Raw genomic sequence first — 72,089 nt, 5'->3', positions numbered from 1 at the left:
GCGGCAAGATCTTTTTGAAGCTGCCGGCAGCATTGCCGGCGGCGATCGAGGTGAAAACACTAGCACCCATCGCGGGTGTTACCGGTAAGCATTTGCTGCAATATGCAGCAAAGACTTACCGGCTATGGAGAGGGCTTGGCGCACCGGGACCCGGCGCGCGCCCTGCTAGTACTGCACGCATCGGGAAGGGGTTAAAAATGCTCTAAAAAGTGATTTAAAAAATGTTACACGCTCCAAAATAAGAACACAAAAAATAACAATGCTTCTCGCAAAAAATAAGCCCTTAACCGGATTTGTCAACCGAAAAATAAAAAATGTTATGCATTTGAAAAGACAGTGATGCTAACATTAACATTTTCTCCAAATTACTTTTTATTTGTAAAAAAATGTAAAAGTGAAGTATCTCCATAATCGTGGCGACACAACAAAGAGCTAATAAAATCTTATCAATTAGCTATAGATGCCCTAAAATTATGTACCAGAAAAGTGCATCTCATGTGGCAAAAAAATAAGCCCCCATTTATCCACATAAAAAAATGAAAAAAATTATAGCCTGTACAATTGACAATGCAAATCTTCTCTGGATGGTACTCCTTCCATCCTATGCCCAGCCGTGTGCCCACATAGCAGTTTACCACCACATATGAACTTATCAACATATCAAATTTGAACTTTGAAAATAAAGAATTTTTCAATATTTTCAAGATAATTTGAAGTACAATGGGGCAGATTTACTTACCCGGTCCTGTTGCGATCCTGCAGTGCGTTGTCCGTCGAGGAGTCCAGCGCGATTCACTAAGCTCGTGCGCCCGAGTTCCTGCATCTATCGCTTCTGCCCCGAGGTCCGCCGGAGTTCACCTTCTTCTTCCCGGTGCATTTAAGTGCGTGTCTTGCAACAGAATTTTAAATGTTAAATCCTGCGCGTTGTCTGAATCCGTCAGTTGTCCGATGGCCCGCCTCCCAATTTCTGTCGCGTGCAAGACGGCACCAATGTGCCAAAATCCGATTGCGTGGGACAAAATCCCATGGCAATTCGGCGCTAAACAGAAATCGTCGGGAAACGGCTGACCCTTAGTAAATGAGCCCCAATATGTCACGAGAAAACAAACTCAAAATCTACTGAAAATGTTAAAGCGTTCCAAAGCTATAACCACTTATAGTGACACTGGGCAGGTTTAAAAAATGGGTGCTGCATCCTTGAGGCACAAATAATTCCCCTGTCCTGAAGGGTTTAAACTCTTATATAATGATAATAAACTGAAAAGTCACAAGGCTACCTGTCACCCCACGAAGGGAGAATGTGATGTCACTACCATTACCACCACCAGCAGCACCACCACCATAACCATGTCTGTCCACACCATTCATTTAGCTCTCCATCCCCCCAATAATAGAGAGAAAGTGGGAGTTTGGCCATCACACACACAAACAGCTCTTGTCCTGAAAAGCATGGCTAAACAGCTGGCTTGTAAAATGCTCCCATTGAGGCTGGTTGAGAAAAACAGCTTAAAAGACATGGCAGTGGCTATCCCACAGTATGAAGTTTCCAGAGATTTTAACATTCCGGCATTCCTGGAACTTAAAATGTTTAAATTCTGCATTCCCATAACTTGAGCTGAAAATGTTTATTTTCCATGTTGCTGGAACATTAACTTGAAATTTTTAATTTGTATTACTGGAACTTTGACTTGAAATTTTGACAAGCCAGCGTGGGAGAGCGATGTGTGGGGGCATGCATAATTAGCAGCCCGGTGCATCTTTTCTAGATGATGTCGGCATGTCGAGACTAGCGAAGGACAGCACCTGGTTCAAGATGAAGAGGAGTGAGAATTTCTAGCCTTTATTAGTTTTTTTTAGTTGTTGATTTCCCTTAACATTTAGTGCAACAAACTCACTCCAGATGTTCAGTGAAGATCTCTAAATGATCCAATGTTGTCCTAAAGGAACATGCCAGACAGGTCCGTGTTTGGATACAAAAAGATTTTACAAATATTAAACAAGTGTCAGGCTTTTGGGGTAGTGAACCCACTGGGACCACCACGGACGATGCCACAAGCCGACACCTGGGACCGGAATCTAAGTGGCACCCGGTCTTCACCAGAGCCCGCCACAAAGCAGGTTGGTCTTGCTGCGGCAGGGAACCACTTGGTCATTTCACAGGTGCGACTTGTCTGTGATGGCAGCCAAGGTCAAGGTACAGAAACAGCAGGCAATCTCATAGTCGGGGACAGGCAGATGGTCAAGGCAGGCGCAATGATGCGAGGTAAGGGTCAGAGCAAGAGATCAGGGCTGGCAGCAGAGGTCCGGGGTCACAACAGGAATTGAAAACTCATGCACGAGGCTCAGGAAACTGATTTCTCATCGGTAATAGCACAAAGGGTTACCACCCATGACACCAAGAAGCCGTGTGCAAGCATTCATATTGTAATGGGAGGAGTATCAGACCACTGCTAATCTACCAAGACCCGGCCGTCCCTCTAAACTTTGATCTCAAACAAGAAGACTAATCAGAAATGCAACAAAGATGCCAATGATTCCTCTGGATGAACTGCAGAGATCTACATCTGAGGTGGGAGAGTCTGTCCATAGGACAACAATCAGTCATACAGTGCACAAATCTGCCCTTTATGGAAGAGTGGCAAAAAGAAAGCCAGTTCTTGGAGATATCCATGAAACATCTTGTTTAAAGTTTACCACAAGCAACCTGGGAGACACCAAACATGTGGAGGAAGGTTCTCTGGTCAGATAAAAACCAAAATCCAACTTTTTGGCCAATATGCCAAACAATGGGGCTCATTTACTAACCCGGTCCAGTCGCGATCTCTGACGAGGATTTGGGTTCTGCCAGCATTCTCTATGGTCGTGCGCCCGATGTCTAGTATGTGTCGCTGCTGTGTCTGCCGGAGTTCACATGCTTCTTCCTGGTGCATGTGAGTGCTTGATCTTGCAACACTATTCGTTCGGTCATCACTGCTGAATTACCTGCCTGATATCTTCGGCTCTGTCCAACACATTTCTGCATTGAACCCCTAAAAATAGCACAGTTACTTACAGTATAAGGTCACCTGGATAATGGTGCTTACATACAGGAACCAGTTATTATAATGGTTCCTGTGTGTTTTGAAACCAAGTACAAACACACAAGGTAAAACAAATTACCAGACACATATGTGTAACAAACTTTGGGCTAACCTGCTTATTTCTAGTTTATAGTCAGCTGCAGACATATTTATGCCTCTTGAAATTTTTGTTACAAACCCCACAATGGGCTAGGGAATGCTAGCTTGTCAAAATTTCAAGTCAAAGTTACAGTAATACAAATAAAAAATTTCAAGTTAATGTTCCAGCTATATGGAAAGTAAAAATGCCTGGTCATACATGAGGTGCTCAGATTGTTAAGGCCTCAGGCACAGGGCCGGCAATTTGGCTGGGCAAAGTGCCCCGGGCCCCATCACCAAGAGTCACTGGATTCTCCCCGCAGGAGAAATATGCAGAGAAAAAACTCCGGTGATCAGCAGGTGCCTCTCCCCACCCCCTCTCTTCCCAGGCTCCTCTTGCACAGGAAGTGCAAGAGCGATAGATGGGACAAAGTGAAATGGAGATGTGGAAGGAAATTGTGGCTCTGTACTGTGCCACCTACCACTGCATCAGATTCCCCTTCTATTGCTGCTGAGCTTTATTTAATATAAGTGTGCTTTGGAAATATATAGGGGCAGATTTACTTACCTGGTCCTGTCGCGATCCCCGAGGTGCGTTCTCCGACGAGGATAAAGTCTGGCGTGATTTTTCAAGATCGTGCGTCCATTTTCCTGCATGTGTCGCTTCCCCGCTGAGGTCCGCCGGAATTCACCTTCTTCTTCCCGGTGTATGTGAGTGCATTGTCTTGCGACACAATTTGAATTGTAAATCCCGCGCTTAGTCCGAATCAGTCGGGTTGTCCGTCGACCACGTCCCCCGATTTGTGTCGCATGCAAGTCAGCGCCAAAATCCGATCGTGTGCACCAAAAACCCCATTTAAATGCAGCGCAAATCGGAAATAGTCGGGGAAAATGCGCCGTGCAGGCTTAGTAAATGTGCCCCATAGGGTTTGTGCTTTGCTAATATGTGTTCTATATGTTGACATGTGTTGTAAATGGGTACTATTTAATGCCATGTGTACCGTATGTTAACATTTGTACTTATTGGGGCACATTTACTATCGGTCCCGTTTCTGCACTTTTGTCGGACCATGCACATTATTCATCACTAAAATGGCTTGCATAGGTATTTAATGTCTGCGCTAGGAATGTGTTACACGCGACCCTTTTGTGGCGCAGCTGCGTTGGCTTCCATGCAACATAATATAGAGGGTGTGCCGACTGAATAGGACCGAGCGCCGTATTTAACTTTTAAATTGTATTGCACGCCGTATGTTATAGGTGCACCACTAAAAAGATGGTGAACTCTGTTGGACCAGTGTGGGGAAGCGTCAGATTAATAATTTCTGGTGCACGATCTTAGTGAATCGCCGCACGCAGCATTATATACGGACAATGCACTTTCAGTGACCTTGTAAGTAAATGTGCCCCACTGTGTACTTTATAGTGGCATGTTTACTGTATATATGTACTACCTGTTGACATGGGTACTGAATGTGTACTGTACACTTTACATTTGTACTTTATATGTACTGGATAGTGACACGTGTCCTGTGGAGCCCCACAATGTCTCGCCCTGACACACTAGAGGTTGCAGAGCCAAGATAAGGAGGAGGGACGAGCTCCGCCTGCCTCCTCTCCAAATAAAGTTAAAAAACTTGCCATCATTCCCCCTCTCCCCTAGGCTTCGATGTGCCCAGGAGAAGGGGCGGGGCCACACCTCACCATCTTGGAGCCCCGGGAGATGAGGATGCAGCACTGCAGAGGAACAATTAAAAGGTAAGTAACATTTTTTTTTTATTAACCAGGAGGGGAAGCCGCAATAAGTGAGGATGCAGGGCAGGGGCCACAATATAATGGAGGCTGGAGGGCAGGGGGCCAAAGGAAGAGGACCAGAGAAAGCTGGAGGACAGGAGGCCATGGGAGGAGGCTGGAGGGTAGGAGGTCAATGGAGGTGGCTGGAGGACAGGGAGCCACAATTGGAGGCTGAAAGACAGGAAGTCAAAAGAGGAGGTTGAAGGACAGGAGGTCACAGGAAAAGGCTGGAAGACAGGAAGCCTCTGGAGGTGGCTGGAGGACAGGGGGCCACAGGAGGACTCCATAGGAGGAAGCTGGAGGACAGGAGGCTACAGGAGGAAGCTAGAGGACAGAAGGCTATGGGAGGATGCTGGAGGACAGAAGACCACAGGAGGAGACTGGAGGACAAGAGGCCACAAGAAAGGCAGGTGGACAGGAGGGTACAGGAGGAGGCCACAGGAAGAGACTGGAGGACAGGACGCTACAGGAGGAGGCTGGAGGACCAGAGACTACAGGAAGAGGCAACAGGAGGAGGTTGCAGGACAGAAGGCACCAATAGGAGACTGGACGACAGAAGGCACCAATAGGAGACTGGAGGACAGAGGTCACAAAAGAAGGACAGGAGAAGGTTGGACAACAGGAGGCTACAAGAGGTGGCTGGAGGACAAGAGACTACGGGAGGAGGCTGGAGGAAAAGAGGCCACAGAATGAGGCTAGAGGACAGGTGGCCACTGGAGGAGGCTACAGGAGAAGGCTGGAGGACAGGGGGCCACAGAAGGAGCCTGGAGGACAGGAGGCCATAGGAGGAGGCTGGAGGACAGAATTGCCATAGGAGGAGGCTAGAGGACAAGAGGCCAAAAAAGAAGGCAGGAGGACAGGAGTCTATAGGAGGAGGCCAGAGGAGGAGGCTGGGGGACAGGTGGAGGCAGCATGAGGAAGCTGGAGGACAGGGGACCACAGGATGAGGCTGGAGGGCAGGAGGCACCAGGAGGAGACTGGAGGGCAGAGGTCACAGAAAAATGACAAGAAAAGGTTTGAGAATAGGAGGTGGATGGAGGACAAGAGTCTACAGGAGGAGGCTGGAGGAAAAGAGGTCACAGAAGGAGGCTGGAGGACAGGAGGAGGCTGGAGGACAGGGACTACAGGATCACACTGGAGGACAGGAGGCCACAGGAGAAGGCTGGAGGACACGAGGAGGCAGGAGGACAGGAGGCTACACGAGGAGGCTGGACAACAGGAGGCTACAGGAGGAGGCTGGAGCACAGGGGGCTACAGGAGGAGGCTGGAGGACAGGGGGCCACAATATGAGGGAGGATCGAGGATAGGTCAAAATTATACTATGCTTGTGGGTGGGGTATGGAGCGTGGTTTAGAAAAAGGCGGTGGCTCTTTCGCTCACCTAAAAGTTGGGAGGTATGATGTTGACATCTGTAATGTATATGTGTACTGTATGCTGACACATTTGTATTATGTATATATGCATATTTATGGATTTGTGCATACATGAAATGGGGTCTACAGGGGCATTATGTGACTTTGTGAGGGTCAAAGTAAGGATTATATGTCCATAATAATTATATGCTTTATGATTGTATACATGTGCCCTTTGCCCTATATTTTTGTACTCTGTCTGTTATGAAATACAGAGCTTTTCCCTTACACCAGTTTTAACCAGACATGCAACTGTCTGCGAAACTCAAGTCTTATGATCAAAAAGCAGTTGTTTGTTAAGAATGGCATCAGCATCCAGACTAGCGGTCGATTTACTGTAGACAACGATGATTGGAAATTCCCCTGGCATAGCAACCAAGGCCTAGTTTTGAGGACCAATCAGCAAGGGTCGGAGGCCACACATATATGCTTAGCTATAACCAATTATAATGATTTTAATGTATGTAACCACGCCTCTTTGTATGAATATAAAAAGTTATGTATCAGGAAATAAAGACACAGTTCAGTTCTCTTTTCTGTATGGCAAGTTAAGAGCATGAACTAAGGATACAACAGAATTTCAGTCTTCTGTTCTTTTCCTTACCAAGACCCGTGCATGCATGCTCAAATAATTTGGGGTGTCTGAGAGAAGAGTGTATAGGCGGTCTTGCGCTGCCCCGATAACTGGCGCCCGAACAGGGACCATCCCCGCTGATACCGTACACCCGTGGACCCGAGCCAGAGGACGGAGGACGAACGCTTGTCCACACCAATAGAGGACCGCGGCCTCACGGAGTCACGGTAAGTTAATGCATATTCTATATGTGTTGGACTTCCCTGTGATCATTGGTGTGGAATAAGTTAGTAGCCTCTGATACTCTTCGGGTCTAAGGGCTAATTGTCTGAGTGGTGAGACTCATTTTCTTTACGGTGATCGCTGGGGTGGTTCAGAACTGATGTATTTATAGTGACACTTCCCTACGGTGTGTCACTGGAATTCACCACGCCTCATTCTCTCAGGCACTGAGTCAGACCTCTGGGAGAAAAGTGAAAGTAAAAGGTTTCATTGTGACATATAGCGTCTCTACCCCCCTTCTGTAGAAGCTGGGGAGGAAGTTTGCAGACTAAGAATAGTACAGATTGACATCCTCTGTTCTGGGGACACTGGGTATTAGTTACAAAATACGTGTCCGGGATTGTTTTTATTATTTTATAAGGGGGGGAGGGAAGGGAAGGGAATTAAGGCGGTCTAGGTTAGAGACCGGGAAAATAGCATTGGCTCATTAGGAGACCTGCTGGCTAAGGTACCGAGGGAAGCACGGTTTTTGGGAGAAGTGGCCCTAACGGGTGTGTTGTCAGGGTTCTTTTTAGTGTAGGGATTTTGTTATTTTGCTGAAACACAACGGTGAGCCGGGGCCCCTGCGTCGAGTGAGTAGCTACACCGACGTGTACCTTGTTTGGAACATGATGTTGGGTGTGTTTAAGAAAGCGCACACACTCCCAGAGGGGGCAGAGACTGCAGTCAGGCTTGTTGAAAGACGGGAAGGAAAAAAGTATGTTAATAATTGTGTGAGGTTGTACAAGTATGTTGATATGCCCTCAAAGGGAAGGCTGCAGCCTTCAGTGTGGAAACAAATTCTGACCACAAGTAGAGGTGTGTTAGAAGATAAGGGCATATTGGAAGCCACTCAGGCTCACTACAGAGTGGCCAGAGCATTGCAAGATGAAGGATGGTCAGAAGTGCAGGGAGATGGTGGTCCAACAAAAGCGGAAGTGCTATATGGATATGTGAAGCTTTCTGACAGAGATGTAAAATGCGGAACCAAAATGGCGACAGTGCCATGTGCCCAGCCACAGCCCTATAATGGCGGCCAACCCTGTCCGGAAGGGTGGACCTGTAGAGTGTGTGGTTTACAAAACCCGGAATGGGCGGAGTCATGATAAGAATTAGAAGAATTAGAATTAAAAGAACGTTCTCCTGGAGGGAACCACTAGTGCGCTAGCGATAGTTCAGTGCAGATAAGGGAAAGATGTAAGTAGACAGAAGGTTGTTGAGTTAAGTAGGACTGATGGAAAAGTGCAAGTTGATATAATGGACATAAGGGCTGGTAGCATTGTGCTGAAAAGAAAAGTAATAGAAGGTTTGAAAGTTTTGGGATGTGTTAAAGGATCTGATGAATGTACAAGTGAGAGGAAAAAAAAAAAAGAAAAAAAACTTGATCAGATTTGCAAATAGACACTTAGAGCCTCTGACTTTGACAGACGGACACCAGGACAGAGTGACAGGAATACTTCAGAGTGCCCATTGAGAAAGAGACAGGCGATAAGGGACATTTCAGAGATTTCGATGTGGAGAGAATTTGAGAAAAAGAGATTTTATTCCTTGATGGCTAAATTTCTCCATAGCTGCTTGTAATCTGTGTCTGAGAACTGGCCTTGCTGCGCTTAGGAGAGAACAGACAGTGACTTTGCAAGTGCAAGTTACAAACAGGGGGGGGCGACAGAGGGAACTTGCTGTGACTGAAAGACAGAGGGAAACAGAGACCAGTGTTGGTAGTTTCACAGACCACACCAAAGTATGACTGACAAAAGTTTCGATTCCGGACGAGCCCAGCTCAAGGGGGCGTGCTTCCACTTGCTGGGAGGAGACATTACTGAGGTGACTAAAGTGAGTGGCCATATTCTAATAGGGGGGTGGTAACTAACGAGGACGTCAGCAAGTACATCCCCCCAGACAGCTTCTCTCATTGTCAAACCCTCCCCTGCTAGCCCAGGGATGATTTTTAACCCATTCACAGTCAAGAAAAAGACCCAGAAAGAACAGCTGGATACATGTAGGATGGTCCATGATCTCCAAGCTGCAAGTGACAAATTATTCACTGTTATTGACTTGGCAAATATTTTTCTCTCTGTGCTCCTGCATGAAGATTGCCAGTACCTATTTTCCTTTACCAGTTCAGTATTCCAGTATAACTGATGCAGATTCCCACAAGGGGGGTAAAACTCACCCAGCCAGTACTCCATACCCCACTGCCCTACAGGGAGTAGACTGGCAGACTAGCCCCTTACTGGATGTTCTCCTTTTCAGTATGCGGAGGACCTACTGTTTTTGTTTGCCAGGATGCATTTATTGACCTTATGTGTTTTCTGTTCCAGAAGGGTTGCAAAGTTTCCAGAGACAAACTCCAGTACTGCCAGGAGAAGGTGGTCTTCCTAGGCCACTGCTTCTCAGCCACAGGCAGATACCTGACAGAGGAAAGAAAGCTGGCAGTCCAGAATGTGCCCCTGCCCTGAGGCCCTAAGCCTCTTCACATGTTTCTAGGACTGGCCAGCTCCTGCAGGCCTAAGATAAGGTCTGCTGCCTCCAGCCTGATGTTGCCCCTTGATAAACTGAATTGCCTCTTCCCCATTTGCCCTTAGTCAGGAGGCAATTGATGCATTCCACAGCCTTAAGCTGGCAAATCCTGTCTGTCCCTGCCCTAGGCACACCCCTCTGAACCAAACCTTTTATTTTATTTTTGCACCGAGTATCTAGGCCACAGGTGTCTTAGGTGTGGCCTCTCCAGTGGCCCATTACTAGGCCCGGTTAGATTCAGTCGTGAGGGGAGCCCCTCATGTGTCGGTAGCTGCAGCCAGCAAACTGCCCAGCAAGGCCAGTGAGCTGATCCTAGATCCCAGATCACTCAGTTGTAGTGCAAACCCCACATACCTTGCACAGTGTCCTCACCCAAGTGTCTGAGCAAAGGCCAGATGACTCAGACTCCAGTCACACTGATAAGGTGCACAGCTCTGAATCCTTCGTTCTGTCACCAGTCTTCCAGGATTCAGAGGGGGGGGGGGAGAGAAGGGTGATTAACCCAGATGTTTTTTCTCATAGATGGCTCCAGGTCTGCGGGAGAAGACAGACGGTTCTACACTGGATATACAGTGGTCAGTGACGCACATGAGGTAGTACAAGCAGAACCACTCCCTCCACACAGGTCAGCGCAGGAGGTGAAGCGACGGCACTTAGGGAAGTGCTACAGCTGGTGGAAGGTAAAAGGGCAAACATCTATACTCAAGGTATAGTTCTGGGGTCTAAACACGACTATGAACCCGTATGGAAGGCTAGAGATTTCCTCACCTCTGCAGGGACCCCCTTTAAGCATGGCACACTGGTTAAAGAGCTCATGGATGCTCTCTTACTTCCAAAAGAGGTGGGGATAGTAAAAGTAAAAGCACACACAATTTGGTAACTCCACAAGCCAAGGGCAAGTATGTGGCTGACGGGATGGCGAAGGCAGCTGCACAGATGGAGCCCAGAGACTGTCCTGAAGTCTCAGCGGTGAGTTCTGAGCTAAAAGTTTGATCCACAGGTGCTCCAGTCCCTGGTGGCCCGAGAGTCATCAGAAGTGAAGGAATTGTGGAGGAAAGCTGGAGCCCAGATGCCGATGTGACCTGGATGCTTGGAGAGAGGGTGTGCCTGCCCGGAGCCCTGCACCCGACAGTAAGTCAAGTAGCCCACGGACACACACACATATCCAAAATGGTCATGCTAGTGCTCATAAACCGCAAGTGTTTTGCCCCGGGAATTACTACCCCTGTCACTAGACTAGTGAAAGCCTGTATAGTCTGTGCCCCCCACAGAAGGTGACATCCAAGCTGCTGTATCCCTTCCAAAGACTGCAGTGGTACGTAGGAATACGTGCCTGTGTGCATTGATCTCTTTCCAGGGTGGCCAGAAGCTTCTGCCATGACCAAGGATACTGCCAGAGCTGCAGCCAAGAAGTTGGTGAGTGAGATTTTTCTGCAGGTTTGGACTTCCAGAGACCATAGAGTCCGGTCGCAGAGCCCACTTCACTGGACAGGTAAAGACCTGAAACCTTGTCCCTCCTGGGTGTAGAACAGGCGAGTGCTTTCCTGCTGCCCACCGTTCAGTTAGGACCACCTCCAACAGAAAGATGGGATTGTCCCCCTTTGAAGTACTTTTTGGCTGTGCACCCAGACTAGGCCCCTACTTCCCACAGACCCTATAGCTGATGGCAGGAAACCAGGTGGAATATGCCACACAGTTGAGCCAGGCCTTGGAAAAGGTCCGCAAAAGTGTTTCTGATTCCTTTTTCAGATCCAGACAGAGACCTCAGGATGCATAACCTGAAGCCCGGAGACTACGTGGTGGTAAAGACACACCAGAGAGAGAGTCTGGAGCCTCGCTACGTCGGTCCTTTCCAAGTCCTGCTGACCAGTGCCACGCCTGTGAAGCTAGAGGGAAGTCAGCACGCTTCCACGCTTTCTATTCCATGCTTACTTATTCTTCTTGCTAGCTGGTCTCTTCTGACTGATTGTATGCTCAGGGACACCCCAACCATGGCCATTACTGTATCTATAGGGCTGACCAGGATGCCCCCAGGGTAGGAGACTTTACCTACGGTTGGTGCAACAAGACAATGACCTTCTTTAGCATTTACAGTACAGGTAACCCTGTCTTAGCAGTGTCTGATGTACAGGATTTGTGAGGATAGGAGAGTCAGGTCAGGCCTAGAGTCTGGGAAGGTGAGTGTACGGTGATAACACTTGTGCATTCCTTCCTCGTGATCCCCAGGGATAAGTTTGATCAGACACATAAAGGAAAGGTAGAGAATCCCAAAGGATTCTGAAGGTCTAAGAGTAGCACCTAGATGACAACATTTATATTGATACGGTGGGAGCACCAAGGGGGGGTCCCAGATGAGTACAAGGCCCACAATCAGATATGGGCAGGTCTAGAGTCCATTATTCCCCAGATAGCTATGAGCAAAAATGTTGGTTTGGTTAACTGTTTTTATTGTAATCAACAGAGATTTGTGAATTATATCGGAGATGCTTCCCAGCACCGCATGGCTTTCGACATGACCCTTGCTGAGAAGGGAGGAGTCTGTAAGATGGTGGGAGTGGCTTGTTACATCCCTGATGACATTACCCCCTACGGATCCATTACCCATGCTCGTGAAAAGATTTAAGGACTGTCCAGGGAACCAAAGAGAAACTCTGGGGTGGACACTTTGTCATTCACTTTGTGGTTGGGGGATTGGAAGGGTTTCCTTTAAGTGGGGGTGATATTGGGGATTGTGATTTTGCTCTCATCACTTATTGCGTGTTGTATGGTCCCCCTCATCAAATCCGCCATGTCCCAGATGTCCATCCAGGCGCTAAGAACCATGGCAGGAGAAGTGCCCGGAGTGGAGGATGATGCTGCCTGTTGGAGAACCAGCCTGTTTACAAACCTATGAACTAGGGGAACTCAGTGATGTGATTTGAGTGTGCAGACCTGTAACCCCTGAGTGACTGGCCTCTGGGGGATCTGGTGAAGAGTTAACAAGTCCAGCAGGTAAGGGCTTAGCCTACCTGTGGGTACCTGGAGCTTGAGGAGGTCACACAGGATGGAATTACAGGCCAGCAAAGCTCAAAAGGGGGAATTGTTGGTGATATATTCCTCTACGGCGGCCATCTTGCGCAAGAGAACTAAAACGCCATTATAGCTCCGTCCTGGGGTGTGTGTGTGTGGGGGGGGGGGGTGTATGTTGCCCACTCAGCAGCTATAGAGTTAAATGTTTTAATTCAGCTATTTTTCTTATTTAAACTGTTGTTTGCCTTTTACATTATCAATTTCTTTGTATACTTTACACAGCTTAGTATCATCTGCAAATATTGAAACTTGACTGGCCCTAATACTGAGCCCTGTGGCACTCCACTGGTAACGTCAACCCAATCTAAGAATGTGCCATTAATGACCACCCTCTGTTTCCTATCACTAAGCCAATTACTTACACAGATTTTCTCCTATTCCCAGCAGTCTCATTTTATATACCAACCCTTTATGCGGCACGGTGTTAAATGCCTTAGAAAAGTCCAGATATACAACATCCACAGCGTCCCCCAGATCCAGTCTTGAACTTACCTCCTCGTAGAAACCAATCAGATTAGTCTGACAGGACCGATCTCTCCTAAACCCATGCTGACGCTGGGTTATAAGGTTGTGCACAGTGAGATACTCCAGGATAGCATCTCTAACAAACCCCTCAAATATTTTCCCCACCACAGCAGTTAGACTCACGGGTCTGTAGTTTCCAGGATCGCTTTTTGATTAGGTTAGTTAGGTTAGTGCTGGGAAATTAACCTGAGTGCCGCAAGGGCCTGTTGGGTTGACGACTCAGTGAAGCAATCCACTCCCCTCTCCTATCACATGGACAGCCTACAGGAAAAATAAATCGCAGCGAAGTGTAGGGAAAAGCTCAGTATTTAGGGGGGAATTGTGAGGGTCAAAGTAATGATTATATGTCCATAATAATTATATGCTTTATGATTGTATACATGTGCCCTTTGCCCTATATTTTTGTACTCTGTCTGTAATGAAATACAGAGCTTTTCCCTTACACCAGTTTTAACCAGACATGCAACTGTCAGCGAAACTCAAGTCTTATGATCAAAAAGCAGATGTTTGTTAAGTATAGCATCAGCATCCAGACTAGCGGTCGATTTACTGTAGACAACGATGATTGGAAATTCCCCTGGCATAGCAACCAAGGCCTAGTTTTGAGGACCAATCAGCAAGGGTCGGAGGCTTAGCTATAACCAATTATAATGATTTTAATGTATGTAACCACGCCTCTTTGTATGAATATAAAAAGTTATGTATCAGGAAATAAAGACACAGTTCAGTTCTCTTTTCTGTATGGCAAGTTAAGAGCATGAACTAAGGATACAACAGAATTTCAGTCTTCTGTTCTTTTCCTTACCAAGACCCGTGCACGCATGCTCAAATAATTTGGAGTGTCTGAGAGAAGAGTGTATAGGCGGTCTTGCGCTGCCCCGATAACTTCTTCTCCCGTGGATCATGTAATTCCCCTGTAATTGCGGCGCATCCTTCAGTTGAGCACAGGCTGAATTTTGCAGGAGATGACATCACTGAGCCTACGCTGGACTTAACACTGTGCCACTGCTAATAGCATCCAAGCACACAGCCCCGGGCAGATTGGAGGAGCACTCACCCCTTCCCTCTCTATAGAGAAGCAAGTGGCCGGCGCTGCAAGACCGGAAAATATAGGACTACATTTTTAAGTGCTCAGTCACAGTGTGGTGAGACAGCATGTGCTTACCGCACCGTCACCAGGTACCATAGGCATCAATATCTGGCTGCAAATTGTGCGGCTGAATACAAAAGTGGCTGCAGAAAAATCGGTGACAATATGCATAGATTTTTGGGTTAAAGTTGTAACAGATTTCCCTGTGTGTGATGAACCCTATAAACACCTCTGAAAGTGCTAGATATTATTACTGCACTTCCTGGTTCACCCCCTTCTAAAAGGATTCCATGTCCACCAATAATTTTGCCTAGGACCCTTCTTATCCTAAAACCAGCCCTGGCTGCTACTTTGTACTGAGAACTTTGATTAAATAACTTCATTATGGGGCAGATTTACTTACCCGGTCCATTCACGATCCAGCGGCGCGTTCTGGATTCGGGTCTTACGCCGAATCACTAAGGTAGTTCCTCCGACGTCCACCTGGTGTCGCTGCTGCGCTGAAGTTCCTCGGAATGCACTGAACTTCACCAAGCCGGGCCGAGTGCAGGTAAGCGCCTGTCCAGTGACACTTTTTTTTTTTTTTTAAATGCGACGGTTTTTCCAAATCCGTTGGCTTTTCGTACGGCCACACCCCCCCATTTCCGTCGCGTGCATGCCGGCGCCGGTGCGCCACAATCCGATCGCATGCGCCAAAATCCCGAGGCAATACAGGGAAAATCGACGCAAAAACGAAAAAAATTTCCAGATGGAAAAACGCGATTCAGGCCCTTAGTAAATGACCCCCTATGTGTTTCGTACAATATAGGAGCTGGATTTGCTCAGCTCAGAATCATCTATGTATATCATTAGAAATATTATTTTGTCTGATCCAACCTAAAGCACAGTTATCTTCTCTCACATAGACCCCTCTCAGACTTCTAGAACTTTTAGCAATAAGTTAGAATGAACTACTCTTCATTCACCAAGAGGGAGCACAACATTAACCTGAAACACATATACATATCATATCCATTCAGTATGGCCCCTTCTACACTAGCGAGTGTGATGCGATGAACTCGCATCACACTCGCAACGCAAGCTGCCGGGAACGCACGGCCCGAACCCTGCACCGCGGGAGTGAACTGACATGCTGAGTTCACTCCCGCGGTGCAGCGTTCGGGCCGTGCGTTCCCGGCAGCTTGCGTTGCGAGTGTGATGCGAGTTCATCGCATCACACTCGCTAGTGTAGAAGGGGCCTATTAGTGAGGTCACTGCTGCTAACATGTCTGTAGTTTCATGTAACTATCATCAAAGGGCTGGATAACAATGAAAGGTAAAGGCTTATGTGGACTGTGTCATAGGAATAGGTCAGAGAGTGTCCTCTGTTATTACTTTAAGAAATACAGATTTATACATTTATCAATGCTTCACACATTTTTATATTCAGCAGGACATTTATGACTTTAAATACATGTTATAGTGTAACAAAGGTACTAGGTTTAGGGTAGACAAACCAGACAGTGAGCCCTGAATTTCACCCCCATAAAAGGCCCTACCTACTTGCCTCAAGTATTTGTAACAGTACAGGACAACTAGAAAGTAGAAAGTTGACCAAAGTGCAAAAAACGTATACTCCAAGATGTAATCAGTTGACAAATAAGCTTTAAAAAGGCTCTTACTGTTAAGTTGGATTGAAAAAATTAATCAGAAAAGTTCCCATAGACAACTCATAAAAAAACTACACAAACAAGAGAAAAATAGTCAACAAGCTGGGTCACAACTGAGAAATAACAGAAATAGCTGCAAACTGAAGCTCTTAGTACAGAGGAGCTCAAGATAAACTAACAGGCAGTGACTATTCATAGGAAAGCAGAGCCTCTGCTCCAGGAAAAATTTAATTATGACTCTGGTTGCTGGACAAGAGCTGGACAAAAGCAAACTGCAAGAGGAGAAAGGTGTGGAGCAATCAACTCAGTAAGATAAACCCATGTTCACACAAACTATGTACAATGCAGAGAAGTCAGCGTCTCCCTAGGATGATGCTGACACAGATCTAACATGTATGTAGAGTAATGCTAGAGCTCAGGGATTGGATACATATTATTGCCAAAATTCTCAGTTTTCAAATGAAACTAAGCTCAATACTCTACATGGAATATTTGGGAACCAGCATTTATTTCAAATCTGGGTGCAACATAATTTTTTTTTACTGTTTTTATAGTGGAGTTGGCAGAGTTTTGTGCCTGGAACATGTTGATCAGAGCTCACTTTAGGATCCATTATGCCATCCAAGGTAACCCGACAAATCCTGATGAAAGGGGCAAAACCTGTTTCTGATTCTGACCACAGCTGAAGGCTTTGTGCTCCTCCATGTTTGCTTATTCAGTTCGAGGCCAAAACATAATGTCCTTCATGAGGGAGAAAACATAAAGTATAAAGAACCCACTTACCAGTTCGGGTATGAAAAAAATGAGTGTGTAAATTTATACTCCAAGAGGCAGACAGATGACAAATAGGCTTTAAAAAGGCTCTTACTGTTCACTGGCATAGGGAAAAATGAATTAGAAACGTTCTTGGAGACAAATCATAATTTTTTTAAAAAAAGGTAATAGAAGTAGTTTTAAAGTTTTGAAATAAAGTCATCTTTACCCTCAATTTCAGACAACATCACACTGTACGAGACCACATGTGGCCCTGCTAACATGTGACTATAAGCCCCAGAAGTCTTCTTCTATCTAGAAGCTAACGTTACATTCAGTCAGATTTATAAGTAAATATCTGCTATTCATCCACCATCCAGCAACTAAATATTACTACTGGCGAGAGGACTACACCATTTGGAATGATAAAAATAATGAAGTTCTGACGCCACCTAGTGGTTTTCCTAAAGCGTTTCCACATGCACAACAGTGACACATTGGAACATGATGGATAAGGAAGTAATGTGGAAAAGTTTACAAAACTTGGTCCGTTGTTTACTGCCCATCTGTTAGTTAGTTTGTACCCCACTGTATGGAAATCAGAAGACTCTACAGTCTGCCAAGTGCTTGGCTGTCTCTTTTATCTTACTTCGCAGACTGTACTTGACTTCCTGGGTTAAATACTTTGTTTACGATGGTCTTTTTTAAGTAGGCAAGCAGCAGTAGCAGCGCAATACTCATTCCATCTGCAGCACAAGGGAAAACATAGAAGAGCTAAGTGTAACTGCAGCCCTCCAAGAGGAAGCCCCAGAGGATACTGAACTCTGAGGATAAGCTCACCCAACGTGACCCCGTCATATTCTACTACTGAGAGATCCTTGTGCAGAGACAGTGGGGCTTATTTACTAAGGGTCCACAGATCGCATTTCCGTCCGACTATCCATCGTATTCGGGATTTGCACCGCTTTGACAGGTATATAGAAGGGGATTGTGTCACACGCAATCGGATTTTGGCGCAGAGGCGTCGGCTTTCATGCGTCAGAAATCGTGATTCGGGCTAAGCACGGAATTTAAGATTAAAATTGTGTCAGAACCAATGCACTTACATGCACCAGGAAGAAGAAGGTGAACTCTGTCAGACCTGAGTGGGGAAGCGACACATGCAGGATATCGGGCGCACGATCTTAGTGAATCACAGCACAGTGCATTGTACGACGAGTTTTGGGAACTCCTCCGGACGGAGCACCAGTATGTAATGTGTCCGCACAGGGTGTCATTTTACTAGAGAAAGCTGAAGAACTTCATCTGCTACTACTGCACCTGAAAAAACATTTTAAAAAAAGCAGAGCAGAAATTTTAATACATGTATAGAAGTGCTGAGGGAGCACAGCACAGAGACTCTTGGTAACACCCCAGGAGCCCTGCGAGCTCATTAGCACAATTGTAACAGTTGGTTTTAGAAGGAAGGCGGTCATGGATAACATATGTAAGAAGATTACCACAGTCACAGTGCCTGGATCTATGAGTAAATGTCCCCTTTTTTTTAACGCACGTTGAAATCTCGGCATGCTCTACTTTTGCAAGTCACGGGCGTGAAAAACGCACCATACAAGTCTATGGAGATGCATCAAAAACGCATTGCACTCTGAGACACACGCAAGTGCAATGCGTTTTTCACGCATCAATTGCCATAGAAAAGATAGAGCTCAGCCAAGAGTCCTTTTCATGTGCATTATCTGCACCTGAAACGCATTGAAAATGCATGTGAAAAACTGAGACACTGAACAAACTCTGACTGAAAACTGATTGAAAACCTGAAGAAAATTGTTAGTTTTTCACCGACCAAACCCTGATCGCACCCTGATCAGACTCTGACGTGATCTGCAACACAAGTGTGGAAGGGGCCTCAGCGTGCAATGCCTTATTGATGCATCTCCATAGACTTGTATGGTGGGTAACTTGCAAAAGTAGAGGATGCTGAGATTTAAACATGCGTAAAAAAACGCGCGTGTGTGCGTGTAATAAAAATGCAAGTCTGAAAAAGCCTGTTGATTACAATGGGTCAGAGTGCAATGCAAGGTCTGTGCATCAAAAGCACGCACAGTAGAGATGAGCGAACATACTCGTCCGAGCTTGATGCTCGATCGAGCATTAGCGTACTCGTAACTGCTCGTTGCTCGGACGAGTATTTCGCCCGCTCGAGAAAATGGCAGCTCCCGCCGTTTTGCTTTTTGGCGGCCAGAAACAGAGCCAATCAAAAGCCAGGAGACTCTGCACTCCACCCAGCATGACGTGGTACCCTTACACGTAGATAGCAGTGGTTGGCTGGCCAGATCAGGTGACCCTGGGATAGACTAGCCGCTGCCCGCGCTGCTCGGATCATTCTCTGTCTGGATGCCGCTAGGGAGAGAGCTGCTGCTGCTCAGGGAAAGCGTTAGGGTGTTCTATTAGCTTACTGTTAGGCAGGAGTGATTCTTAAAGAACCCAACAGCCCTTCTTAGGGCTACAATAACGTTATACTTTTTTTTTTTTTTATTTGCAGCTAGTACCATATTGTGAGGAATTAGCAGGGGGACTTGCTACCGTTGTGTTTAGCTCTTAGTGACACACATATCCACCTCAAACACCAAAGTGGGAAAATTTATTAGGGGTTTGAGTAGAATTAGGCAGAGTCTGCCAGTTTCTTTTAATTTTACGTTTATTTTTTTCATAACTCAGCGTCATCTCATCTGGCATAGTAGTGTGCTGTAATACTTGGCTAGAAAATAGCCATAGGAGAATACAAACGTCTTAATTACGCCTACAGTAGCGTTAGATATATTTGATTTCTGGTTGATCTGCTGGTGGCTGTACTTGCTGCAGTGCATCTACTATCAAATTGGGAGCAATTTGGAGTCAGACTTGCGACCACTGTGTTTTAGTGACGCACATATCCATCGCAAAGACCGAAGTGGGAAAATTTATTAGGGCCCGGGGTTGTATTTCAACTAGGCACAGTCTGCCATTTCCTTTTTTATTTTACGTTTATTTTTTTCATAACTCAGCGTCATCTCATCTGGCATAGTAGTGTGCTGTAATACTTGGCTAGAAAATAGCCATAGGAGAATACAAACGTCTTAATTACGCCTACAGTAGCGTTAGATATATTTGATTTCTGGTTGATCTGCTGGTGGCTGTACTTGCTGCAGTGCATCTACTATCAAATTGGGAGCAATTTGGAGTCAGACTTGCGACCACTGTGTTTTAGTGACGCACATATCCATCGCAAAGACCGAAGTGGGAAAATTTATTAGGGCCCGGGGTTGTATTTCAATTAGGCACAGTCTGCCATTTCCTTTTTTATTTTACGTTTATTTTTTTCATAACTCAGCGTCATCTCATCTGGCATAGTAGTGTGCTGTAATACTTGGCTAGAAAATAGCCATAGCAATAGGATAGCATCGTTTGGTTTTAAAAACTAAAAAACACAAAAAAAAACAAAAAAAAAAAAAAAAAAGTTAAAAAAAAAATACAAGTTATAACTCTCATTTTCAAAATGTTTAACCCGAGGGCTAGGGGTAGAGGACGAGGGCGGGGACGTGGGCGTCCAACTACTGCAGGGGTCAGAGGCCGTGTTCCTGGGCGGGGTGAGACACCACCTGCTTATGAGGGAGCAGGGGAACGCCGCAGAGCTACACTCCCTAGGTTCATGTCTGAAGTTACTGGGAATCGTGGTAGAGCACTGTTGAGGCCAGAACAGTGCGAACAGGTGATGTCGTGGATTGCCGACAATGCTTCGAGCAATTTGTCCACCAGTCAGTCTTCCACGCAGTCCACCCATGTCACCGAAATCGGCACTCCTCCAGCTCCTGCACCTCAGCCTCCTCCCCCCCAGTCTGCCCCCTCCCAGCAAAATTTGCCATTTGAACCGGCATACTCTGAGGAACTGTTTTCTGGACCCTTCCCACAGTCACAAACCACTTGTCCGGTTGCTGATGAGCAATTTTCCGATGCCCAGGTTTTCCACCAGTCGCAGTCTGTGGGTGATGATGACCTTGTTGACGTAGTGGAAGAAGTGTGTAAAGAGGTGTCCGACGATGAGGAGACACGGTTGTCAGACAGTGGGGAAGTTGTTGTCAGGGCAGGAAGTCCGAGGGGGGAGCAGACTGAGGGATCGGAGGATGATGAGGTGACAGACCCAAGCTGGGTTGAGAGGCCGGGTGAACACAGTGCTTCTGAGACGGAGGAGAGTCCTCGACCAGAACAGGTTGGAAGAGGCAGTGGTGGGGCCAGACGGAGAGGCAGGGCCAGAGCTGGTGCATCAGCGCCAAATGTGTCAACTAGTGAAGCTCCCGTGGCGAGGGCTCCTGCGGCGAGGGCTAGATTTTCAGAAGTCTGGAGGTTCTTTAAGGAAACACCGGATGACCGACGGACTGTGGTGTGCCACATTTGCCAAACCAGGATCAGCAGGGGTTCCACCACTACTAGCTTAACTACCACCAGTATGCGCAGGCATATGAATGCTAAACACCCCACTCAGTGGCAACAAGCGCGTTCACCTCCGGCCGTGCACACCACTGCTCCTTCCCCTGTGTCAGCTGATAGTCAGCCCCCTGCCCAGGACCCTGCCACAAAAACCCCATCGTCACCTCCACGATCCTCCACAGCATCCACCAGCGTTCAGCTCTCCATACCCCAGACGCTGGAGCGGAAACGCAAATATAGTGCAACCCACCCGCACGCCCAAGCCCTTAATGTGCACATTTCCAGATAGCTAAGCCTGGAGATGCTGCCCTATAGGCTAGTAGAGACCGAGGCCTTTCGCAGCCTCATGGCGGCGGCCGCCCCTCGGTATTCGGTCCCCAGCCGCCACTACTTTTCCCGATGTGCCGTCCCAGCCCTGCACCAGCACGTGTCAGACAACATAATCCGTGCCCTGACCAACGCCGTTTCTGACAAGGTCCACCTGACCACGGACACGTGGACGAGTGCTGCCGGGCAGGGCCACTATATATCTCTGACGGCACATTGGGTTAACTTGGTGGAGGCTGGGACCGAGTGTGACCCTGCGGCTGGTCATATACTGCCGACGCCGAGGATTGCGGGGCCTACCTCGGTCCAGGTGTTTGAGGCCTACTATGCCTCCTCCTCCTCCCACCCCTCCTCCACCTCCTCCTCCGAACGACCATCCGTGGGCATGGCGCCATCAGTCGGTAGCTCTAGGCACAGCAGCAGTGCCGTCGCTAAGCGACAGCAGGCGGTGCTCAAACTGCTGAGCCTAGGTGATAAAAGGCACACCGCCCAAGAACTATTACAGGGCATCACGGCGCAGACTGATCTGTGGCTGGCACCGCTGAACCTGAAGCCAGGCATGGTTGTGTGTGACAACGGCCGTAACCTGGTGGCGGCTCTGCAACTCGGCAGACTGACACATGTGCCATGCCTGGCCCATGTGTTAAATCTGATAGTTCAGCGTTTCCTCAAGACATACCCCAATCTGTCTGATTTGCTCACGAAGGTGCGCCGCATCTGTGCGCATTTCAGGAAGTCCAGCACAGATGCTGCCACTCTCAGGGCAGCGCAGCGCCGCCTCCAACTGCCCGCTCACAGACTGTTGTGCGACGTGCCCACGAGGTGGAATTCAACACTGACCATGTTATCCAGAGTTTACCAGCAGCGCCGAGCGATTGTAGACTGCCAGATGTCAACTTCCACCAGAACTGGTAGTCAGGTCAGTCAGCTTCCTCAAGTCTACAATGAGGAGTGGACGTGGATGTCTGATATCTGTCAGGTGCTGAGTAACTTTGAGGAGTCAACACAGATGGTCAGTGGCGATGCCGCCATCATCAGCCTCACCATCCCGCTGCTTGGCCTGTTGAAAAACTCTCTGGTCAGCATGAAGTCGGAAGCTTTGCGCTCCTCACAAGAGACAGGGGAAGAAGATTCCCTTGTTGATAGCCAAAGCACCCTTAGGTCTGTTTCTCAGCGCATATCGGAGGAGGTGGAGGTGAAGGAGGATGAGGAGGAAGAGGAGGAGAATGTTGGCGAGACACAAGAGGGGACCATTGTTGAGTCCTACACTGTTGAGCGTGTATGGGCAGAAGAAGAGGAGTTGGAGGAGTTGGAGGAGGAGGAAATGGACAGTCAGGCCAGTGAGGGGAGTGAATTCTTACGCGTTGGTACTCTGGCGCATATGGCAGATTTCATGCTAGGCTGCCTATCCCGTGACCCTCGCGTTCAAAGAATTTATTCCAGCACCGATTACTGGCTGTTCACTCTCCTGGACCCACGGTACAAGCAAAATCTTTCCACTCTCATCCCTGGAGAGGAAAGGAGTGTGAGAATGCATGAATACCAGCAGGCCCTGGTGCACAAGCTGAAACAGTATTTCCCTTCTGACAGCGCTAGCGGCAGAGTGCGTAGTTCTGCGGGACAAGTAGCGAGGGAGAGTAGGCGAGCAGGCAGCTTGTCCAGCACTGGCAAGGGTACGCTTTACAAGGCTTTTGCCAGCTTTATGTCACCCCAGCAAGACACTGTCACCTGTCCCCAGTCTCGGCAGAGTAGGGCTGATCTTTACAGAAAGATGGTGAGGGAGTACGTAGCTGACCATACCATCGTCCTAAATGATCACACAGCTCCCTACAACTACTGGGTTTCAAAGCTGGACATGTGGCACGAACTGGCGCTCTACGCCTTGGAGGTTCTTGCCTGCCCTGCCGCTAGCGTCTTGTCAGAGCGGGTTTTCAGTGCAGCTGGTGGCATCATCACCGATAAGCGTACACGCCTGTCGACTGACAGCGCTGACAGGCTGACGCTTATCAAGATGAATAAAGCATGGATTTCTCCTAATTTCAAATCTCCAGCAGGTGAAGGAAGCTCAACCTGAATAATTTATCCACTCCTCCTCCTCCTCATTTTCCTCCTTCTCCTCCTCTTTCTACAGTAAAGCAGAGGAAACTGGCTGTTTTTTGACAGGGCCCACTGGCTCTAGGTATAGTACTTTATGCATTTAATTTTTCTGGAGGGCCACCGACACGGTCCTCTGTTTTAAACAATTTTTGGGAGTGCCACATACAGGCACTCAATCTATTCAATTTTTCTGGAGGGCCACCTTTCCGGTCCTCTGTTTTAAACAATTTTTTGGGACTGCCACATACAGGCACTCAATCTATTCCATTTTTCTGGAGGGCCACCTACCTGCTCCTCTGGTTTGAAAAATTTTTTGGACTGCCACATACAGGCACTCAATCTATTCCATTTTTCTGGAGGGCCACCTACCTGCTCCTCTGGTTTAAAAACTTTTTTGGACTGCCACATACAGGCACTCAATCTATTCCATTTTTCTGGAGGGCCACCTACCTGCTCCTCTGGTTTGAAAAATTTTTTGGACTGCCACATACAGGCACTATCCAAATTGAATTGTCTCCATAGCAGCCTCCACACGTTGTCTCCATTGCTACCTCCAAAAGTCGTCCATATAGCTGCCTCCATACATCGTCCCTTTATCAAACGAGGTTTGTCAGGCCGAAATTTGGGTTGTTTTCATGGATTCCACATCAAAGTTGTTAACTTTGTCGCCACCCTGCTGTGTTATCCACAAAATACACTGGCAAACTTTTACCATTTACGGATATTATTTCAGCGCTTCTTGCGCATCTGTTTACATTCCCCTCACCCGCCATATCCTAAACTTATAAGAACGCTACTACACTTGATCTTATACAAAAGGTTCTTAGAAGTGCTGTTTGGGGAGTAGCCTAGAGACAGGGGCTTGGATTGGCGAAAGCTCGCCTAGCAGCGGAGCACCAGCTCCATGCGCATCATGCGCTTCTTGCGCATCTGTTTACATTCCCCTCACCCGGCATATCCTAAACTTATAAGAACGCTACTACACTTGATCTTATACAAAAGGTTCTTAGAAGTGCTGTTTGGGGAGTAGCCTAGAGACAGGGGCTTGGATTGACGAAAGCTCGCCTAGCAGCGGAGCGCCAGCTCCATGCGCATCATGCGCTTCTTGCGCATCTGTTTACATTCCCCTCACCCGCCATATCCCAAACTTATAAGAACGCTACTACACTTAACTTGGTGCAGGCTGGGACCGAGTCTGACCCTGGGGCTGGTCATATACTGCCGACGCAGAGGATTGCGGGGCCTACCTCGGTCCAGGTCTCAAAGGCCTACTATACCTCCAAATCCTCCCACCCCTCCTCCACCTCCTCCTCCTCCGAATTACCATCCGTGGGCATGGCGCCATCAGTCGGTAGCTCTTGGCACAGCAGCAGTGCCGTTGCTAAGCGACAGCAGGCGGTGCTCAAACTGCTGAGCCTAGGTGATAAAAGGCACACCGCCCAAGAGCTATTGCAGGGCATTCCACATCAAACTTGTTAACTTTGTCGCCACCCTGCTGTGTAAGCCACAAAATATACTGGAAAACTTTTTTCATTTACGGATATTATTTCAGCGCTTCTTGCGCAGATGTTTACATTCCCCTCACCCGCCATATCCCAAACTTATAAGAACGCTACTACACTTGATCTTATCCGAAAGGTTTTTAGAAGTGCTGTTTGGGGAGTAGCCTAGAGACAGGGGCTTGGATTGGCGAAAGCTCGCCTGGCAGCGGAGCGCCAGCTCCATGCCAAGAACCAACTAACATAGTTTTAACTGCAGCACCTTTAATCTACTACTAGTTCACTGCCTCCATACATCGTCCCCTTATCAAACGAGCTGTGTCAGGCAGAATTTTGGATTGTTTTCATGGCTTCCATGTTAACTTTGTCGCCACCCTGCTGTGTAATCCACAAAATATACTGGCAAACTTTTATCATGTACCAATATTATTTGAGCGCTTCTTGCTCACCTCCTTTGGTTCCTCTCTGCTACCCATTGGTTTGAAGCCTGAGTCCATTTAGGGTATGTCGCCATGCCACTCTCTAGCCTTCCGCTGCTGCCGCTGCCTCTGCATGCCGTCCCCTATAGTGTCAGGGTCAATTATTGGATGTTTTACATGCTATCTAGCTTCATTCTGTCACTCTGTCATGGCCATGCTGTTGCCCATAATTTTGGCATAATGGTGCATTTAAGCAGCCTCAGAGGCATCCATGCATGCTGCCCCTGCTGTTTCCTGTCCATTTCCGTGGTGTTTCCATCCTTTTCTGAGGTTCCCAGGTGTTTGGCCAAGCTTCCCTGTGCAGAGCCTTGGTCCCCTTGAAAAATGCTCGAGTCTCCCATTGACTTCAATGGGGCTCGTTACTCGAAACGAGCACTCGAGCATCGGGAAAAGTTTGTCTCGAATAACGAGTACCCGAGCATTTTAGTGCTCGCTCATCTCTAACGCACAGAACAAGTGCGTGAAAAACTCAAGTGTGAAAGGGGCCTAACTCCCATGTGTGAGTATACAAATATATATATATATATATTTTTTTTTTTTGTAAGTGGGAAAGGGGGCCCCATTCAGAAGCCTGCGATGGGGTCCTGCTTCTCCTAGTTACACCCCTGGGGTTAGTGATTTCCATTCGCTGGGGAGTTTCTGCTTCTCCTCCTTGGTGACAGGGATTCATTGACTAGCAGAGGGCTGATCACACATCTGGGGTTTCTTTAAATAGCGGCCAAATCCTTAGGTCTAGTGCGATTTCGATGCAGGAACCCCGGACATCTGCACCTTTTTTCCCCTTCCCCCTACTTGGTTTTCTGTATTTGTTTATGTCCTTGTTATTTAATGGGGCACATTTACTTACCCAGTCCTGTCGCGATCCCTGATCTGGACGGTCCGATGAAGATGAAGTCCGGCGCGATTCACCAATATTGTGCGCCCGAGATCCTGCATGTGTCGCTTCCCTGCTCAGGTCCGCTGGAGTTCACCTTCTTCTTCCTGGTGAATGTAAGCGCTTGGCTTGCGACACAATTTGAGATGTTAAATCCCGCGCGTTGTGTGAATCCGTTGGATCGTCCGACAGAACGCCCCCCCCCCATATGCATCGCATAAAAGGCAACGCCGATGCGGCAAAATCCGGTCACGTGCGCCAAAAAACGCAGTTAAATGCGGCACAAAAACGGAAAAATTTGGGAAACCTGACGGAAACCTGACCGCGGACCCTTAGTAAATATGCCCCAATATGTCAGTTTAGGCTTACGGCTGCACTTTCTTGTATTTATTTGTAAGTTTTTGTCGTTGTAGTATTTTTTACAAAGTTTGCTTTATATAAAGTAAGGTTTATATAAAGTATGATTTCCTCTCTAGTTGTTGTCAGTGTCATTTCTGTTAGGTAACGATCTCTGGTGACTTAGGAAGCCTTTTATAATCCCATGATGTGTTCAGTGACCTGAGACAAGTTCACACACTGCAGTTGTGCGCGGTGAAGGACTCTTAGTCAGCAGATAATAATGGCCGGGCTCAGAGCTTGCTGATCTGCAGGGCTTCCTGGACCTTCTTTCTTTGTTTTTCCTTTTTGCGTTAGTATTAGGTAGGTGACAGTATATACTGTGTAGTGATCAGGTGGAGGGTGTTGATCCGGCCTACAGGATCAGGCTTCTGTGAGGGAGATCAGTCTGCTGACTGGATTGCTGTGTGTAGGAAGTGAAACCAGACGTGTTGTTTACTTCTGTTTTTCTTCTCTTTGTTTTTGTGGGAAAATCAGCTGAAGGCCCAAGATGTTTCGCTCGACCTTAAAAGTCCTGCAGCAAAGTTCATTGAGAGTGAAGTTTTTTGGCAGCATTCATAATCCCTTGGGGTCTGTTGTCAGGGCGGTGTTGCCGGATCCCTCCTCTGTGTACATGCTCAGACGCTGGAGTCTCGTGAGGACGCCTGGATTAGGTTAGTGTCACTGTCTTGTTATTGTACGGTTTGTACTTGGACATTATTTAACATTGGTTTGTGAATAAAGTTGTTGTTCAGCGGAGAAAGCTGCGCTGCCTGCTCCTCCTAGGAAAGTCCGGTACAAAAGGGCAAGAAAGTAACTTGAAGATAAAGCTGGGAAGTAATAATTACTGAGAATGAATGGGTATAAATAGCCGGACAGGAAAAGATCTGTGTGTACACTTCACTGCTGCAGGTAGGATCATGCACTATATATACTAGATATGTATACATCTCCTACTTTCTACACTGCGCTGCTCACATAAGATTATTATAGTTTATATATGTTTGTCTAATAACATTTCTCTATCCAATTCCTTCCTTTCATTGGTTGAACTTGATTAACACATTTTTTTTTCAACTATGTATCTATGTAACTATGTCTAAGTAGAATAGTTTTACTTTATGGTTTTCTTTATTACTGTTATTGTCATTTTAGGCAATTAACCCCTGTTTTCAGTTTAATGACCAGACTCTGTTTTATAATAATAATAACCTTTATTTATATAGCGTCATCATATGTTGTAGCGCTTTATAAATCATAGAGGACATATACAAATATTATATTACATTACAGAGTACAAACAGTCATATGGAACAATAGGAGTGGGGACCCTGCTCACAAGAGCTTACAGTCTATGAGGATGAAGGGTGACACAAGAGCTTACAGTCTATGAGGATGAGGGGATGACACAAGAGCTTACAGTCTATGAGGATGAAGGTGTGACACAAGAGCTTACAGTCTATGAGGATGAAGGGGGTGACACAAGAGCTTACAGTCTATGAGGATGAATGATGTGACACAAGAGCTTACAGTCTATGAGGATGAAGGGGGGCACAAGAGCTTACAGTCTATGAGGATGAGGGGGTGACACAAGAGCTTACAGTCTATTAGAATGAGGGGGTGACACAAAAGCTTACAGTCTATGAGGATGGGGGGTGACACAATAACTTACAGTCTATGAGGATGAAGGAGGTGACACAAGAGCTTACAGTCTATGAGGATGAGGGGGTGACACAAGAGCTTACAGTCTATGAGGATGAGAGGTGACACAAGAGCTTACAGTCTATGAGGGGGTGACAAAAGACCTTACAGTCTGTGAGGATGAAGGGGGGCACAAGAGGTTACAGTCTATTAGAATGAGGGGGTGACACAAAAGCTTACAGTCTATGAGGATGATGGAGGTGACACAATAGCTTACAGTCTATGAGGATGAGGGGGTGATACAAGAGCTTACAGTCTATGAGGATGAGGGGGACACAAGAGCTTACAGTCTATGAGGATTAGGGGGTGACACAAGAGCTTACAGTCTATGAGGATGAAGGAGGTGACACAAGAGCTTACAGTCTATGAGGATGAGGGGGTGATACAAGAGCTTACAGTCTATGAGGATGAGGGGGACACAAGAGCTTACAGTCTATGAGGATTAGGGGGTGACACAAGAGCTTACAGTCTATGAGGATGAAGGGGGTGACACAAGAGCTTACAGACTATGAGGATGAGAGGGTGACACAATAGCTTACAGTCTATGAGGATGAAGGGGGAGACACAAGAGCTTACAGTCTATGAGGATGAGGGTGATACAAGAACTTACAGTCTGAGGATGAAGGGGGTGACACAAGAGCTTACAGTCTATGAGGATGAGGGGGGGACACAAGAGCTTACAGTCTATGAGGATGAGGGGGTGACACAAGAGCTTACAGTCTATGAGAATGAGGGGGGACACGAGAGGTATATTTTAGTATCTGACATGTGTCACGATAATTGGTTATAACTTCGGAAAGCTTTTATATATCCAGATTTGTTTTCCTTGTGACACACGGGGGCACATGTATCATAGTTTCAGCTAGCCAAATTGTCTAATTTAGCGACTTTTGCCGTTTTTGCACCATTTTTCCGACTTTTAACTCGGTTCTTTTTCAAATACACCTTGGTCTGCACCTTGTGCAGTGTGCCTCATGTATCTTAGTTTTCCAAATGTTCCGCGCAACTTTTTGCCGCTTTTGCACCAATTTTGGCGCAATTCTGCACCTGGTCCAGGGCAGGTGCAAAGAAATTTTTTTTTTCATGGACCCAATTTTAACATGTAAATTGGAATTATTTCACATGCTTTAACTGTTTAACATTTTGCAAAGTAGCCTCTTTTGTCAAAATTTTGCATTTTTTTTAATTGGTTACTTCCTAAGGGTGAGGTCACATGTAGCAGTTTAAATGTGTTTATAATGCATTTTGAAACTAATAAAAATAGCTGAGGAGGTGATTTGCCTTATTTCATTACTGTTAACATTTGTGTTTACGAAACATTGTTGACATTGCGTTTACTATGCATTTTGTAAATTCAAATGTTAACAGTAATGTAATTAGGAAAATCCACTTTCCTCAGCTGTTGTACTAGGTTTCAAAATGTATTAAAAATGCAAATCCCAAATTAACAGTAGTGTCCACTTCTGTATATAACTCCCTCATGTGGCTTGTGTCCATGTGGATTTGCAACAAAAAGTCTAAAAAAGAAGCCAAAATTTGCGCCTGCCAGGATAGGAAAAACTGAACATGTATCACAAGTAAAAAGACAGGATCAAACATAAGGGGCAAGAACTAGCTGCAAAAGTCTCTAAAATGCACCTCAGAGAGACAAAACTATGATACATGTGTCCCATTGTAGCTCATGTGAGTTGAAAACATTTAGTGATAAGTTCTGCGTTCCATTCTGAAGAAAAAATTTCTTTATCAGGAAAGCAGAACATTTCAAGCTTTAAAAATGGTCAGACCACCCAAATAGCTTGATAACTAACATTTCCGGGATGTCTGCTTTATGTTGGCATGGTTGTTTATGCTTCCTCTCATTCTTCTAGGAGGCTCAGAACTCTAGGTGTGATTTATCTATTTTTTATGAAATAGACTCATGTTTTGAACTCAGCGTTCAAGTGACTTTGAGAGACCTAAATAATAGTAAAACCCTATAAATGACACTGTAGAAACTACATCCCCCTCAATTTATGTAAACAACTTTTACAAAGTCTGTTAACCTTTTAAGTGTTTCCCAGGGGTTAAAACAAAATTTTTTTGGAAAATACATTCACTCAGGCCAAAAATTACTCTGCAAGGTTTGATACCCAATTTCCCAACTGTTAGATGCCGAGGCCAGGTCTTGATAACCAACCAGCACTGGCACTTGCAGGACCTGATGTCCTGAAATATTCTTGTGATGTCCCGCCTTAAAAAGGCTTTGTGTCAGAAGAGGTACCCTAATGACTGCCATTAAAAGACGATATGGCGGTAATTAAGGGGTTAAACATAGGATGAACCTAAATTCTACTGTTTGTACTACTGTTCTACTCTTTGTACCATTGGGCATTGTTCACATTAGCTTCACCAATTCCATTCTAAATGGTGCCATCATAAATGGTTCCAACGAAGTTTGCCTATCACCAACTGTTCATGGAGAGGCTCATTTGGTCCCCACAAGCATAAGTTTTACTCCTAAGGAGCACCACTCAAAGATATGTTCTCGCCCATTATGATCCACACTGGTTTTTGGCTTTGAAAACTGTGTCTGAAAAACTGAACATTTGAACGCACCCTCATAGTTGTTATCTGAGTGTTTTTTTTATCCGACAGCAAAAAAAAGCACCTGAAGTTCATTATTTGTGTCACTATCAAGTCATTCTGCTCACACATCAATGGCAGTAGAAAATGGCAACTCACACAATGGGTCTGGGAAAACAACCCAGAGACCATAGAAATACATTTGTCTATGTGTTAGCCATGAATCAATGGATAATCCATAGATGCAAATATTGGCTGTGTGTATTTATCCTTCGGCAAGTTCAATATATGGAACTGAGGCTACCTACATGAGTGCAGTTTGACGGGACACCTAAAACAGTCGTGTGGATGGTTGTGTGTGTCCCATCTGTCATTGACCTTTGAGCTCCATCCACATGATGATGGTAATTGAAAAACATTGCAGTCAGTCATAAGATACAACCTTATTGCAGTTTAAGGTTGTGAAATCCATAGAAGGAAATGGGACACGTGCCAGCCTTGCAAAAAATGTGCAGCTGTTTTTGTGTCCTGTGTCTGCTGGATTTTTTAAACTGAACCCCTAACATGCTGAATTTTGTTCATGGTTTTGGCCGGTCAAGATAAGAACTGAATTTCGCAAATTGTACTCGGCTTTAGGAAGTTTACAACTTCAAATGAAAGAAACTACCTCCACTTCTGTGTGGTACACTTGGCTGTCTAAATCCCCATAACCAGCACCACGAATGTTTCACTGAAAGGATTTTTTGGGATTTAACCAAAACTTTTGAGAGGATGGGGCAGCGTAGGAGATAAAAAAAAAATAAAAAGATAAAAAGATAAAAAATAAATAAAAAAGATATAGTTGTCCTGTTGCAGCTCTTTGTTCTCATAGCACAGTCCCTAGTATCTATGAACTGTACTGGGAAATGCCCTAGGACAGTGATGGCGAACCTTTTAGGGACTGAGTGCCGAAACTACAAGCAAAAGCCACATATTTTTCACAAAGGGCCAAATGCCAATCTAAAGTAACAAGTTTCAAATGTATTGGCGCCCTGAGATACAATACAGGAGAAAGAAGGAGAAGTTCATATTATTATTGTAGTTTCCCTGTAAAGGATGAATCACAGGGAATCACATGTCTGGAGAAGGGGCTACAATGAATCACAGGTCTGGAGAAGGGGCTACAATGATAATCAAGCTCTGTCCACACCTCCTTGAATCAGGTCTCAAGTTCTGAATGGAGACCTTTGTGCTGGGTGATAGCCTGGGTGCCCAAAGAGAGGGCTCCGAGTGCCACCTCTGGCACCCGTGCCATTGGTTCGCCAACACTGCCCTAGGACTTATGATGTCAGAGGAGCAGGAACAGTCATGTACAGCAGTGATATCGCTCATTGATGCAGGTACAAGTGCCAGGGCCCAGAGCTGCTGGGGGGCCCACATAAGCAATCCATGGGGTTGAGAGGGACTATGTTTAATGAATCCATATGGTGTGAGGGCGTTTTATATAAAATAACCGTGAGGGGGCAGTTTGGTATTAAAAACTAGGGAAACAGTTTTCGTTTCTGAATTTTTAATGCCGCCATGTGAGTTTAATGCAAATCGGCCCACTGGGGTTCTGTCGCCCAGGGGCCTACTGAAACCTGGAACTGACCCTGGGTAAAATGACAAGTCTGTGTTGGTCACATGAACACCACCAGGAGTGGACTAAGAGAGGCCACGGACAACCCCACATGATTGTGGAGCTGGTGCAAGGTGGTTCCCCCTGAGTTTTATGGTGAACTTGGAAAAAATCAACTCCAATAAAACATGCAATTAGTTGTAGGAGACCAGGTATTGTCTGGCTAATATATTATGAATTAGATATGCAGAATTGAGTTATACAACTGAATCTCACGATATTTAATTGTTTCTTCAGTTTTACTGACCACTACAATTTCTTTTATTACATTTTTTTTTTTTTTTGGATATTTGTTCGCAGCTGTCAACATGGCTACAAGCAGTAGTCACTCAGCCGTACGCAGAGTGGCCATATTTGGGGGAACCCATGGAAATGAGTTATCTGGAGTCTTACTAGTTAAACACTGGTTAAAACATGGAGAGGAAATTGCCAGGCGGAGCATGGAGGTGAGACCATTTATTACCAATCCGAAAGCTGTGGAGAAATGTGTTAGATATATTGACACTGACCTGAACAGAGTTTTTGACAATCAAAGTCTTAGGTAAGGAGCACCATGTTTTCTCTTTATTTACTGGGGCAAGGGCTATGCTTTTCTGTAATAATGCAAAGAATATTTAACACAGACAAAAGTGATTCCAAGTTATCTTTTCATTTCTGCAAATTGGCCTCCAACTTTTTAACAGCTCTTTGCTGAGTGGCCATTTAAGAGAAATGAGGAAGGAACTGAGGAGTAACCACAGCAGAATGACTGAGGTCGGATCCACCCTGGACAAATCTGCAGAATTTCATTTAAAGAAACACCCCGGGCACAGCTGATTGTACAGGGTCTGAAGGGAGGAGCATGACTCCAGGTTCTAGCTCCTCCCTTCAGGTCTTGCACCATTCATAATCTAATTTGTTTTGTGAAAAACCACTGGGACACCCCCTGATCACAACAACAGGTACCTCACTCTCAATGAGATCAATTGCCCACAAATAAGTTTGTTCTGAAGGATTTACCAGACCACGACCTCAAGTTACTGAACTGACATGCCAACTGACAGAGCAAATTTGTTGGAACAATTTCCAGCTCCGCATCCAATCCACAGGATAAGGGATAATAATAATAATCTTTATTTATATCGCACCATCATATTTTGTAGCGCTTTACAAATCATATGGGACATATACAAATATATTACAGTCATGTGGAACAATAGGAGTGAGGGACCTGCTCACAAGAGCTCAATGAATAACAACAAAACTTGGGAGAGCAAATAGATCTTTTTTTTCTATGCAGTTGCTTTTTTTGTTTTTTTAAGTAAATATTTCTGACTATTAGTAAAGTCTTGTAAATGTGGAAATGTGTAAAAATGTGCTTAGTGCAGCATTTGGCAGCTGACCTTCCAGGACAAGGGAACAGAACATTTCCCTTTACATGTTCAGTGACATTTCTGCTGCTTGTGCCGGGATTGTGCTGAGTCGTCCTGGGGTTTTGTTCCCGGTGTTTGTTCTTGGCATGAGATGAATGGATCTGCTTTGTTTCACTATTACAAGTGTTCCTGTTGGGCCCGGCCCAACCCAGCTCTTCAGTACACTAAGGGAGTGCTAGAAATCTTAGATTCTAGAGTCTCTTTGACATCTTAACTACTTTTAGATTACTCTAAGGACCTGTGTTCACAGTAGACTGGCTTCTGCCTATGCCCAGGGACACACGTGCCATAAATGCTGTGGATTATCTGCAATGGAATCTCCAGCAATTTACCCATAACAGTGGATAGGATCTATAATAGTGAATGGGATTTATACAAATCCTATGCACGTGCTGTATAAAAGGCCAGAAGTATAAAATCCACCGCATGTCAATTTTTATTAGGGCAGATTTTAGCTACAAAATGCACCCTACAAATCTTTGAAAAGATTAACGCAGGGTTTTTTTCACTCATTTTGCTCTCTCCACCTTCAAAAATCTAGAACTTTCTCTGTGTGAGGGCTTATTTTCTCTGTAACAAATGTTATTTCTCGGTGAGGTTGTTTACTATTCCATGCCGTTTACTGGGAAGCTGGAAAGAAATTTTCTATGTCGTGAAATTGGCAAAAAAACACATTTTCGTCACTTTCTTGTGGGCCCCAAATAACACCATTACTTTATTCTTTGGTTCAGTTTGAACCACTGGCGATGACCCGAGGCTGTCATGGCAACCGATTGCCGCTCCTCAATGACGTTCCAGGTAGCGATGATTGGAACAATGATGGTGGCACCAGCGGCATCGGAAGAGTTAATACCCGTGATTGGTGCTAGCACCGATAGTGGGTATTAGCAGTGGGTGTTTGCTGCAATATGCAGCAAATCACGCCTCTATATGAAGAGGACTCCACTCGTAAGGCCTCTTCAAGCAGCCCCTGCACCTCTACATGTACGGCGCAGTGTGAGAATGGGTTAATGTCTGTCCCCATCTTCTCTGACCTCTTGTGTTAATAAGACATTTATTGCATGTTTAAAATGGAAAAATGGAGGACATTTATTACATTTTTTTTTTCTTGCTACTTTGTGTCTTTTTAATGGTTTGGGCCCTTTTTTTTATTTACATCTTTTGTTGTCATGTTGGTTTATTTCAGTGGAGCGCCTGATTTGTCATAAGTTTCCAGATGTGGACTTATGAAAAAGTTGAACATTTTGGTGCAATCCATGTGAAAAGTCAATTTATTTGGTGCAAATAGCATCAAGTCCAGAGCAGATATATGCAACAGGTTGCTCAAACATTTGAGACTTTTCTGCAACTTTTTAGTCAAAAGTCTCAAAAAAGCAACAGACTCACAAGCTTTATTTATCAAGCCCAAAAAAATGAACCCAAAACCTTATTAAAAATCCCACAAACGAGACACAAGTTTTCAGACTTAAGATAAATGTCTCCCAATGTCTTTAAAGGGAACCTGTCATATTGACATGGGAAAATAAAACCCCACAAGTGTCTAGGGACTGGTGGTTTAGTGTCCCAAATTGCCCTGTATGAGCTTTCTCTGTGGACACATTGGGGGTCATTTACTAAGGGCCCGAATCGCGTTTTTCTGGCGGGTTACGCAAATTTTTCCATTTTGCGTGACGATTTTCCCTAAATTGTCCCGGGATTTTGGTGCACGCGATCGGATTGTGGCGAATCGGCGCCAGCGTGCACGTGATGGAAATCGGGGGCCTTGGCGTACATCGGGCGCACTACCTTAGTGAATTGCCGGAAGACCCGAATCCTCCACACAGAACGCACCGCTGGATCGCGAATGGACCGGGTAAGTAAATCTGCCCCATAATAAGTACAAACCTTTATACTCAACCTCTGTTGGCACTAGTGCGATGCTCCAAGTGAAGTCTATGTAGTACACCATGGCTTCTCGGTTCAAGCACTGTAGGTATGGCACATGCTCAATGAAGCTGGAGTATTATGTTCCAGCCCTAAAGTGTTCAGATGCCAGTCCAATATGCCTCGTCAGACTCACATCTAAGTATAAACATTTGTTTCTTTAATGAGAGACCTCAGAGTGATTTGAGACACTAAAACATGGTTTCACAACGACCTGGAGTTGGTTTAAGGTACCAATTTATCTGTCGGGTCATCTTTAGATGACCCCTGACGAAGGGAGACAAATTTTATGTTTACTAAAAAGTTAATAATGGGGGTTGTGCTGAACAATGGAGAATAAAGTCCTTTGAATTCTGAACCAATTTAACAAAACAAAGCCAATAATAAGTTCACTTTTTATGCTACCATCCCCTGCACCATTAAAGCACCATAGACCTTCAAGGATATTCCTTTCCCTGTATATTATTTCTTTTTAGATATGAGACCTCTTCTCTCGTCTTTATTTTTCTAGTGGGGATCAAGAAGGAAAAGTTCCATATGAAATAGAACAAGCAAGAAAAATCAACTCCTTATTTGGACCAAAGGGGAGTAAAGATGGTTATGACGTTATCCTCGACCTACATAACACCACTGCACACATGGGAGCGACGCTGATCCTTGAGAACTCAAGAGATGATTTCATGATACAGATGTGTAAATACATTCAGGTAACAGCATGACAATGGATGTGGTGCATATTCCAGACATATGTGTATATATTCACACTGTAACTTTTTCCTTGTATGTCTATCACAGACATCTATGGCTCCTGAATCCTGTGCTGTTTTATTGATTGAACACCCGGGAGTGAAATATGCAACAACTCGCTCTATAGCAAAGCATCCGATTGGTAAGTGCTCCCAAACTCTTCTAGACATGTAATCACTTGAAATACTCACATTAAAGGGGTTTTTCTGGGATAGGGCATGATTAGACTATTAGTGGGGGTCTCAGTGATGACAGATCTTGAACAGGGGATCCGATAGGGTCCGAGGTTCCTCGCTCCCCGAGCAAAGCAAATGGCCGCACATGTCCGTTCTGCTCCATTCCTGTCTATGGAGCTGATGGAGATTTCCGAGTGCAGGGCTTCGCTCATCTCTGGTCTGACAAAGGAACCTAGGAACCCATCAGACCTTTTATCATTATGCTAATGAGCCAAAAGAGCTTGGAGAAGGGGAATGCATTACCAGAGCCCCTCCGTGCTGTAGCTTCACACGTTGTTACACTGTGCAGAATCACAGTGCTCATTTCACCTTTTATGTGGCTGTATACAGCTAGTCTATTCCACTGAAGTAAATGTAGCGGATGTCTATGGGTCTCTTATCATGGGAGGAGGATCCAGAGGACACCCCTTTTAACAAATTACATACAGTGTCCTTTTTACTGTTTAGTCCTCTAAAAATATTAATTTGGTCCTATCTTGCTATAGACTTACCAAAGGTACAGTGACCATGTGAGTTGGGTAAAGCTATAGAAAGCAATTGCATCTATATCCATCATTGGCTTGGCTAATACAGTCTGTTTTTCCTGCAGGCATAGAAGTAGGACCTCAACCTCAAGGAGTAGTTCGAGCAGATATTCTGCGTACAATGAGGAATGTCGTGAACTACGCTCTTGACTTCATGCAGTATTTTAATGAAGGTAACACAAGAAATCTTCTCATCTAGCCCTGGAACTATTATTTCATTACATTTAGGAGCAGTAATCTGATTTACAAAATACACTCTTATTTTTCCAGGGTATTTAGAGACCACTCAAAAATAAGACCTACTGAACATTTGCTAACACCTGACAATGAAGGGTTCCTCCCATCCTAGTAAATTAGGTGACGTTATCAGGTTAAGGAGTACGAAAAAGTCACACTGCTTCTGATAAGGGTATACTAGGTCTTGTACTTGTAATGGGATGGTGGTGTAGAAAGAAATCTTAGTAGGGCCATAGATAATTTTGTGAGTTGAAGGTCAATAATTTATATTGGATATACAAACTGCAGTTTTGGGCATAACTGCTTTCTTCCATAAACGGTGCCACATTTGACCATGGTTTGTGCCGGTATTGGTGCTCAGCTGTATACAGATGAATGGAGCTCAGTTGCAATACCATTCATTACCCATCTTCAGAAGAGCTGTTTTTTTGAGGAAGACAGACCTGTTTTTTAACATGCAAACAACCACTTTAACAGCAATACCCCATTCTACCAATGGTCATGTGTGGTGCTGTTTTTGAAAGAAAGAAGCCATGTTTTTCCATCCCTTTACAGAAAACTTATCATCAGGTATGTAGCTTTTAATGTAGATACAATGGTAGATTCCTCTTTACATTCTAAGCCACAAACTATATTTCCCTAATCCTATAACACTTCCTAACTTTATCTAAACCTATCTAACTAATAAGCTTCTTCTCTGGCAGCAGAGCCCATGCGCATATCATGACAGCCACATCCACTGAAGGGGCTACAGTACATGTGCCGAGCTTGAAGTAGCCGTTGGCATGCATACAAGCTATATATGGAGTGCCATGACGCGGAAGGAGGTGGGACAGCAGAAGCGTCCACTGCTTTGTGAACTAGAGTGACTCGACAGCGGCTAATCCACCCCCTAGTAGCCTCAGTTAATTTGCATAATAGTTAGATAAAGTTAGGAAGTGTTATAGGATTAGGGAAACATGGTTTAGAAGCTACCATCCAGTTTACCTTAATAGGAAGATTCCTGATGGTTCCTTAGGTTTTTTTTAATTAGTTTCTCGTCTAATCATTTGTTATTCATCAGTCCTGGCCTCCAGTATGTTGCCTGATGATATGTTTTTGTGAATACGTTGCAGGTACAGAATTTCCACCTTGTAGCCTTGAAGTTTACAGAGTACTAGAGAAGATAGACTACCCAAGAAATGAAAGTGGTGACCTTGGTGCCATTATTCATCCAAGCCTCCAGGTATGCTCTTCTAGGTGTATTTGAAGATGTGGCCAGTAGTTTAACATGCATCGCTCCTCTTATAATGCCTTTTTGTTTAGTGTATTCCTTATGTACCCGTTCATTTTTGTACATTCAGAGTAAACTTGTCCATGTAAACCTGTAGCTTATAGGATGTCTATGTCAATTTGTCAGTCTGTATATTTAGCCAAATCTACTAATTGTGATCCATGTAGGTTGGGGATGTGTTCCATATAACATGTCATTGTCTTAAATTTAAAGGATCAAGACTGGAAACCACTTAACCCCGGAGACCCAATGTTTATCACCATGGACGGAGAGGTCACCTGCTATGAAGGGGAAAATACGGTTTATCCAACCTTTGTGAATGAGGCGGCATACTATGAAAAAAATCAGGCTTTTGCCAAAACGGAGAAAGTGACACTGACCGCACAAGCCATGCGATTATAACTCCATATTACTACACATCATCCAGGTCTTGTGATGTCACTTTGGGGTTTGTTTTTTACAGGAGAGACAGAATTTACTTCTTGTATACAATTCCATAAATGTGCTGCTTCCAAACGCGACTCCCTAAGATTTGTTGAAACTTTGGGGAAATTTGGAATAGACTGCGATAGTTACAGGTCAAATATCTCCTCATTGTTGTCAAACTGAAAAAATTGACTTCAAATTAAAACCCAGAATGGAGAACAGTAGCTGCTCTGTATCCACCAAGGAAAACCTGACTATATCCAGTGACTATGGACATGTTGTCCCTGCAGCTTTATACAATGGGGCAGATTTACCTACCTGGTCCGTTCGCGATCCAGCGGCGCATTTTCTGCCGTGGATTCGGGTCTGGCCGGGAATCACTAAGGTAGTTCCTCCACCGTCCACCAGGTGGCGCTGCTGCGCTGAAGTTCCCCGGAGGCGCGATGGAATGCCCTGAAGTTCACCGGCCAATACCTAGTGAAGGTAAGTGCAATTTTTGCGACACATTTTTTGTTTTAAATGCGGCGGTTTTTCCGAATCCGTCGGGTTTTCGTTCGGCCACGTCCCCCGATTTCCGATCGCGTGCGCCAAAATCCCGGGGCAATTCGGCGCAAATCGGAAATATTTGGGTAACACGTCGGGAAAAAGCGAATCGGGCCCTTAGTAAATGACCCCCAATGTGTATGATGCCGTACTATTGTGCTATTACATAGATACCTCTGTTTTATATTTTGGACAATGATTTTAACTACAACATTAAAAAAAATACTGAACAATTATATGCATGTTTTAAGTCCTCCTTAGGCCATGTTCACTAATTACAGCTCTTTTCCTTTAAAAATTAAAGGGATTTGAAGCAATATGCACATGTGGAGTTTAGTATTCTATTGAGGAGTATGCAATACGTATGAATATAGTTTTACAAAAACTTGTATACTGGGCAAAAAGCCACGTCTTTCCATCCTGCTGCCTCCTTCTGAGTGACATATACTCAGGAAAGGCCATTGAAGCCTATGGGGGGGGGGGGCAGATGCAGGAGTACTGCCCCCTCTCAGCCTCCACTGAGCGTACACTCAGGGAAGTCCCCAGTCATGTAACTGTCCATATAAGGAAAGGGATATCACTCAAGAGATACCCCAAATATTGGCAGCGGCCAATCACTGTTGACTCCTCTCCCTGCTTTCAAGGGGTAGGTGAAAAATAGGGTGACATATCTCACTGTATTTTGCATATGTCTGTATGGGATATGTCTAAGCCCTCCCTTGTAAGGTATGTATCCTTAATGTATCCTTACAACAGAGTGCATTCTTATCCCGTCATAGCAGCCTTACAGCTCAAATCTCCACTGGATTTTGGATCCTAGACACATTGCAACAATTTTTGACTCTTTCTTGTCAAATAATCCCTTTAAGAATATGGGTTTTATATAAAATGTAAAGCTTTATTATTGATTTTCACAATGTATTACAATAATCTATTTTTAAATAAATATATTAAACAATTAAATCATTTTGTTAATGACTTTTTCATTTCCTTTTTTTTGTGAAGAATAGTAATCATAATAAATAAACTTCCATTACAGTGAAAGGAACATGTTTAGATTAACGACAATAAAAATATGTACACTTAAAATACAAACTTCTATAAATACTTCTATAAAAATAAATTAATATAAAAAAAACACATACAACAACATAAAAACTCAATAAAATGTACTGAACATTGTTCACCATAAATCACATCTGCTTACTGTCATGTAGGACTAGGTTTGGGCATCTCTGGGATTGTCCAGTATCGGAAAATAATTGATATTATGTAATGAAAAGTTGTATAATTTTCCATTTTATTTTCTGTATCAATCCCTCACCGTTTTCTACATTTCTGCTTACTGTCATTTTATAGGAAGCTTCATTATTTATTTCTTCCGTATAAAAACTGGCCCCTGGTCATGTGATGGCACACAGGTGCAAAACTTGTTATATCCCAGGTCATGTGATGTCACACAGGTGCACAACTCGTTATATCCCAGTCATGTGATGTCACACAGGTACACGACTCCTTATAGCGCAGCGAGTAATCAGAGCTGTGTGTTATAATGAGCAGTGCACCTGGGTGACATCACATGATCAGGGGCCAGACTCTATCCTATAGAATAACAGCAAGCAGAGATCTAGAAAATTGTGAGGAACTGATACAGAAAGTATATTGGAAAAGTGTATAACTTTTCATTACAAAAACAACATCAAATATTTGCTGAAAGTGGACAACCCCTTTAAATGGGGTCATGAAATTATGCATCATAAAAAAAATGTAAAAAAAAATCACATCAAAGGTAATAACCTTCAACTTCATATAGTAAAAGTGCAAAATACTACATTATGTGATCACTTCAATGCCTTCAGGTCCACCTATATTATGACCTTTTAGTTTCAGTGGCTATTACTCTTTAGAGGTATTTGGCTTGTAGTCGGCAGCTCTTGCCCTGTTTATGGAGAGTCGGTGTTGGACGCAGGTTGGTTGAAATTGGAAACATTACTAAGGTTCCATTTTTCATTACGTTGTTATCATTGCACACATAACTTCTCATTGAAGGATGTGGGAAGTTATTGATAACCGACAGTCCCATGAAAGAGAAGTTCTAGTGGCAAGTGATAAAAGTCTACACCACATGGATTGTTTTCTGTGATCTTTGAGGTCCAATATTGTGTAACTTTGGTTGGGCCAGTCTGACCTAACAATTCTTTTATTTAACAGGGTAGAGATAAGGCCCAAACCTCCCCCCATTAGAAATGATGATTGTGATCAATCACTAATTGATCAGTTGTTTAGTCCACTGAGCTAATGTAGAGCTGGCCAAACACATACAATGTATGATGTTACAATCGTCAGTTTCAATGGGTTTCACCAATCAGGGGAGATGAGGATTTAGTTGGATTTTGGCTGTCTGGTTAGTTTGTTCTAAGTGAAATAATTAAAGGGATTAGAATTCCACATTTTCACCTAATAGGTCACCAAATCCTTTTTAATATTAATTCCCAATCTGTTTTTGTAATTAACATTAATGGTTCCTCTCACTATTAACCCCTTAACGACTTGGCCTTTTTTAGTTTTTTCACTTCCATTTTTCACTCCCCACCTTCAAAAATCTAACTTTTTTATTTTTCCACATAAAGAGCTGTGTTATGGCTTATTTTCTGCGTAACAAATTGCACTTCGTAGTGACGGTATTTAATATTCCATGGCGAGTACTGGGAAGCGGGAAAAAAATTCCAAATGCAGTGAAAATGGTGAAAAAACACATTTGCAACGTTTTCTTGTGGGCTTGGATTTTACAGCTTTCACTGTGAGCCCCAAATGACATGTCTACTTTATTCTATGGGTTGCTACGATTACGTGGATACCAAATTTGTATAGGTTTTAAAATGTTTTCATACATTTAAAAAAATTAAAACCTGTACAAATTTTTTTTTTTATTTTGCCATCTTCTGGCGGCAATAACTTTTTCATACTTTAGTGTACGGAGCTGTGGGTGGTGTCATTTTTTGCAACTTTTGATGGCGTTTTCATTGCTATCATTTTTAGGACTGTGCGACCTTTTGATCACTTTTTATAAATTTTTTTATATTTTCCAAAATGGCAAAAAAATTTCATTTTTGACTTTGGACGCTATTTTCCGTTACGGGATTAAACGCAGTGAAAAACCGTTGTTATATTTTGATAGATCGGACATTTTCGGACGCGGTGATACCTAATGTGTTTATGATTTTTACAGTTTATTAATATTAATATCAGTTCTAGGGAAATGGGGGTTATTTGAATTTTTAGGTTTTTTTATTATAATTTTTTTTAAAAAACTTTTTTTTACTTTTACTATTTTTCAGACACACCTGAGGAAGGAGGACACACCTCCGAAACGTCACACTAGACCATACGGGCGTCGGTTGCTCAGTGAAAAGCCATGATCTCCTAGCGTGCTACAATTTTATGGACAATTGACACTGTTTGCCGAAGATATGGTGATGTACTGGTGTTTTATGTCTTTTCACATTTGGATATAAAGAAAAATTGATTTATATTGCTGACTCCGGTCATATGTCTCTAAATGCTTGGTTAATGGGTTATGAGAGCCCTCATTTGTAGACCGGTGTACACACTAGGAGTCACATGCTACAGAGCTTTTTTGTTTTTTTGGTTGATGACTGATAATGAATGGGTTCAAAAGAGACAGCTTCGGGCCTTTGTGAGACCCGAAGCTGTTATGGCCACGGATCACCGCTCCCCGTGATGGCAAGATGGCGGCCTGTGCAATATGCAGCAAAGACTTACCGGCTATGGAGAGGGCTCGGCCCGCGAGCCCTCTCCATGCACCGGGACCCGGCGCGCGCCGTACTAGTACGGCGCGCGTCGGGAAGGGGTTAAATTTCTCTGGCAGTAAACTACATTGAGTCATAGGGGTGTCTAAGGCCCTGTGTCATCATCGTTATCTCCTCTCTTTTCCCTCCTCCCGCCTCCCTCATACAGACGAGAGCTGACACAGATGTATTTGCAACAGAGCTCAGAATTAAGCTCATCTCTGCATGAGGGAAGGGGGAGAGCTGTGAGGAGATAATGGTGATGACGCAGGGACCTGAGGATTCCAGCAGAATGCCCTGTGACTCAAAGCGGTTTGCTGGCAGGGAGCTAGGTAAACTTTAATAGACTGGTACCTGTCATAAAGTGAAAATGTGAAGTCCAGATGATCCTTTAATTAGCGGAGACCATTCACTATATGTGCATGGCATGGTGGAGGAGAAGTTGCAACTATAGATGGAGATGACATATGACTATTTGACTAAAATATGTGGGCCCCTTATGAGATTGTGGGCACAGTACTGCAATCATCAATCAAAAAATGGGAGTTAAGTAGGGTAATTGAAGTAACAATACAAAAAAATTATTTATGCAGCTTTTTTCCTTAACTAGCACAAGGGTTACCAAACCCTTCAAAGAAGGCCACATCTTTTACTGTTAAAACACAGAAATGTTATATTATACAGTGCTCTCTGTCTATTATCAAATGTTTAAATGTATAATTATTATATTCAGTTATTAATTATTCAGTTAAAAAAATAATAATAATAATAATTGATTATGCATTACCCTCAGTAGTGACTGTGTGAATGGATAACATGACCCATGATTACAGTTTTACAAAATTTCCAGGCTGAATACTAAGGGTTCACTACAGGTAAGACATTATATAGTGCAAACATTAGTAATAGAAATGTAAACAAGAATAATAATGCTATGAGCGGCATCAACAAAACAATTGCTACAAATGCAACGGAAATCATATTTACATTTCTTTCCCTTAAAGAACATTTTGGGGAAATTGAAGGCTTTTTGAAGACCTTTTCACAGTTTGGAAGTTGGCCGGCACACACCAAAGAGCAGAGGTAGGACTTGTTGTACTCCTTATGACTGGAACCAAAAACTTCAGATTGACACAAGAGGTTTCGAGCTTTTTTGGTGAAAGCCAGAGACAAATATAATCCTCTGTATATTATTCCCACATCCTAAACCGTGGTCTCGATGGTTTGATCTGCTGAGTCTCTGAAATCGATTGTAATATGTCGGTCTCTTTCATAACTATCTGCTTCATCGTCTGTGTTCAAGTTGGCATAACTTGTCCCTGGAGGAAGAAAAACACCATCTTTTAGGCATTCGGGTGTTTTTAGATAACTTTGCCACTAAGGCCCAGTTCAAACCTGCATTTGGACGGTAGCTTTTGTCACAAAACAATAATAGAAGTCTTTTAATTCCCCCTGTTAGTGTCAGTTTGCATCACTTCCAATAGATGTAATTTTGCAAAACGAGAATTTTGTGCCCCATTGATATTTTGGTTTTAAAGTTGAACTGTGCTAAAGGCATTTTTCAGCTTCCAATTTCAAGATACTCGTCATCCAGACAATTATTGTCTGTTATATTATAAGACGATTATATTATATGAAGATCATTTACTGTGCTTTTGACTGGTGGGACCCATTCTGACCATGAGAATGGGGATATCTTGTACCACCAAATATGCACAATATGTGGTCACTGCTTTACTTCTACAGGATAGTCCCATGACCACCATTTTTGTGGGATCCAACTATCAGACCCACACGAATCGGCAAGCCATCACCTGCTCTGTTGATAGCTAGTAACATGAAATTAGTGGAATACCCTCATAACTTTAGTCAAAGGCATAACTTGAAGCTTTGGGGAACAAGTGCAAAATCTGTACCAGAGCTCTCACCTGTGCCATTAGTAATATAGCTGTATCATGTGGGTTTTGGATCATAGACACATAAACCCAAGGCAGCCTACTTGCCTAGTTACTACCTAGGTACCCCCTTTATGTTTTGTGCCAGTCTTACAGTATATTTTTATTCATTAAAATCTCATGTACTCACCAGGATACATTTCAAACCCGGGTTCTTCATTGATGCAGGTCACATGATTATGCCATTCTGTCCACTTCACCTCATTTATCCTGTTCAAGACATAAACCATCATAATATTAATATAAAGGAGCATCTATTATCATATAATAATTGACACTACGGACTTTACAATTACAAGTTATTAATCTTGTGGTAACATCAGTTATTCCTCATCTCTATATGTAAAAAACCTTAATGGGGACAGGGACTGGATTGGGAAAAAAGAACACATAAGTAGCCTAGTCTTTACCCTGATTCCTATTTAGCTACAGTACTTCTAGCTTTTAGGCTAGCGTTCCAAACAGAAGTTCTGCGGAATCATGGGATCTGCTTTATCAATGCGTTTCCCTTTGGACCGGGGGGGCGGACACAGAATAAGTTATATCCCGTGTAAAGAGTGGCGTAAAATGAATCCAATTATAATGCATTGTATATAGTATTAGTCTTCTCATATAGGAAAGGTACACCATATGAGCCACTTGGGCATGTCTGCGACAGCACACTTTGCACCCCCTCAAGATAGGTCCCTGTCTGTAAAACAAAAGTGGTGGCCAGAGATGGCCAATCATTGGATGAAGCATTGACCCCAAAACTTCTGGCTAGATGAAGTAATGAAAACCATAAGTATGTGATTGACGTAGAACTTGGGAACTGGATTCGCATGGAAATCCTCTTTAACCCAAAAATATTTTTTCCCCAACCTCAGGTTAAGAATTTCTTTTATTAAAACAAATTAAATTCTCCAATAACCAGAAAATAACCAATTTTCATTTGGTTATTTTTCCATTTTTTTGTAAAACAAAACCCTGCATTTTCCAGAAAAAATTCAGATTTTCCAGCAAAAAGTCAGATTATCTCAGGGCAAGTGAACGAGGTATGGACATTAGTAAATAAGTAATGTTACCTCAAACATGTTCTGTTGTCATTTTTGGAGACCGTACAGAATTCTCCAAGCTGAAATTTACTCTTTAACCACAGCGGTAAACTCTTCTCAAACTCCATTATTGTCCTAGCTCTCTGCAAGTACAGAAGAAAGAGAAATGTGTAGATTATTGGTATTGTTGTTATGATTATTATCAATCTGTATAACATCTCAATGAAGTATAATCACTGTAAATGCCTCCCTGAAGCTCACCCTCCATGTACACCACCTATAATTACATGTAGAAGGCCTCATGCACACGACTGTATCATGCAAACAACGGCTAATCCACGGCCCCCATTAACTTCTATTGTCTACGCTCCCGGTGAGGTACATGCGCCGTGTGTTGTGTGAATGTGCCATTGCTAATCATAGAGCTGGTCCTGGATCTGCACCTTCAATGGATATCGACAGATGTCCTTCGGGCCACAACCCACTGCACATTGTTTTGGGACTGTTTTGGATGCATCCTAGTTGGTATAGTTGTGATTTTGTTTTTTAGTAGTGTTTACATCAGCTCAACATGAAACTTGATCAAGTATCAACCAAAATCCCAAGTCTGTTAAGTTCACTACTACCAGAATCTGGAAAGGTGTTAGAGGTCCATTAACCTCTGGTCATGTTGAAGATAAGGTGGCACCAGATGGCTGAAAATGGACTCAATTCAGTGGATCATTGACATCTTTCTGTCCAGATATCTCAGATTCAGGTGTCCAGCAATGTTTTGGGAAATAAAGTCTGCATACAGACAATTCTGGAATATTTTGTAGTCTAAAACATGAGGAAATCTGGAACCTACAGCATAAATGTTGTTATTCCTTATGGAGCTGATATAAACTTATGTGAACGAACCCTACAGCTACAATAGAAGGATCTTGTTTGTCAGAACACAAATCTCACCTGTATTCTCCATATGTGTTCACTTTCCTTAGAAATCTTTTCCACGGTTTCTCCCATCAATGCAATTAACATGTTTAGAAGAAGCACAAATGTCAGAATGACATAAGCAATGAGCAGGAGAAGGAACAAGACTGGGTATTTAGAGTCGTGCTGCATCTCCAGGTCTCCTAGCCCAATGGTCAGCTTGAAAAGTTCCACAATGGCCGTGCTGAAACTCTTGTAGGCACTGCATTCATCATCATCAGCACAATTTTCAATAAGAGAAGCAAGAGCTGTTCCAAGAAAGGAGAAAATAATTTTTTTTGTCAAATCCAACTTTAAATAATCTTTGAACTAGATTTGTAAAAATTAACAATACAAGTGAATATAAGAAACTGCAATATATCTTATTATAGCAAAGGGCTTCCTTCTCTATGTACTTTGGTGTTTATCATCCTCTTTCCTTCCTATTCTACTTTGCCTCTGAAATCTGTGCTGAATTCCATCTTGCTAGTAAGAAAGACTGAAGCTCACCGATTACATATAAGCAGTGAGTCCCAGCAGACCGTTCTATCTAGCAGATATGACGTTTAGAAGTCACAAAGTGACCAGATATTTCTTAGGTTTCTAAAACATAGTGCAACAATGTAACTAGTGGTGATCCTTAGATGAGCATTAGTACCATGGGTGGATGGAGACACTGGGCTTTATAAAACTGGGCCACCCAAATTTTTTTTTTTTTATATTTTGACATTTACTCCTAACACACAGTACCAGAACCAAGTTTCATGGAAAAAGAGAGTGTGATTTTCTTTCTACAGTTTAGGACCTTTGGAGGACCATCAAAAGTCTTGGGAAGATCTTGTATATGTGTGTCAAGAACCAGCATACATGTATGAGGAGTTAAGGGGTGGAGGTCTCACTCTTTATAACTTCTTTATTGGTTGGTGGTTTGAGTGGTCATGGGCCCCTTAGAAGTCTTGGGCCCAGGGATACCACCCAAATCCCTTATATTATAATCTGCTACCATAAACACTGAAGCATTGTACCACAAACTGTATTGTATTATGTAGTTATTGGGTCACTAAGTTCTAGATCAAAATCTAAACACTTAAAAATCATTATTTCAGGGGGTATAATGGCGAGACTGGTAGTGAGGACTGTGAAACATCTTGCGACTGTTCGATTCTCAAGTCCTGCCCAACTTTTTAGTTTGTACTAAGCTATATCCTTTACTATACACAGTGAAAGCCATCTCTTTTAAATCAGTAAGACCATCTAAGTCCAATATAAACTATACGTACCTACTCCGAATCCAAACAGAAACAAAATGTAGACAAATAAGAACTTCAAAACGTCGTTCAAGATGACCTGCAATGGCGATGATAACATAATGTTACTATTAATGTCTAACACTAAACCATTAAATCAATAAAAGTAGTGATACAATATATTATCAGTACTGTCTCACCATTGTGCAAAGTGAAAATGAGATAAACAAAATTACCAAAGTTTATCCCAAACTTTTCCATTTCAAGTCAATCAGAAGAATCATAAATCTCAATACCTTTGCCCAAAGACCCATTATAAGAAGCTCCAAGTCAAGGAACTTATTCACATATTTTAGGGCGTATTTTAGGGCAGGTTTTTAATGGAGCCCCTGCTGCAGGTGGTTGATTTGTCTGTATTGATCACTCACATAAGTAGAAACTCTGACACTTACCTTTTGGATCATAACACTGTAGATTCCAAGGGACTGAAATCCTCTTGTGTAATACAACATGTTTGCCCATCCCAGTGCCATGGCTAATACAAGGAAAGCCAGATATTCTTTGACACCAAAAAGGTAACACAAAACCGATGCTATAACCAGGATTGCTTGGATGAAACTAGAAATAAAGATATCGTTAGTTCAGTATAATGTGAGCTCAGCTACAAGAGATTGTGCATTACATTAAGTATTTTATAAAAGGCCTATACAGTCACTCCCCAACTTAAGAACACCCGACTTACAGACAACCCTTAATTACAAACGGAGGTCTGTGCCCACTGTGACCCCTCTGGATGCCAGTAATATACTGAACATTACCCCCAGGCTGCAGTGATATGCTGCAAGGTGTCTAGAGTCACACTTAACAAATATATCTGTTCCGACATACATACAAATTCAACTTAAAAACAAACCAAGAAAACTTATCTTGTACATAACCCAGTGACTGCCTGTATAAATTCCTACTAAGGGACAAGAGCTATGTTTAGCAGACCCTTATTTCACTATTATATTATTGCTTATAGATACTTAAAGGGAACCTATCATCAGAAATTAACCTAATAAACCACTTCCGGTATGTTGGCGAGCGGCTGAACCTCTTCACGTTTCTTTCATGACCCAGTGTGGTGGCATCATCCAAAAACTCAACTTTGAAGTTAGATGTAAATTGGTTATATAAAGTTGAGAAGGCAGAGAGTATAACGATGAAGTCAAGCTCTCCCCACCGCAGAACACCACTTTCACTTAATTGATGGCCCTGCATCCAGAGACACCACTAACCCGATCTCCTGAAATCCGATGCATGATGTCAATCACAGGGGAGAAGGCTTCACTAGGCCATTAAGGATACATGATCTAGAAGGTGTTAAGCTGCTTGGCAGTATAGTGCTTGTGGTTGATTTTGCCAATTTTTTAAGACAGGTTCCCTTTTACACATAAATTATCTACACTCATGTGCCTCGTGTTAGTCTGTATACTCTCAATAATATTAGCTAAAGCTCCTGGGACCAAATGCAATATCTGTAAGAGGGTTTCCAAATATCATTAATATACAGTGGGTAGTGTCTTATATGAACCAACCACTCCACCACTGGCCACTAACTATTATAAGCAGTAGATTGAACATTATTACTTACAATAGAACATGAAACCAGGCATCTGACAGGACTGATCGAAGATCTGAAGGCCTCACTAAGAAAATCACCACTCCCTATAAGAAAACAAAACTGTTATTTATAGAATATTACCCAGAATCAATCTCTCTACTGTGTTCTGTATACATATACTGTATTTGACCATTGTGGCCAGTGACTCAGTGACTGACTGTGGTTACGTGTGTGGTGTGAAAACAATCGGACTACTGAGGACTAGGAAGTGACTGAGTGTTGCTAAGGTGAGTATTTTGCTCTATTCTTTATAGCAACTTCAGCTATTAAAAAATAGATGGCTGGACAATTTTTTACATAGCAATATAGAATTTCAATGTTGAAATGAAATAACAGAATTCAAGGGCAGTAATGGCACTTTAGAAATGGTACTTTAGAAACTATGCGCGCATTTTTTAAAATCAAAAAACTCATTTATGAACACATATTACTGGAGGTCCCCTAGTTAAGGACACCCGACCAGCTGTAAGGTGTCTGTAATGAAGCTTTATTGATAATCTTTGGTCCCATTACAGCAAAACATTTTAAACCCCAATTGTCACTGGGACAAAAAAAAATTTTGTCTGGATCTACAAGTATAAAATATACAGTTTTGACTTACATACAAATTCAACTTAAGAACTGCCTGTATTTAGGTCAGTATTGACTTTGAGCACAGGAATATGTCAGCAACATCCTCATGAAGGATTTTTTTTAGAAAAACTGGATGCATATTTTCACTAAAATAATATTCTGAAAATAAAAGGAAGGTATTACATTGGTTCATACACCCATGTAATTCCTTTGTGCGGTATATAGGAGGATACATTAATGTGACATCAAACAGAGAAATATGCACATAGTTAGGACAAGGCCACAGATGGAAATGATTCATCTATATAACAACACAATGTGATAAAACAACACCCTCATTACTCACCTCTTTGATCATTAGGTATGTAGCACAAACAATGATAAACATTTGCCCGACAAGCTGAAGCCACCCTCGATCATATGTCAGACTTAAAGGGTACAGAGCCTGTGATTGTGGAAGAGACGCATTAGTTTTTATTCTATGGACACATTATAAATGTTTCATTATGTTGGAATATATTTAATAGAAGCACAATAATTACATACAAAGCAGACAACATTCAAAAATCTAAAACTAAGACAACTTATAGATAAAAAAATGAGAGACACAAAATTCACTTCCCCTTAAAGGTGACTGCTTACCATGCCTACTCCTTAGCAGGGGCGGATTTTATTTTTTACTTTGAGGCATAATAGTCCCACTCACAGCTAAATTGTGAAGGTTTTTAATAACTTTATGTAATTATTTTGTGGTACCTAGCCTTCAGTAACAAGAGTATCTTTAAAGGGGTATTCCCATTAAGACAAGATTCTTAAAAATACTCAGGATAACAAAATAACACATTCACTGTTAATAACAAATACAGCATTTCACAGATATAATTCCAACTTGTCTCAGTCCTGGTGCATACAGTTTTGGTTGTCCCTGGATAGGACTGTAAATCTTCTGACTATGGTCGGATTCTTCTCATGAATAGCTTCTCTTATCTGCACACTGCAGTGCTCTTTGCCTTCTGCCCCTCCCCTGTGCATTACAAGACCAGCTCAGACACAGGCACTTCCTGCCAGAAAGCAGCAGTGTGCGGAGACTTAGGCCTCTTGCACACTAGCGTTGCGTTTCACGTCAGGGTGAAATGCGTGAAAAACTGACGTTTTTGCTGCGTTTTTGTTTCATTTTTGTTCGCGTTTTTTTGCGTTTTCGGTGCGTTTTTCACGCGCGTTTTTTTAAGTCAATGGGACTTTTTCAAAGGGACCAAGGTTCGGGAATAAAATGTTTTATTTAATTGAAAAATAATGTCTTCTGATAAGTTGCAAACATCTGCGATCTATTCTTCACTGTTCCGCGCGCGTATATTATCTCCCGACAAGTTAGCAGATGTGAAGAACATTGAAGAATAGAATAAAACCAGTGAACACAGTGAAAACAGTGACCACAGGATCATTTAAGATAAAAACACAGTGCAGAACACAGTGCAGAATAGATTACAGATGTTCGGCACATCTGCTTACTTGTCGGGAGATACGCGCGGAGCGGTGCGAACGAAATAGCATGTGAAGAACAATATATATGTGTGAAGAAGACATTGCAGATGTATGGAAACATCTGCAATGTGTTCTTTACACACATATATATTGTTCTTCACATGCTATTTTGTTCGCACCGCTCCGCGCGTATCTCCCGACAAGTAAGCAGATGTGCCGAACATCTGTAATCTATTCTGCACTGTGTTCTGCACTGTGTTTTTATCTTAAATGATCCTGTGGTCACTGTTTTCACTGTGTTCACTGGTTTTATTCTATTCTTCACTGTTCTTCATTGTGTTTTTTTAATTAAATGATCGTTCGCGAGCAGGGGAAATACTGTTATACTGGTCACCTAGCAACCCTTACGTTTAAAACGCATTGCACTCGCATTGCACTTGCAATGATTGCGAGTGCAATGCGTTCTTGATGCATCTCCATAGACTTGAATGGGGCGTGAAAATTGCGCGTGACTCGCAAAAATAGAGCATGCTGCGATTTTGACGCGCGTGCAAACGAACGCAAGCACGCGCGTTGAAAACCACGCAAATGGAGAAAGACCCATTGAATACTATGGGACAGAGTGCAATGCGAGTTCTGAGCGTCAAATGCACGCGCAGAACTCGCGCGTGAAAAACGCCAGTGGAGAAGGGGCCTTACTCTACAGACAAATAAGGCCTTTACCTGATGGAGGCATATAACAATGCTGACTCTGTGTGTTATAGGTGAGTTAGCAGAGCTGAGAGTGTCATGGTGTTTTATATCCATCTCATGGATCTCATCTCTCATTTCCTATGTGTCAGAAGCTAAATGAAAGTATTAACCTGTGCCTTGATAATCTAATTACGTTGTCAGCACACAGCATCTAACAGCACAGAGGGATCATGAAGTGTCTGCATAGAGAGTCCCTGTCTACAGTCTGGGATCTTACACTAACCATCACTCAGCAATAACACTGAGTAAAATTGTAAAGTAAGGGGGTTAAAAATTATCTTTATTGTGTAAACATCACTAGGAGATTAAAATTTGAGATCTTTCTTTCATGGTCAAGCCCCCTTAAGTATCTCTCCTAAAAAGGTAATAAAGTTGTCTCCAATGTCCATATTCAATGAGAGTGTGATTTTCAAGGATTTTTGTAATAATAAATTCAGATGAATAAGACTTACCTGTTCTCCGCGTGGTCGGTAGTAGGAGACTAATGTAAGGACAACATTGTAAGTGAACGACAGAAGAAAAGACATGAAGAACATGTATCTTGCAAACTTTTTCCATTTCAACTGAAGAAGAGTATGGAGAGGCTCCAAAGCCAACAGTTCATGGCGATTCTAAAAAAAATGTATAATACAAAATATTATACAGGCAGTCCCCTACTTAAGAACATCCGACTTACAGACGACCCCTAGTTACAAACGGACCTCTGGATATTGGTAATTTAATGTACTTTAACCTTAGGCTACAATAACCAGCTATAACAGTTAGCACAGGTGTCTGCAGTGAAGCTTTATTGTTAATCCTGGTTCTTATGACAATCCAACATTTTTAAAATCCAATTGTCACAGAAACCAAAAAAATTTGACTGGGGTCACAATTCTAAAATATTCAGTTCCAAATTACATACAAATTCAACTTAAGAACAAACCTACATAACCTATCAGGTACGTAACTGCCTGTATATATATATATATATATAATATTAATATTAAATATTAATATATATATATATATTTTGGATCTGGTTAATATGAAACAACATTAAACAAAAGTAACTCATGTGCACACAAATTCATGCCAATGAACGTTTCACAACAACCTTCAATTTTTTTTGTGCTAGAAGGCACCCAAAAGACAAGATTCTACCTCCACAGTTCTCCAATTTCATATTCCGTATATCTGTCTATTAATGTTTAATTCTGTAGGAATCAGATGGAAAAATTAAAATGATATCCATATTACTTACATCGATGCTGGTGTTGTAAACCACAATATCTAGTATTGAGTTTTGGGAACAAGAGTCTACATCCTTCAAGTCATACAAGGAAGATGACACAGGTCCATATGCCCAGTCTGTGAACTTCCTGGAGAGGACTCTATTCTCCTTCTCTTTGATTTCCCGGCTCAGAATATAATGAAGAATCTGGACCAAAACATGAAATATTGAAAGGAAATTAATAGTATTCTATATCCTTGTCCAACAAAGGATAAAAAAGGATAAAAAAAAATGATGGGAGGATGTTAAGAAAGTGAATTTTCTTTACATGGTGGAGGGGCACTTTATATCATTCCTGGCCATGTGTCGTGGATCAAGATTCACATCTTACCTCAGTCTTTCCTGTTTTAGCTGCTAGTTGCATTGGAGTGAGGCCTTCGTTATTCACAATACTTTCCAAAGACTTGTTCTTACAGGTCCGTAGTATTGTATCATACATACGTATTATAAAGGCATTTTGTGCTTCTGAATTCTCTGCTACGGTCACCAAGGCGTGAAGGACAGTGTTACCCAAAGAGTCCTGGATTGTGACATCTGTCTGGTTGTTCTCCATGAGGAGCTGAACCACATCTGGCTGGTTGGTACATGCAGCAAGAGCCAATGGCGTTTCACCTTTAATAACACAAAAAAACATGAAAAAAATGGATTCTATATACATTTACACCAATGCAATTTGTGTACTGCTTGTAAAAAAAAAATAACTATCTTTCATGTGCTGTGAAATGTCAAAGATCATATCCACCCTAATTAGAATCTTCTCGATTTCGGAAATATGAGAAATCAATAATTGTTCCCAAAGTAATTATGAAAACTTACCAAAATAAAATCCTTCATGTTTCCGCTTTGGATTAAAGAATCTCCCCTGTGCCCGTACGTTGATGTTGGCCCCTTTTTTGATCAAGCACTTCACCAGGTCACTTTGCCGTCTCTCTATTGCTATATTCAGTGCTGTCTGACCTAAAGAAACAACATGATTTGAGAGCCAAAAAGTTATTCTACGCCTGTTATCATAGATATAATCTTTAAAAGCGTTATATATGACAATAGAAAGAATGTATCTGCAAAGTTTAATACTTTTTACTTACATTTCCTAATGAGAAAATTCCTTACACTTCTATAATTTTATCTCAAACTTTTAAAGTATAACATAATGTGACAGCCATTTTGTTGAAGACCAACATCTCATTCGAACTATTTGGCCGATATATTTTGAATTACATATTCCATTTTTGATATGGAAAGATTAGATTTTCATAACCTCCAACTGTTGTGAAGGACCTCAAAGTGTTGGTTATATTGGTGGTAGACAACTGGCTCTGATCACACCTGGATAGTTGATGATAACATGTAGAAGTTACCATCCTTACTATTCCTATTGACTTAAGGTATCCTAAGTGGTACCAGATAAATTGCTAAAAATAGACACTTTTGCGTTGCTCAATGCAAAAGTGGTCATCCCATTCTACTCACCTCGTGATACCTTGAGTCAAGAGAAAAAGTAAAGAAAGACACATTTATAAAATCAATACAGCAAGAGTTCGTAAAGTTGACCTCAGGGGTCAGTGATGGGGAGAAAGACCTACATTAAGGGAATCATATACATGTATTAGTGCCTGAACAATGGGGGGGGGGGGGGACTGTCTTCTATAATGACAATAAATTCCTTTACTGCATTCATTAACCAAATCTGGCCGTCCACTTCTTGTATACGTTTTATATTCCAATTTTTTAGATCCCATTTTGTTAGCTTGTTGTTACCTTTATAGTTTTCTTCTGTGTACTCAGCGTTAATGAACCGATCCAGGAATCCATTCTCCTCAGAGAATGACAGCAGGATACATACAATCTCCGAGGTGTTGTCATTGATGTTCAGCAGTGCCTTCATCAAACAGGTTTTCCCAGTGTCCTTTGATGTTAATTTGTACATGAAGAAATCTGAAGAATAAGAAAGATCTAATGAATATGAATGCTATCAAACAAAAATACATAAAGAATAAATAGACTGAGTAACACAGTCATAATATAGTAACATAGTTACCAGGGGCGTAACTACATCAGTAGCAGCCACAGCAGCTGCAATGGGGCCCATTGGGCCCACGTGTCAGGGGGCCACGTCATCCGACCTGACACAATAAAGAATGGAGGATGTGCACCATTATATCTATATTGTACCGCACATGTCCAGCATAATATGTATATAACATATACTGTGATGTATATATGCAGTATCTGTGATGTGTATATGGTGTCTGTATACACTGTATGTGAGTAAGTTGCATATGGCACTGTACGTGAGTGTATATGCTGTGTGTGCACATGAGTGTACTTATATGTGATTGTAACTCGCATGTGTGAGTATACTAATATGTATATTTTTTAAGTGGGAACTGGGGCCCTGTCTCTCCTAGTTATGCCACTGATATAAAATTGCCAAATGAAAGCATTGCTATTACCAATACCATAACAGCCAATCAAAATTCAGCATGTAGGAAACAAAGATTTTGGTTACCTTGTGCTGCTTTTGGGGTAAATGAGGAAGAGGAATCTCTGGCTTCCTGTAGAAGTCTGTTCAATGACTCCACATCACCTTCCGAGACGGCTTTAAACAATAAATTTTTGGGGGGCCTTTTTGCTGTCTTCTTCGGGTTTAAAGAGTCAGGGCTTAAGAAATAATCAAAAAATCATAGGGTTATTACATATAAATGAAGGTATCTAACAGATAAAAGATTATTGCAAGCAGTTATACATCTATCATAGGGATTATTGATGCCACGATGGTCAGAGAAGTATCCTCATAACATATAATAAGAAGCGCTGAATATTATAGAGTGTTATCCTATTTTGTATCATACAGAGAAGGATCTTACCCATTATTATATTGTTTTAACAAATAATCTGTCACTTCCTGAGGGGTTTGTGGAGAATCGATATCCTCACTTTTTCGGCTGTCACTATTTAAGGTGGAAAAATATGAAGAAAGGTTTAAAAAACCTCTATGATATGACATCTGGAAATGAATTGACTCGTTATGGAAATAAAATTGGTAACATTTAGCATTATGAACACATTATTATGTACAAACAGATCACAATGAAAAGAACATATATATTTATCATGAGCATGTTATAGAGCAGGGGGAGCTGTACAGACTTATATATGGGGCACATTTACTAAGGTCCTTGCACCAGTTTTTTGTCTGACTTTGCACGATTTTAGGTGTAAACTTCTTGCACATGTATTTAAGAAGTGTCTACACCACATTTGTGTTACACATGACCATTTTTTGGCGCAGGTGCACCAGGCATCATGCGACAGGAATTAGGGGGTATCCGATGCTCAGTCGAACCGTGCAACAGATTTACCAAGCAAAGTCCAACATATGTCTGTTGCATGCCCCATGTTAAAGGTGCACAAAAAAAAGTGTGGCACGCTATGTCGAAACAGTGCAGGGAAGCGCCAGATTCTTGAAGAACGTGTGCCAGAAATCCTGAATCTGGCGCCCCCTGCACACTGCACAGGTAACTGCATTTAGTACAGTTTGAACTGCTCTTAGTTAATGTGCGTGTGGGGAACACGGTTCAACGGATGTCTCATAACATCCGCTGAGTAAAAACATTGAACTCCTAAGCCCAAAATGAACACACTATGCTGCTTAGTGCATTCTGCTCTATAACATGATGCCTGCAAATAGGACAATTTGTACAATCTTCTGAGCTCCTCCTGCTCTATAACATGCTGCCTGCAGATAGGTCACTATTTTGCATGACAATTTGATCCTCCTACTTTATAACATGCTTCTTGCAGATCAGACAGTACATACAACCTGCTAAACTATTCCTGCTTTATGACAAGCTTTATGTAGATTGGACACTATGAACAATCTTATATAACAATTTTATAGAATATGCTCCAACAGATAGGACAATATGCATACTCTTCTCTGCAAAATATGCTCTACAACATGCTGCCTGTAGATAGGACACTATGTACAATCTGCTCAGCTCCTCCTACTCTATAACATGCTGTCTGCAGATCAACCTATGTACAACCTGCTAAGCTATTCCTGCTCTATAACACGCTGTCTTTAGATTGTACACTATGAGCAATCTTCTCAGCACCCCATGCTCTATAACAGTGGTGGCGAACCTATGGCATGGGTGCCAGAGGTGGCACTCAGAGCCATTTCTGTGGGCACTCAGACTATAATAAGGATAGAGTTCACCAAATAGGACCAAATCCACCAAATCTTCCTGCAGTCCCAGGTAACTTAAGAGATGCTGCTCTCAGCGCTATTTTAAAGCGACACTTTATTGGCTGTTTGGAACTGCGGGAAAAGTAAGAAGGTGTTGACAGAACTGCAATATCTTTGGAGGTTCTCATTCTGGACCCACTATTCTTACTCAACAGAGAGACCCTGGAGATAAGCTACAACAAGAGTCTGAATTTGCCCTCCTTATTCCAACTGTATTGGTGGACTCAGGGGCCGATACGATTGAAAGATGTGGAAAAACAGGTAGCAAGTTACTGCTTAAAATGCCATGTTGGCACTTGATGGTAAATAAGTGGATTTTGGTTGTAGTTTGTGCACTCTGTCTCCAAAAGGTTCGCCATCACTGCTCTATAATATATTGTCTGAATAAAGGGCACTTGTAAAATCCTCTCAGTTCCTGTTCTATCTACTCAGTCCATCCTACTGTAAAACATGCTGCGGGCACATAGAAGACTATGTAGAATTTGGTCAGCTCCTCCTGCTCTGTACATATTGTACAATCTGCTAATCTCTTCCTCATACTTTATAACATACTGGGGGTCATTTACTAAGGGCCCGATTCGTGTTTTCCCGACGTGTTACCCGAATATTTCCGCAATCGGATTGTGGCCCATCGGCCCCGGCATGCACGCGACGGAAATCAGGGGCGTGGCCAAGCGAAAACCCGACAGATTCGGAAAAACCCGCCGCATTTAAAACAATAAAAGTGTCGCTTGGGACGCGCTTACCTTGACCAGGTATAGGCCGGTGAACTTGAGTGCGTTCAGATGCTTTTCAGCCACCTGGTGGACGGCGGAGGAACTACCTTGATGAATCCCGGCCGGACCCGAATCCACCGCAGAGAACGCCCCGCTGGATCGCGAACGGACCGGGTCAGTAAATCTGCCCCACTGTCTGCAGTTTGGAAACTGTGTGAAATCTGACTCGCCTACTCTATAACACACTGCCTGCATGTTATCCACTGAGCTGTTCCTGCTTTATACCAAGCTGACTACAGCTAGGACAGTCACTATCTACAATATTCTCAGCTACTCCTCCTCTATAACATGCTGCCTGCAGATAGGACAATCTGTACCTTAAAGCACATCTACCACCAGGATGAAGGATTATAAACCAAGCACACTGACATACCGGTGTATGCCCCATCTGGCAGGATCTGCTCTTATCTTATTCCCTCATATTTTTTCTACTCTATAAATGAGCCTGAGGGGTTCCAGGTTTTATAGCCCCCAAACTTATTTGCATAATTTTTAAAGCCCTTTTTTGTAAAAATAAGGGCATAAGAAGCTAAAATAAGGAAGGGAGCACACACCAGTATGTCAATGTGCTCGGTTTACAATATGTGATAGATTTCCTTAAGAGCTAGTTGATCAGACATACCTAAGTCGCAGTCATAAACCAGGCATAGCTCAGCCTTCATCCACTCCTATCCCATATACTAATTAACCACTAAATGTCTGAAGGGCTTTTCTTCATGCTGTGAGTTTTTACAGACAAACCCCATCTGTACTGGCGCCAGACAACCCCAACCAAATATAGGACACTTTACAGAGTTTAAAAACAAAAGACAGAAGAAACTTTCATTCTCAAATTCAATTTAGAATTTTTAAACCCAATATTTGAGTTTTTGGACCACCAGAAATGTTATGTACATCATTGATTCATCCTACAGCTTTTTTTTATTCTGATGGAACCCAATAGTCTCTTTTTTGCTACATTTATAGAGTTGAATAACAACAGTAGAGTTTGAAGTAAACAATGATTCATAGTTTTTGGGCTGAACCATATAATATCCATACTGTATGCAAAGCACTGAAACTCTGACTTCAATAGAAAGATGGCTGAACATGTTATATCTCCATGGAAATAAGTGACAAGATATGTTGAGGGTCCAGATATTGGCCATCTACCAATAAGACCTTCTGGACATCAATATCGGCTGAGATTTATCAAAAGTGTCTGAGAGCAGAACTGTTCTGGTTGTCCATGGTAACCAATCAGAGCACAGTTTTTATTTTCCCACACATGTTTATAAAACTAAAGCTGAGCTCTGATTGGTCTTTATGGGAAACTAGAACAGTTTTATCTCAAACACTACTGATAATTCTGCCCCAATGACCATAATACAAATTTCCGTCAATACCTAGTGACTCATGGACAAGGTAGTCATAACTTCCCAACAAAACATGTTTACATCGGGTCATAAAGTGTACAAAAAAATTAAATTTTTGTGACAAATGGTAGGTTTATGACATCACTTATCAGGTCCTAGTTGACAGTAGTCACACAAATTAAACACAAAAAAATATAAGTTTATGTAATAAATCTTCTCTGAAATTGTAAAATTGCTTAATGTTTCTAAAATTTTTTACTCACCATGGCTTTATGTTTGAGTCCATAGGCCTGGAAAACACCGGGAAGGAAGATTTACTTGGCACAACCGGGAAATCAGTGGTGTCACTGCCAAGAGAAGCTTCTGTCAGTAAGGGTTCAAGCTTTATGGCAGACATTGTGGGAGAATATAAGGCAAAAAAAATGTATATATAAAACCAAAAAATATATAAAAATACAATAATATTTTAAGAACTTGAAGAGGAGATATATGCTATAAGACCGGACAGATTAAATGTCTGATAATAAAGGAAGCACAAGGGACTTGAGTGGCATAATTTAGGGCAGAGCCAATCCTACTACTCCAACCAGTTGTGTGACTTATAATATGCACCATTGAAGCAACTAATAATAGATGTAGCAATGATGACATATTTCATTGCTTAAAGTTCTAATAATACAGTAAAACCTCTGCCAGAACAATTTAGTAAATGAATCATGCCATTTTTTTTGGCATGGACTTCATTTTTGGCCTAAAAATTTTGGTCCCTTTGTTCAAAAGGGACAATGAAGAAAATCACTGTGACAAGATAGTAAGGGGACAAGGAGACCGTCAGTCCAAATCTTTTACTATATTCACTATGTTCTACAGATATCACTCGTGCATGTGTATCACATCACATGGACAGATCTCTATGCACTGGGAGTAAACATAGAAGCTTTCTATAGCAGGACAGCAAGCAGAGATCTAGAATACCGTGAGGAATTGGTACAGAAAGTATTTTGGAAAATTGTAGAACTTTTCCTTACACAAATCATATTTGCTGAAAGTGGACAACCCCTTAAATTCCCTCATTTATCAGATTTTTTTCCCTTCTCTGCTCTCTACAAATCTCAGTTCATCTTGGTCTCTAAAATGGATGTTCAGCATGTAGAGAAATCAGATCACAGCTCTCCATTGAAGTCCATGAAGAAAGAGCAAGAGGCAGGAAAAAATTAGTGATAAAGAAGAAGGAACACAAGGTACAGGTGCAGGGGGGCCCTGATGTAGCAAATAGAATCAATACTTCACTATAATGCTCATCATCTCATACTACGCCACGACTTTTTAAATTTCCTGCCAATGTAACTGTGTGAGGGCCTGTTTTTTTGGTTGACAATTTGTAGTGGCAACATTTTAGGTTTTATGTATTTCACTATATTTCGTTGCAGTAACTCTCCTTTTATGCTTAAAATTTATATAGTCAAAGGGGTTGTCCTGGTATACAACATGTTTTATAAATGGATGGGGGGGGGCTTAAAAATAATATAGAGCTTATAATCACCTCTCTCTGTGCCCCCCCCCCCCCCAGACATTTAGCAAAGCTTTTAGCAAAGCCATTAAAAAATGTTTTATTTACAGGACATTGAACTGTAGATATTTATTTGTGGGAAGACCTGAAGTTCCATTTAGGTGACACGAGTCATGAGATACCAAAACAGCTATTATGCAAATGTGTTTTTAGATTGTTTTATGCTGTTGTTCACCACATGGGAGAAATTACATAAATGTTTCCATGGGGTATCCAGCATGTAATATCTGTTTTTAATTGGTTTTTGAGCAAAACCACTCAGATCAGGGATTAAACAAGATATGTTTCTGCATCAATGTACCTACAGCATTCTTAAAGTATGTTTGGTTTACAAGGCATAAAAACAAATGGTAGATTTCCTTTAATGCATAGAGTATTAGGATCCTGAGAGATAGATTGGTCATGGAAAGTTAGGATCAAATGACATTCCTTCTATTGCCATTTTATGGACAGGAAAAGCAGTGCAGAACTATTGATAGATGTATGTTGGGAAGTTACCTTATAGCCTGTCCCATAAAATGGCAGGGGATGGAGGGTCATGTGATAATTACTGTCTATGAATTTCTTCTTCCCAGGACCAAATGACTGATCAGGTGCATAACTACAATGGTGGCAGCCATGGCAGCCGCTATGGGGCCCACAGTGTTAGGGGGCCCAGTCATCTGACCTGACACTAAAGAATGGAGGATGTAAACTATTATATACACATTATGCTGCACATTGTATAGCACATCTTGTATAGAACATATATATTATAAATATACTGTATATGTGTGTGTGCATCTGTGATGTGTATATGATGTATGTATATATGGTGTATGGTGTCTATGTAATGTATTTGTGTTTATATGCTGTGTGTGTATATGTGGTGTGCACATGCTATATATGTGTGTGTGTGTGTGCAACTCTATAAATGTGTGCAAGTGTGTATAAATGTGTTTGTGTGTGAGTAAAGAACTGTACATGTATGTATATAAATATATAAATGTGTGTGTATATATGAGTGTAACATGTATATTTTTAAACGGAAAGAGGACCCATTAAGAAGTCTGCTATGGAGCCCTGCCTAGTTATTAATGAAAGCAGTATTAGGGTCCAGGAAAATAGATTGATCATGGACAGTTAGGATAACATGACCCTCCATTTTCTAGAGAGAAAAGAAATCTGGGACTTTACATTACATTTGAGGAAAGTGGTGGAGAACTATTGAAAGATGTATATTGGGAAGTTATCTAATATCCTGCCCCAATTACAAACAAGAAAAAATCAAGTAAAGTGGCCAACACCTTTAAATATGGAGAAGCAATAATCAAAGTTATTCTCTGAATTTGCACAAGCTTACCTCTTCTTAAGTGCATTTTCTAGAAGTTTATGTGTCCTGGGTGGAGTCCCTGGTGGAATCCGGTCCTTGGCCAGAAGTGGCACGCCTTCAGTTTTACTCATCTTTCTGTAATAAGCAGGAAAAAAAACCTATTAATATAATGATGTTACATCTAAGTAGTATAAGACATAAATCGAGTGCAAACATTATGTCCATGATCATACTATACCCATAAGGATGGACTATCATTATTATTATTTTTTAATTGTTATCATACTTTTATTTTGTTATGTTGCTACTCGTTGTAATGTAACAAATCTGAAGAGATTAGTAAACATACATTTATTTTACTTTTGTGTTTTTAACTTGTATAAACAATATATTTATCTTTAGAAAATTCAAAAATAACTGGTTCAATATCGACTTATAGATTTTATATTATATTAAAAAAATTATATTTTGACCAATAGGATTTTAGTGGAAAGGTTTTTTTGCTCTTGTGTGTCTACATCTGCCTTTAGGTTTTTTTCTTTAATATTAAACTTATTGAAACGACACATCACAGAATAAGTTAGAATTTTCTTTACATGTTTTTAGGATATCTTTTCAATGAGTTAGTTTATAGGTACATTTGTTGCACGGCAGGTATGTAAACCACCAAAACAACAGCAGGATTCAATAAACAGGTAGGAGAGTCGGACATATGAGGCCACGCTGCTCACAATGGGGATGATGCTGTGACAGTTTCCAAAAAAAAAAGAAAACACAATGACTAAGGCATTCTAGAGATTACTGCGGGTGATGTAACCACTGGCACGACATTCAGCATACCAAGGACCGGGAACAAAGCAAATTATGCAACACACTACAAATATACAGGTTATAAGTGTTTAGTAAGAAATACATGAAATTATAAGAAATAATAGTAATAAAATAGAAGAATAGATAGATAGATAATAGATGGATAGATAGATAGATAGATAGATAGATAGATTTGAGATAAAAAGATGTGACATATGTAATAGAGGTTTGTATTTAGTAGATTTTGTGCATTGTACGTACAATACTGCCACATGTTTGTTCTTAAGTTGAATTTGTATGCAAGTCAGAGCTGTATATTTTATAATTGTAACTCCAGACAATTTTTTATTGGCCTCTGTGACAATTGGATTTTAAAAATGTTGGATTGTCACAAGAACCAGGATTAAAAATAAAGCTTAGTTGAAGACACCTTTAATAACTGTTGGAGCTGTTTATTGTAGCCTAAGGCTAAAGTACAGTAAATTACCAACATCCAGAGGTCCGTTTGTAACTAGAGATTGTCTGTAAGTCGGGTGTTAAGTAGGGGACCACCTGTATATTTTTATTAGAAGCGCTGCTCCTCTAGTTTACTCACAAAATTTACTTTAACTTAATTCAAATGAAATTAATTGAAACTTTTTTTTAAAATTCAAGTGCTTCACGGGCGTCAACCAAGCCCCTCCAGGGTCTATGGTTATTTTATGCCCCCTTGCAGTACATTTCCCCCCCCCCCCCTTCCCTGTACCTTCTGCTCTCTGCCGCTCAAATATTTTCGGCAGGAGGGAGATAATGAGAGAGCAGCGAGGTGGAGTCACAAGCGCTTTGGAGGGAGTATAAGAGCCAGAGCCTCGTAGTCAGGGGTCCATTTGTTATTTAGTGCATTGGTAAGGAGAGGCAAAACCGGTCACACAGATGAACATAAGCATGACCCCCTACTAATCTGATATAGGTGAAATATTCTAAAAATAAGCTTTCATTATGTTACTCCTAACCCCTTTAAAGTGGTCATACATAAACTAAACCTGCAGATTTAAAGCAAACTTGTCACCAGCTATAAGTTCATGAAACCACGACTACTACATTTTCCAGCTCTTCACGAATGTCAAATCCATAATAATGTTTTTTTAAGTCAATAATGTAAGGGAGGTAGAGGGCTTAACCATGAAGTAAAGATCTCTCCATGTCCCGGTGGCCCCTCCCTTGTAAAATTTGCCTCTCATTGTCCCTATATTGCTCCCCATTTTCCTGTGCAGTTTTGCGTATTCATCATGTGACTCCTAATCCATCATCTCTGAATATTATCTGGGTCTATGGTGGTGCTGCTTCTCACCCGCACAGAACTATTCTCATGTCAGATGTGACTGCACAGGAAGAGGGGAGTTACATAACTGCCATGAGGGGTGGATTTCACAATTATCCACTGAGAAATCTTAATGAAGTTGTTCTTTGTTTGGAAAGATAGGGAATAATAAGGTGAACAGTTTGCATCCCTACTAATCACAAGAATGGGACCCCCACGTTCCACTATCACCAGCACTCACATAGTCAGTGAATGGGACCTCATGGCCCATGTTCGTCATGCTGCTTCATCAATTAGTGAGAAAGGGATTCCTGCTCTCTGGATCACTGGGGTCCCAACAATTGAACACACACTGATCACCTTGTTAGCCCCTATTGTTGGGATAGTGATAACTTCTATCCAACCACTTCAAAATTCTATTTATGGTATATGCATGGCCCCATATTTGTGGCCTCATGTTCTGGTGCAACATGTCTTGCCCGGTTTCACAGGCTCTGACAATTAAGTCTACATGTATAGTAGAATTGGGTAAGAGAAGGTCCACCAGACCTTATGGTCACACCCATGGAGCCCTAAAATTTGTATATATAATTAAGGCTATATTCACACAACCGTATGGGGGACGTATATATGGCCGACATTTATATGCTGTATATACGTCCCCCAATGGGTGCATGGCGCCATACAGGAGCTGAACGGTGCAGCACACATGTAGCACTGTACCGTTCTGTAGCCGAGAGAAAGATAGGACATGTCCTATCTTTCCCAGGAATACGGCACCATGCGCCATATATCACCATGAAGAGGGGGGGGGGGGGGTTGAGCAATTTTCACCTCCTCCTCCTCCCCCTGGCGTCCACATGTGCCTAACGTGCTATGGTACGACAGGTAGACATTGTGTAAATGTAGCCTAAAAATGATGATTTCTCAGGATTCAGGCCACAGAACTGATAAATTGATTTACAAACTTTACAATTTATATAGCAACTTAGAATCCCGGGTGTGTTCATGTTGGGGAACGTAACAATATATAACCCACAGGCTGAGATGGTATTCGGAGTGATTAGTATAATCTGACAATAAAGATGAATTGTTGTGAAAATGACTTTTGTTAGATCTGCAGGTTCTAAAACTAAAGACATGTACGACATTTAATTGTTTTTTGAGTATCATTATGTCACAGGCTAAATCCCCATCAGCGTCACATCATGAGTAAGAGCCAAACAGACAGTAAACACCTTGTAGTCAGATCAGAATGGTCCGCGTATGTCATGCCTAAAAGATTCCTTCACAAAACAATACTCTTTGCTTTTTCATCTGACATTACTGAAAAGTAGAGATGAGCTGACCCATAGTTTTAGTTAGTTGTTATATCCAACATTGGAGAATCACTGTAATTGATAAAAATGTGTCCCTCTGATATTATTTAGGAACACCAGTTTTCTGGCAGGTCCAATCTTATAGAATCAAAAAGAATATACAGTAACTAGTACAATAGATGCTGTCAAGGGGAAAAAACTGAATTCACATTTTATGGTCACTTCATCAAATTAATAAAATGCATTAAAAAATGCATAAAATCCTCATAAAATCTATATATCCCATCCTACTAAAAAGACCCTTACAAAGCTCTGTAGACAGAAATACATAACAAGTACATACAAATGACATTTTAAATTGTTTAATATTTGAAGGTAAAACATTAAAATCTACACCAATTGAGGAAATTGCTTTCTATGAAATTGTCCCTAGGGTTTATATGAGAAATTGAAATTAGATTTTCATCTCCTTTATGGACAAGGGCTGTTCCGAGAGCAAGGGAAACACTCAGAGATGGGATCGTCAGTCAGAAACCGCTGCTCACATTGCAATTTAGGTTCAATAACACAAACTTTCTTCACACACGAGTCTTATAGAGCACTGGGACGCTGAAACTGTGTAGTGGATGCAGATACATGCCTGGCCTAAGCAGGGAAGAGGATCCATTTCTCCCCTTTCTTACAAAAGGAATTAGGATTGTCTCATTTCAAAATAAGAGGGAAGAAAAAACTGAAATTACTAAAGGGGATGTTCCGACTGCACACAAGTATAATAACAATTGAGTTCCCTGAATTGTGGGAACTAGGGGATTTATATTTTTATTTGTGTACATATTCTTGTATTTTCTCATATAGGGTTTTATATTTAAATGCAGGGGGAGCAGACATCGCAGCTGCTAGGGGACCCACAGTGTCAGGGGGCCCTGGCATCTGACCTGATACACCAAAGAATGGAGGATGTGCACCATTATATACATATTATGCTGCACAGTGTACACTATAATATGTATATAATAGAGCACATCATCCACAGTACACAGCATGAGTCTGCAGCTCAGATAAGAAATGTTGGGGGTTGGGGAAGGGACATCAGGACAACAAAACTAGGGCTATCTCATCTCTACTTCCTGCCATCTACTGAATATATCTGTGCATAAATGTGCGCACATAAGTGTATAAATGTGTGTCTGTAACAGTGTATAAATGTGTGAGTAAACAAATAAGTAACTTTTTGAGGTGGAAGGAGGGCCCCACTAAGAAGTCTGCTATGGGGCCCTTTCTCTCCTAATTAAGCCTCTGTTTAAATGGCAAATAACAATAAAAGTTAGCTGTAAATGAAACTATATTACTATCCACATCTATTTCCCTACTTTTTCCCTATCATATTATTTTGGAAAATGGCAATACCATATAAGTATAAGTTAATAAGAAATAAGTATGATAAAGCCAGACAGCGCTGGACTGCCCCAGCAGAGAAACAGAAGATCCTACTGCGGGTACAGGCTCTATATTAACATGGAACCTCATAGGTACAGCAGAAGAACCTAATTTGGAGGCTACTGGGGGTCTATTTTCATGAGATTGATGAAGGGTGGGTCCCCAGGATAATTTTTATCTGGTGGGCCTTAGAAACCCAAATCTGACACTCAAACCATGTGGGAGATTTATCATAAGTGCCTGAGAGCAGAGCTATTCGAGTGACGCATTTCAACCAATCAGAACTCAGCTTTCATATTCCCACAGCAGTTTATAAGATTAAAGCTGAGCTCTCATTGGTTTCCATGAGCAACTAGAACAATTTTACCTCACACAATACTGATAAATCTGCTCTTCATTTATGTAAACGAAGAAGAGGCTGCAGGACATGGCCTAGTGCCTCAGCCCCTTGTCTGTGGGGGTGGCAACAGTTGTACCCCAACCAATATCAGATTAATGGAACATCCTAATAATGATTGTATCACCTATATGAATTAGTCCGATTTAGATGTCACTAAGAAGATGGAGGTGTGAAACACAGATCAAGCCTCTGTTTGTCATTGTCACTAGTTATTCCAATGCTCTAGTGTCTTTGGGCACACAATACTACATCACATGCTGCAATAAGCGAAAAATACTTGAATAAAAGGCAAATTCCCTAAGGTTATGTTTAGCTTACAAAGCACAGCAGCCATGCTCTGCCTTTTCATGGTTACTCGTGGCATATACATGGCTATAATTATATGACTAATTATAGGGATGACTGGCAGCGGCACTCATGTGCCAATCACATATGGCCTGCAGTCATTCTGTCACATGTTCTCCTCTATGTGTTCCCAGGTACTGAAAGTTATGTTTTTGTAAGTAAAGAAATACAAAGTATAATATTTTACTATATACAGTTAATCTTTGTGACGTGAAAGGGTTTTCCTGTCTAAAATGAATACCACTAGTAGTCGAAAAATATACTGACCTATCCCCTGTGATCTCTGGTCCCTCACATGATGCCATCCAGACCATAAGTAGTAACAGCACTGCGCCCTTCCTATCATGCTCTTGCGCCTGATGTCGCTGTATGGTACCACATACAACACAAGCTACAGCAAACTGTGTCTGAAGAAGGTCCATACCAGACCGAAACGTCACTCTTTTTTTTTTGTTTGCTGTGAATTTCACGAACAAAATTCATATTTTGAATGTATCAGTGTGACTAGATTTACACAGTAAGCCATCAATGAGAACCCCCCCCCTTTGATGATATTTTAATATCTTTTATAACCCTTATAAATCTGTAACATGAGATGCTACTTGAAGCAACCAGACCACAAATTTTTTAACAGGGCCCCGTAACATGTGCCATATACTGTACAATAGGCTCTGTTGCATTATGATACCAATAGAACCTCATACGTTTATACAAGTCAACAAATCTCATCTAACTACCCACAATTCACTTTTTCTATGGTTAACTGGTTACCCACAATCCTGTCAACAATTCAACCACTGTCCACACTTTTAAAAGATACTAATCTCTACATATTAGGAACACCTCCATTTTGGAAATTCTGACCCTATTGTTTAGCCACAATTTGGTCCTTAGTAAATATACTCAGGTTTTAATCCTTCCTTTAGAAACATTAGCTATAAATTTTATATAAAAAGTAATAACTAATCTTATGGCTGATCTGTTTGTGCTACTTATAGGCAGATATTTATTACTAAACTTATGTCTATTGTTCACATAGAAATAGTCACAAAATTCTTGTTTAGGAATAAGGTAAAATACGATGTCTATAGTCTCAAATATAAGACTAGTCTTATATTTGAGACTCTCCTAATACAGGTGCATCAAGTAAAAATCCATCTTCAACAGCCAACATTACATACAATTCAACAGAAATACTCAATACAGTCTTGGTATATATGAAGAGATAAGGATATGGAAGATGTCTTACCTCGTGTGGTTGTGTTCCCATACAGATGGAAGATATTGTATTCCTTAGTATCCCAGAGAGAAAAGATTGCTTCCAGTGATCCTGAGGATATTCCTTTGTAATGAAGGCAAGTGACTCCAAGGCCCGGCTTAAATATGATATAATTAATAACATACCTAGAGTAATAGTAAGGAGAACGCTCCTCCCATCCATCTATCCTTTCCATTTCTGGTCGTACAGGTTGAACTTACCAAGATACTCATGTCATGTGTCATTTTTCTTCATAGTCTCAGGAACATTTTAATAGGAGATCAGCATTAAATATGTAGAATACCCCCTTCTACTTCTATAGTTCTTTTTACTGTTTATTGGATTTTTTGTCCTGATTTAGATTTGTACCTCTAAGTTATTAGACATTTGGATTTTTTGATTCAGAAATGTATTGACCATCGCTATGGAGGCCTCTAATATGAGGTCATTGGTGTACCCTTCAAAGAGGGGAGAAGGGGTTGTCTTCTTCTAGATCAACAAGTTAGCAACTTGTCTTGATGAGTATGTTTTTTTTTACATAATACTATGTTTTTATAAACATACATTTTCTTTATTTCTTAAATATAAAATAATGGATTATTTTGGCTTTAAATCCCCGGACAAAGGCTTGACAGCCAAAACACACATCAGGGTGTCGTCGTCCTGGAGCTTTGTTTGGTATCCCACTTACTTTGTGTAAGTTATTATATACAGACGGTCCCATACTTAAGAACACTCGACTTACATACGACCCCTAGTTACAAACGGACCTCTGGATATTGGTAATTTACTGTACTTTAGTCCTAGGCTACAATAATTAGCTGTAACAGTTATCAAATGTGTCTATAATGAAGCTTTAGTGTTAATATTGATTCTTATGAAAACCCAACATTTTTAAAATCCAATTGTCACAGAGACCAAAAAAGTTCTGGCTGGTATTACAATGATAAAATATACAGTTCCGACTTACATACAAATTCAACTTAAGAACAAACCTTCAGACCCTATCTTGTATGTAACCCGGGGGACTGCCAACTTTGGTTGAATGTGG

General features: G+C 42.2%; 2 protein-coding genes across 8 annotated transcripts; one reads left to right on the top strand and one right to left on the bottom strand.

Annotated features, from left to right (window-relative positions):
* Positions 1-18,646: 18,646 nt before the first annotated feature.
* Positions 18,647-43,788, top strand: ASPA (aspartoacylase). 6 transcript variants are annotated; one of them, XM_072138423.1, is made up of 8 exons: positions 27,107-27,244; positions 27,419-27,594; positions 33,141-33,381; positions 36,687-36,882; positions 36,971-37,064; positions 37,748-37,855; positions 39,035-39,144; positions 39,406-41,124. In XM_072138423.1, the coding sequence occupies exons 2-8, from the start codon at positions 27,432-27,434 to the stop codon at positions 39,592-39,594; spliced, it is 1,101 nt and encodes a 366-aa protein (XP_071994524.1). In that variant the 5' UTR covers positions 27,107-27,244; positions 27,419-27,431; the 3' UTR covers positions 39,595-41,124. The 6 variants fall into 6 exon arrangements, with proteins under 6 accessions (XP_071994529.1, XP_071994524.1, XP_071994526.1 ...); XM_072138425.1 differs by lacking the exon at positions 27,107-27,244 and adding an exon at positions 43,500-43,788 and having other exon boundaries at positions 27,286-27,594; positions 39,406-39,619; XM_072138427.1 differs by lacking the exon at positions 27,107-27,244 and adding an exon at positions 27,665-27,832 and having other exon boundaries at positions 27,505-27,594.
* Positions 43,789-44,736: 948 nt separating this feature from the next.
* TRPV3 (transient receptor potential cation channel subfamily V member 3) lies at positions 44,737-71,123 on the bottom strand. Of its 2 annotated transcripts, none has more exons than XM_072138420.1 (18): positions 67,518-67,719; positions 64,200-64,304; positions 61,551-61,634; positions 57,772-57,855; positions 57,414-57,565; positions 56,663-56,839; positions 55,721-55,861; positions 55,236-55,516; positions 54,875-55,051; positions 54,084-54,242; positions 51,743-51,841; positions 50,794-50,867; positions 49,610-49,775; positions 49,191-49,257; positions 47,908-48,179; positions 46,990-47,102; positions 46,056-46,135; positions 44,737-45,289 (listed from the first exon to the last, which is right to left on the bottom strand). In XM_072138420.1, exons 1-18 carry the CDS (start codon positions 67,550-67,552, stop codon positions 45,174-45,176), a joined length of 2,382 nt encoding a protein of 793 aa, XP_071994521.1. In that variant the 5' UTR covers positions 67,553-67,719; the 3' UTR covers positions 44,737-45,173. The 2 variants fall into 2 exon arrangements, with proteins under 2 accessions (XP_071994521.1, XP_071994522.1); XM_072138421.1 differs by lacking the exon at positions 67,518-67,719 and adding an exon at positions 71,030-71,123 and having other exon boundaries at positions 44,738-45,289.
* Between the last annotated feature and the right edge of the window lie 966 nt (positions 71,124-72,089).

Source organism: Engystomops pustulosus, chromosome 2, assembly GCF_040894005.1.
Source record: "Engystomops pustulosus chromosome 2, aEngPut4.maternal, whole genome shotgun sequence".
In the NCBI taxonomy this organism is placed as follows: Eukaryota; Metazoa; Chordata; class Amphibia; order Anura; family Leptodactylidae; genus Engystomops; species Engystomops pustulosus.
The sequence above is the reverse complement of the archived record's forward strand: the minus strand, read 5'-3'. Positions and strand labels throughout refer to the sequence as shown.

Bases quoted from the DNA above. Each gene is read 5' to 3' on its own strand.
- ASPA (XM_072138425.1), top strand. From the start codon at position 27,432: ATGTTTCGCTCGACCTTAAAAGTCCTGCAGCAAAGTTCATTGAGAGTG. The intron at 27,595-33,140 runs GTTAGTGTCACT...ATTTGTTCGCAG, and splicing joins CGTGAGGACGCCTGGATTAG to CTGTCAACATGGCTACAAGC. The intron at 37,856-39,034 runs GTAACACAAGAA...AATACGTTGCAG, and splicing joins CATGCAGTATTTTAATGAAG to GTACAGAATTTCCACCTTGT.
- TRPV3 (XM_072138420.1), bottom strand. From the start codon at position 67,552: ATGACATACGCGGACCATTCTGATCTGACTACAAG. The intron at 64,305-67,517 runs GTGTTTACTGTC...TGCTTATTACAG, and splicing joins CATTCTGATCTGACTACAAG to AAAGATGAGTAAAACTGAAG. The intron at 45,290-46,055 runs GTGAGTACATGA...TTCTTCCTCCAG, and splicing joins CGGGTTTGAAATGTATCCTG to GGACAAGTTATGCCAACTTG.